Genomic DNA, 59,333 nt, shown 5'->3' with positions numbered 1-59,333 from the left:
TGTTTCTTTGGCACCATTTATCTAACATCTAATCTCTAATATACTGTATTGCTTCGCTGTGTAACCAATAAGTGCATAATAGTATGAATTTGAGTTTACTTTTCAGAAAATAACACATATTTTGGTTAAACTTTAACAAACCCTTTACTGTCAGCATCTTTTCTCTTTGTGAAAGTTATCATCTTACTTTAAGATCAAATACTAATCCCACATTGAGTATTGTTCTTGTTATTTTATTGTGGTTTTTTTTAACTGTCTTCCATGATTGTTGACACTTTTATGTCCCTTTTCCCCCAAAAAGAAGTATTTCAGGCTTTCCTACATGAGTTGTGCATAAAATTATTATGGGATTAATTAGTTCCATCTAATTAAATAATAATGAGCACCTGCTTGTCACTGGCTTCTGAAACCCAGATTTCAGTTAGAAAAACATGTTGGGCATTATAGTTTACATTTTACCCACAATTCCTTTATTGTTATTTAACATTGCAAATAATACTGGTTGAGCGATCCCCTTTTGGCTTTCAATAGGAAAATAGGCACCCCACCCCTACAAAGCAACATCAAAGCAAAGTCCATGTTTTAAATATAATTAAATACAATTATTGATAACGGAAAGTGGAATCAAAATCAGCTGAGACATTTCCCTAAAGGAATGAACATAATTTTTACAGCATAGGTGAAATTCTTTCAGGTTTTTCCACAGGCCTCCTGGATCAATGTTTGGACCAGCGATATTTGACACATGCATTTACCCCATCCTCAGTTTTAGATATTTTTCCACTTTCAGGAGGCTATTTCCAACGTCTGACTGATCCTGCCACCTCAGAGGACTCTGGAGGTGCCCTCACGGGGGAAAGTTGCAATGACCAAAACTCACCAATGCTCTCAGATGTCAGCTCAGTAAAGTTCGTACCAGAGATGGAGGTGCAACACAGGGTCACTCCTGAGGCCAGCTTGTAAGTATGTAGAACGTACTTAGCCTGTGAATTCAAAAACTAATTGGGATAATTAAGGTACAGTGAGGGAAAAAAGTATTTGATCCCCTGCTGATTTTGTACGTTTGCCCACTGACAAAGAAATGATCACTCTATAATTTTAATGGTAGGTGTATTTTAACAGTGAGAGACGGAATAACAACAACAAAATCCAGAAAAACGCATTTCAAAGAAGTTATAAATTAATTTGCATGTTAATGAGGGAAATAAGTATTTGATCCCCTATCAATCAGCAAGATTTCTGGCTCCCAGGTGTCTTTTATACAGGTAACGAGCTAAGATTAGGAGCACTCCCTTTAAGAGAGTGCTCCTAATCTCAGCTCGTTACCTGTATAAAAGACACCTGTCCGCAGAAGCAATCAATCAATCAGATTCCAAACTCTCCACCATGGCCAAGACCAAAGAGCTGTCCAAGGATGTCAGGGACAAGATTGTAGACCTACACAAGGCTGGAATGGGCTACAAGACCATCGCCAAGCAGCTTGGTGAGAAGGTGACAACAGTTGGTGCGATTATTCGCAAATGGAAGGAACACAAAATAACTGTCAGTCTCCCTCGGTTTGGGGCTCCATGCAAGATCTCACCTCGTGGAGTTTCAATGATCATGAGAACGGTGAGGAATCAGCCCAAACTACACGAGAGGATCTTGTTAATGATCTCAAGGCAGCTGGGACCATAGTCACCAAGAAAACAATTGGTAACACACTACGCCGTGAAGGACTGAAATCCTGCAGCGCCCGCAAGGTCCCCCTGCTCAAGAAAGCACATGTACAGGCCCGTCTGAAGTTTGCCAATGAACATTTGAATGATTCAGAGGAGAACTAGGTGAAAGTGTTGTGGTCAGATGAGACCAAAATCGAGCTCTTTGGCATCAACTCAACTTGCCGTGTTTGGAGGAGGAGGAATGACCCCAAGAACACCATCCCCACCGTCAAACATGGAGGTGGAAACATTATGCTTTGGGGGTGTTTTTCTGCTAAGGGGACAGGACAACTGCACCGCATCAAAGGCACGATGGACGGGGCCATGTACCGTCAAATCTTGGGTGAGAACCTCCTTCCCTCAGCCAGGGCATTGAAAATGGGTCGTGGATGGGTATTCCAGCATGACAATGACCCAAAACACACAGCCAAGGCAACAAAGGAGTGGCTCAAGAAGAAGCACATTAAGGTCCTGGAGTGGCCTAGTCAGTCTCCAGACCTTAATCCCATAGAAAATCTGTGGAGGGAGCTGAAGGTTCGAGTTGCCAAACGTCAGCCTCGAAACCTTAATGACTTGGAGAGGATCTGCAAAGAGGAGTGGGACAAAATCCCTCCTGAGATGTGTGCAAACCTGGTGGCCAACTACAAGAAACGTCTGACCTCTGTGATTGCCAACAAGGGTTTTGCCACCAAGTACTAAGTCGAAGGGGTCAAATACGTATTTCCCTCATTTACATGCAAATCAATTTATAACTTTTTTGAAATGCGTTTTTCTGAATTTTTTTGCTGTAATTCTGTCTCTCACTGTTAAAATACACCTACCATTAAAATTATAGACTGATCATTTCTTTGTCAGTGGGCAAATGTACAAAATCAGCGCCCTTCGCAGGTTAGCCACAGAGTGCTTACAGACTGGTAAACATACAACAAACATACAGCAAAATAAAACAATACATAAATAATACAATAAAATAAATAAAAATAGACCTTCAACAGTTGAAATTATCTAAAATAAAGTCAATGAACATTAAATAAATAAACCATTAGACACAGAGGAGAGGGAAAAAAACTCCTGTGGATGGCATGTAGGAGAAAATAAATCTGTAGGGGTCCACAGCTTTAGGCCCAGGCGTAATGATTGCCTCCCCTCCAGGCAATATAGTTGTTACAGCAGCAAGGAGATCTTCCCTCTGGTGGGGGCCTCTTGCCAGGCCCTTGGGGGTGGGGGGGTTGGAACATCAACAGCTTTTGGTCAGACCTTGGGGTGTGGGTACCCTGTTAGCCCTCCATGGTGGGAGGCCTCTGGGGTGGGTTGTGCCTTGTCAGACTTCCACGGTGGGGGACGAGGTGCCTCGTCGGCCCCTCAGAGACAAAAAGACAAAAAGAAAATTCTGCTCAGATACTGGTCATGCAAAGCAGAACATCTCAATACAATTGTGCAATGCATGTCCATGGCATACCGGTGGCACTATGGGCTAGAAAAATAGAGATTAAAAAGAGGGAGCATCTCTTACATTGGCTGGAAGATCGTTCCACAGTTTCGGGCCCCTTTAACTGAATGCTTGACCACCTGCAGTTTTCTTGTGTGTTTTAGGGAGCACTAAGTAACCGGCTTCCTGGGATCTCAACAGCCGACCTGGAGTGTATTCGATAAGGAGATCTTTAAGTAGGGAGAACTTTGAAATCTATCCTGTAGCGCACTGGGAGCCAGTGAAGATGTAACAAATGCGTGTATCAATTTCTCAGTGTCCTGTAACGAGAGGAATTGTCTCAGTCTAGCAATGAGTCTAAGCTGGAGGAAGGAAGATCTCGACACATTCTGAATGTGTGATTCAAAGGATAGATTATGATCACAGATGACACCCAGGTTTCGTGCCATCTCCTTAGGGGAGAAATTAAAGTTAGCATTACTCAGTTGTGTCAGTGCATGATGAACAGTTCGATTTTTTTCCCCTAAAATTAGGACTACTGTCTTATCAGAATTAATCATAAGACAATGACTTGTCATCCAAGTTTTAATCTTGGACAGACAGCAGATTAGTGTTTCTGTGTCTATGGTATTGTTAGGATTTACTGACAGATATAATTGTGTGTCATCTGCGTAACTGTGAGAGTTAATATTATGTAATCGAATGATATCACCTAAAGGGAGTCCCAGTATAGGTATAGGTCCGGGGACTGAGCCCTGTGGGACTCCGTACTTAACCTCAGGAGAAACAAAGAATCATTGCTTTTCCCAGAATACCATTTTGGGTTTCTAGATCATGTGACTGAACTGTATACATTTAGATGTGTACTTTTAGTGCATGCATTTGTTGTCCATGTTCTCTTCCTTTAAACTCATAACTAATGGTACCGGGAGCAGTTTGGCTTTGTGTTGTTGTAACTGACTTGGTACATGAGCTTGAAGGCTGGGAAAAGGCATTTTGCAACTTTTAATTTAACCATAGGGTTTTCGTTGTTCTGACTATCTTTTATTTCAAATTCTTTCTGTTCTGTGGTGAGCATTTATATACAGATGCCAATGAGAATGCGTTGGTTGTTTTCTTTTTACGTGTATTATGAATGTGGAATGTGATGTCATTACAGCTTTTTTGTACTTATTTTTTACTCTCAGAATGTCATCCTTTTGTTTTTCACAGAAATGTTCAGTTTGAAAAGAAAGGCATTGTGATTTGTTGCCCCAATTACTAGAATTCCAAAAGTGAAAATAAATGTATGAAATTCTTTGCGAGCATGTCAAGTAAAAAAGGAAATTAATATTTTGATAAATACCATTTATTATTATTTATATAAATATATAAAAACAAGACCACTTATAATCCAGCTGCTTTTAAAAAGGTACAAAGCTGTGACTGCTAATTCTCAATAAGGCATTATTACTCTAGTTGATGTTGCTCAGTACTCTTGTACATGCACAGGTAGTTCATTGTGCGCGTAATGGAAAATATTAAAAAGTGAATGAAAATTCAGGAATTTGAGTAACAAAAACTCTTAGCCCAGAAATTAGGGATGCATGTCCTAGCCTTGGCATCTTTGGAGACGTTCATGCTCTGCAATACATTTTTGTATGAAGTGCACTTATGGGTTTATAATGTAATTTAATTCCTATTCCCACAGTGCCACAATGACACCAGTGACACTGCAATTCATATTCTGTTAATACACATTCTACCCTGGTTCAGGTGTTTATAGATGCTGCAGGGCCTGTTGCCGGGCTCTTGGCTATTTTATGATGTCCGGTATATGCAAACATTCTGCACTCAGCAGGTTCAGGTGTATACATTTTTCATGTACGGGAAGTTGTTTGTATGTAAAAGACACGTTCCCTTTATATTAGATTTTTTTGTCATTTTGTGTGTAAACAAAGACCTTCTTAACAGTCTCAACAATTCATTCAAATGCTTTTTAAATGCCTCTAAATTTGTTCCTTTTTTAAATTATTTTTGTATGTTTAGAACAAAAGGCTGGCGGTTCATTGTTTCTGCAGCTGTGGTCATCACTAGGATTGTCATGAAAACATATGGTGCCACATGTGATACAAATATGTATGTACAGACATACTATATTTAAAATGAGCGGCTTTTATCCTCAGTGGAAAGCTCTATCACTCACCACAGGATTTACAAATTCTAATAAATTAGTTAATTAAACCAAGGCACTATCCAGACACCAGAGCATGCAGAGGCAGTATAGACAGGAGATGGTGCGGAAATAGGAACTGTTGTTCTCCTTCAAAATTTAAGTTGTGTATCAGGCTTAATATGAGTTATGGGTGGGGGAGACAAGGGACGGTTGAGTATAAATGTACCAAATAATTTATTAAACACATTCAAAGCTCCAGCTTTAAACCCCATCCCTCCTGCAGGAGAACTGAAGTATCAGATGGCAGCAGCTCTTCACCACCGCTTCCAGCACACAGACCACGATTAAGGGGACGTGACTCACATATTGTGGGTAAACAAGGAGGGAGTGCTTCCAGAGAGGACACTGGTAGGTGAAGATAACTCTTTTCCGGAGATACAGGGTCGGGGAAAGAAATGAAAATGTAATCAACTGCTCTCCCTACAAAAAATGAATCCGTACCTCTGCCTTTATCTTGAGCATTGCTTTGTTTCCCATCAACACTTCTCGCTGCAGCCACATTACAGCTCTGATGAAGCAGTGTAAATCCTGGATAAGTTCAGGACATCTGAGCTTCTGAGCAGCACTTCTTCAGCAGTGAATTGTGGTTTGCCCGTCTGTTTATTATACTGGGGAGGGTAACGACAAGTCTCGGCTCAGTACCAACCCTTGGGAAACCATGGTGGTATTTCATTATTCAATGCAGACAAAAAGTAAACAAAAATAAAATGTTTTTTTTTTTTTAAATATTGAATTATCCCTGCATCCCTGAAATGGTGCTCAGCAATATACAGTGAAGCTTTGAGTATTATTGGTATATGAGTATTGAGATGTTTTTGGAGAATAATTAAAAGCAACAGTTTTGTTTGCTCATATAATAATACTGAATTAATAAAATGAGCTTTAAGAATTAATCTGCCGGCTCAAACAGATGGCCAAGACACATTTCCCACAGTGTAATACGTTTGTATGGATAGTTCTCAAAGTTACATTTAAAAGGTCAAGGAACTACTCTCCGGTTAGGTTTAATTAACTTAATGTTATTTTAAATAAATTGAGGTGCACAATATGTTCCAAGTGCAAGAGCGTACATTGATCTGTCATTTAATTACCAATTCCTATGCAGCCTTATCTTTCAATGGTAGTGTGGTGAACATGAGGCATCCAGTGGCTCTTTATCCCATTCTTGTGCGCAACCTATCAAGAGTACCCTTGAACACACAACCACAGATCCCGCTATTGAGAGACTCTTTCCATTTATCACTTTAATTGCAGAAAATAGTTATTTTTGTTTGTCATTGATGAATGAGAAGTGTCTTACGTGTGAGGAACACTTTCAGAACTGTTTGCCAAAGGCTCCAGGTTAAGGGGGTTCTTCAAGCATAGTGTATGACTTTTATTCATTTTAGCTAGTCCTCCAGTTTCAAAGACTAAAATATATCCATTGATCTGTACATAAATGGCACCTTTTGTATACAAAGCCAAGATCTAGGCTTTAGTGAATCCACAACCAACATGTTTATCTCTGTTAGTTCTGCAGATATGGCCTAATAAAGTTATTTACAATTTACAAGAATCAAACAAATATGTTCATATAATTTCAAATCTGGTGTTGGAAGAGCAGTTTCCACACACCCACACGCACATGGACATATGCAAATGCAGTTTAGTTTTGTTCATCTCTTACACTCTCCACTGTAAGTGTTGATTTACAGTAGGGACACTCTTAAGTTTATACACTTTGTATAGAAGTTTGGGCCTGTAATGCCACCTGTTGGCTGAAGGGGGGTTTAATCTCCAAAATATGAGACGCCAACCAGACGCTACACAGAATCCGCCCAGAGACGCTGCTGTCTGTTTGTAACAGCATCCCATGAGCCTCGCTCTTCAAACTTATTGTGTTTTTCATGCTGAGATGGAATGTTTTAGTTCAATTTGTTCTGAGCCCCATTATGGTTACTGAAAAATAAAGCTGTAGTTTTTATTTATTTATTTTTATTTCAACTTTGTTTCTTGAAGGAGTTCGGGCCTGCAGCTTGATGCTTACTGGAGGATAGATTTAGCCTACAGGATAAAAAATGGTTCACAAATACATTAGCCCACACCTATTTATACATGTATATAAAATTGTATTGATAAAAAGCGATGTATGTTAAAAAACAAAACAAGATAATGGCCATTGCCTCACATCCTGCAGCTCAGCAGCTCTCCAGATCTACACAGCCCCCCTCCTTCAACAGAAACGGTCGATGGAGAAGAAAGATCCAAGCGAGTGAGTGTTTCTTTCCTCTGTTTTGCTTGGTGTTCTGCTCTGTGCTTATTCTGGTTTTGTGTATCTGGCCTCCTAGTTGACTGAACATTAGCGCTTTGCCATGCTGGACAAAATATGATGATTATTATTATTATTATTATTATTATTATTATTATTATTATTATTATAAGTGGTTATTGAATATGGATGGATGGATTATTACAGAGAACTGTGCCTTGTGCTCAATACATAGCTGCCACCATTTGGGGAATTGTGTTGTAATTAAGTAATTTATCCCCTAGAGGATGCTGTTGTTCTGTTGGAATCTGTCATCTTAATCAGAGAAGAAAACTGCTATGCTCTTAAGTGAGAACCAAGGACATTGTCACGCATTTCTTTTACAGACCGTGGTACATTTTTTTCAATGCGTATTTAAATATTTTTTGTACTCTACTACATGTAGTACGATGTATGTGTGCAGAACAATCCTTCTTTTTCAGCAATCAAGCCAATATAGGAAAAAATAAATCTTTTTTTTTTAAATATAGAAACCGGTAAACACCAAAGCTGGTAATAGTCATAATCAAGGAAGAAAAAGAAAATTACATACAAACCATTTCAATTCATAATAGACCATGGTTAAGGTGAGGTTAACACAAGTGAAAAACACATTACATTTTCTCAGCATTAGCTTATTCAAGTTTTATTTAAATTGCATATTTGACTGGTGTTTCTTGGTTTGGCCAGCATGCTTTTTTGGGCCTTAATTTCTACCACTATTTAAAGGGGATCCTAAAATACCAGGCATGGTATTCAAGCTTTTCTTTCTTTCCCTCTAAGCTCTTCCTTTGACAATGCTTAAGAAGTTTGACCAGCGCCCCACAGACAGATGCCACAGTCCCCCGGATCCTGGAAAAGAGGGAGAGAGTAAATCTGAGGTGATAAAAGCAGATTATCAAATGTAAAAAATATAAATCTAAGAGAAACTAATTTGTAAAACCTTGTAAAACATACTAAGAGTTCTTGCTCAGTCCTCTACTATTGTTTAATTAACACTAGCCCAGGTAATAATTAAATAACTGTTATTATTATTATTATTATTATTATTATTATTATTATTATTAACAACATAAGAACATGAGAAAGTTTACAAATGAGAGGAGGCCTTTTGACCCATCGTGCTTGTTTGGTGTCCATTAATACTAATATGTCAGAATTTGTATGTAATGTAAACGAGGCTTGTTATTTCATTTAGTTTTAACTTTATTTTTTAACTGGGCTTTTCAGATTCCATTGAATATTTTACAACAACCATGTGGATCTTGCAGCCCTGTGCTTCAGAAAACCCCTGTAGAAAAGACAACTCCTTCTTCCAGCACTGACTTCGAACTTCCAATGCCATCAGACACCACAGATTCAAAAACACAAAACTCATCTCTGACTCCTCAACCCACAGGTAGAAACAAAACTGCAGCCCGTCACCCTGATGAAGGAAGCACTGCCTATTTAGATTTGCAAACAACAAAGCTGGAAAAGAAAAAATTGACACTTTCACCTTCTGAGAAAGCAAAGTTGCTGGACTGGAACCTGTCCCTTGCAGAAGATGTGTGCAGAAATAAGATGGCAGGAGATGCTGGGGCTGCTAAGATTGACCGACAAATCGAAGATGAACATTGCTCACCAAATACTTCTAATGTGCCTTCAGTTGCTACTGGCAATCATTTGACTCAGTCTACGCAAAGCCATGCTTCAGCTCCTGAGGATAACAAAACACCTCAAACAACATTTCAGATTGTTGCAAACGTCCTGAGAAGGTCTTTCAGGGGATCTGGCAGTGGCTCTTCCTCAGATGTCACCAGAAGGCCTGAGAGGAGTGGTCCTAGGACGAGACCCCTGTCAGATGGATCTTTCTTCAACTTCACAAACCTATTTGGTACCGCATCCTCTGAAGAACAACCTGGTTTTTCCATGGCGGAGTCAGGAAAAGGGGGGACTTCGGCGGGAGGAGGCCAGGTTAGGAATCCTCCTCCGCATTCAAGCTCAGCTACCTCAGCACCTGGAAGGCCTGTGTTGGAAGCAGTGAGATTTCACCAAGTTCCAGGGGACATCAGGAGTGAAGGATCCCTCAGAACGGAGGAGGATATACCAGTGCTCTTCGAAAAATTTTCCTTGAATGAAAAGCCCTCCGGGACCTCAAAGGATGATTTGACATTTCTGCAGCCAAAGAAGCTTAATTTCTTTTCTTCCTTGAGAGTGAAAAGGAGAGATGGCCCGGAGAGGAGGGGTGCAGAAACAGAGGATGTTGGAGGGAAAAGTGACATCTGGGCACTTCTTACCAACCTTAGGAAGAAAGGTACAAAGAACCCAAGGGAGACACAAAAAGTAAAATCCCTTTTCATAGTCTCAGTTTGCTAATATCTGATCAGTATCAATGACTGGCAGAGTAAATGTGGTATTAGTAAGGTATTGTTTTGGTTTGATGTTACAACCCCCCTGAAGTAAACCACAGAGCTCTTTATAAAGTTGAGAAACAGGGATACACACAACGCAGGGATACATACAAGGCCGATATAACACTGCTTTGCTCGATACATAACAGACCTTGGAAGTAGAATATGTTGTTTGCCTCCCCCTCTATACAGCTTATACAAATTAAAGAACTAGTTTATATAAATATTTTGTTTATATAAGCTACATACTACATATAGTGAGACAATTGTTAGCCCATCTCCTCTTATCCGCTATACTAAACAGCTCTTTTGGAGAGAAAGATATTTTCTCAAAATATTTCTCACAGCTGATTGCCAGGAAGAATAAAATGGAAGCAGATAAACATTGCATAGTACATAAAAGGCCATTGTAAAGACTTGTGGGTAATATTTAAACTATACCATTTTATAAGGCTTGTTTACTTTGAGATCCTTTTAAAATTATTTATGGAAGATTTTGCATGCCAAATAATATTAGGGAAACACATCAAAATGCATTAAAGGGAACCCCCAGGTGATTAAAATATTTTATATATTATAAGGTTTTCCCTGTCTCTACCAATTCTACCAAGTATTGTTTTGCCAGGCATAGTAAAGGACAAACAGTTTTTTCAAAAGGAGAAGCAATCATTTGAAAATAAAGTTTATTGCATTACACTGTAAGGCCAACTGAAGTGTTTCTGAGAGTTTTTCCAAGCTAGCTAAACTGAATAACAATTTAAATATCAGGAAGAATACATGTACAGACCAAGAATGATAGGAAATAAATATAATTTATTTTATTTTTAGAAGTACATTTTATGGATTAATGACAACTGCATAGTACTTAGCACATAACTCCCACTAAAACCACTCCTGTTTGTTTTATTTGATCAGACCAATCCAGATCAATACAGAGTATTATGACTGTGCTGTTATTTTTAAAAATAACAAATAAAAGACAACCATTTGCTTTAGATTCAAGCTTTAAAATCTCTGCCCTTTATATGTAATGTTTTTGGTACTTTCAAATAAGATCCTGTCAGCTTAAATGTAAGAAATCAAGTCCTGCAATACACATCCCTGTTCATCTGTCCCTCCTGCATAAACACGACAACACAATATCACAATCCAAGTTACAATAGGTCATATCCCATTATTTCCTGTTCCCGAAAAGGTTAGGCAACTCTGAGCTTCATATCCTAATCAAGAAAGATTCTGCAACTCCTGAATGTTTCAATTCAACAATGTGATGATATTCATAGTTGGCGAATCAAAAGGTGACATTCATTGTGATAGATGTTAATGGCATCTTTCGATTTCATGACTGTGTAAGACATGAGCTTATTCCCGGAATGCATTTCTTCATATCATCTGTGTCATTATTGTTTATTTCATCTTGTTTGTTTGTCTGAATGATTTTTTCCTTATATGCCATTACCAGACTTTCTGACGCCAGTTATTTTACATTGAACAGATGTCATGATGCAAATGTGGGTGCCAGATGCTATAACCTACCTAAGGGTAATCTGTCTAATAGCTGGCTCACAATATTCAATCCAATTATGTGACAGAGCAAACCTCACAGAGTCATTTAAGCCACAGTGTAACCTTTGCTTATACAATTTAAGTGAACAGATACCTAGTTTAAAAGCATTTAGGCAAATCAAATTCATATGATTATGTATTTTAGCATCAGATTATTTTTCATGCCTGGAGACTCATGAAGTTAGAACAGAAAGTTTAGCGAAAACCCATAATCTTAGGCTAACCAAGTCAGCTAATGTTAAGCATATGGGCTTTTCAATTTCTCTCTGTTTGCACCATAACATTAAAGAGAGACATGCATCTACCCACCCTCCAGTTAGATTTGGTTTTCACCTGGTAACTTGTAGATAAGGTTAGCATGTTTATTAAAGCTTTAAATTATATAATTGACTGTACTGCGTTACTGAATGTACTCCCCGTCGGGTTTAAAATATGCCACATACACCTTTTCCATCGATACATACAGATATTATTTGCACAAAAACATGTGTAATATATAGCAGCTGTAGCAAATTGTATTTGATCTTATCAGTTCTTGCACATTAGGTTAGGCTATGCCTGTTTTATACTTAGACCTTGGGTTCTCCAAGGAAATCCAATTGCTGTCTTATTGAGCACACTTACTATAAGTCGCAGTATCTCCATATAGCATTAGCTGTCAGGATGCCATATCTGCTGTGTGTTATTTTGACATCAAAAGACGGATTTTTAAGCATCCATGATCTCTGCTTTGATTCCCCCACACAGAATATTTCTGTAAGACAATCTGACAGAATTGTAGGGCTAAAGTCTTTATGAATTCCTGTGAATATCCTTCAGGGCTGTTTGAGGAATCCTACAGAGGGGATTCTGCAGGAGCTTGTGTGCAGGCAGAAGCTGAGGTGTATTAACTTAGGCTGGATTTGTTCATTTGAAGTGGAAATAAATTGATTTGAATGCATATATAAAATTAGAGTTTCCAGATTTCCTTGTGACTTGTTTTGAGGGCGGTGATCACTGTATAGAGAGACCTTTAAACATTGAAAAAGCCTTTTCAAATGTCATTGAGAATAAATGGTTGAAGAGAAATTGGAATCAAAACTATGGAAAGTGTTTTATTCACGTTTCCAAACCTCAATGTTTGTCTTTCCTTTCTAGGCTCAAGTCAGCAGTCTGAAGGAACCCAACTTGAAGCCAGTTCTTCAAGTGAGGAGGAGAAACCTCCCTCAAAACAGAAGGTACCTATTTTCAGTCTGCTTCTACAGCAAGTTTTGGTTTGAACATGAATGTAAAAATAAAATATGAATCATAAGAGTGGATAAGTCATCATGTATTGGAAAAGGATTATCCTAATGGTTGAATGAGCATGTAATGTCTCTTACATATCAGTTTACATGGACAGAGTCAATCTCTCAAATGTTTATCCCATCATATTAAGATTGTATATATTAGTTGGCTCCCCCAGCTGTAGAAATATGTTTTGATAATAAATCCTTTCAAGCATTTTTCAAGCAAAAGTTTAAATATAAAAATCTGTATCATACATTTTAAACATTAAAGCCGACAGTTCATGATTTGCATGTTTTCAGGTGCAGGGTGAATAAGCGGCTAAGCTGGTATCAAGAGCAGTCTCTACTAGAATTAGATTTTTGTTGTTCAGGTAGTCGAAAATATTATTTTTATATAAATCTGACACTAAATCAATTTTCCTTGATTCTAGTCTAGAGACCGAACTGAATGATTGAATATCTCACTAAAGGCAGGACACTACACTGTGGTTTCATTGTGCTGTCTAATAATTGTAGTAAACAGTCTTGTTTGCTGCAGTATTATTTAAGATGGGTATCATCAGCCTTTGTCCCAAGAGAAAAAACAAATTAATCTGGCAATGATTACGTCAGAAGGGATTTAAAAGCAATGTAACTTTGATAATTCGGTGCTGAAACATGAGCCTTCAACACATGTCCAAATCTGAATTAGAAAAGCCATATTTTCAGCTTTACAAAGCCATATATGGTCAAGGGTTTACTGCTAATGCCTTGGTCTAAAAAAAAGTATTATACCATTAATTAAGCATGGCTGATGCAGGTTGGTTATGTCATTGTCCCTCTGTGTCTGGTCTTAGGTTTCTGCACATAAGCAAGGAAACTCCAGCTTCAGACAAAGGAGGAAGCAGGAGAAGATTGAGCAGCAACAGGCCCGGCGAGAGCAACTGAAGAGACTGCACAGAGCTCAGGTACAGATGCCAGACTCCTACCCACAATTAACTCTGCCTTAATTAGCAGATACAACACCTAGTGGAACCCACTGCATGGAGGGAGATACATACATGGCTATCCTGACGTGAATATTATTAGATCATAACAATAATCAAGAAAATCTAATCTAAAAGTCATTTGGTCTTTGTTTTCAATGTTATAGCAGTCATCGCCGACATTTTCCCCCCACCAATTTTAAATTGATGGAATTACTGTAATAAATTAATAAATAACGTGATACTGATGCTACTGAAAACAGAGTTATATGTGACTTGTCACAAGTGTGTGTGAAGCATTGGGTGCAACTCAATGGCGACTAAAATTGACCCCAACAGGACTCTGAATAAATCCCTGTTGACGCTCTGTCAGTGATGGTTTGTTCTCCAGGTGATACAGCGGCAGCTTGAGGAGGTGGAGGAGAGGCAGAGAGCCCTGGAGGAGCGAGGGGTGAAACTGGAGAAAGTGCTGCGGGGGGAGTCAGGTGAGAGGCGCCCGCCGCTCAGAAGCAAACATGCTGCCCGGCTGGCTGGGGGCTGAATGGGCTCTTGCACTTGAGGGACAGGCTATTGCATGGAGATCTTTTGCTTCTTCCTCTGATCTACCTGCCACACGCCATCCTCGGCTCTGTCACTCTCAGGTGTCTCTACCCCCTTGCGTGTGGCCTGCTGTCTAATTGAAGTTATGACTCCTGTACCGGGGCCCTATTTATCTCCCGTCCCATCAGGTGGGCCTGTCAGATGTCATTATAGACTTGTCAATGTGTTGCAGCTTTGAAAGTGAAGGAATTAATTGGGATGAAATTCTTGCAGCAACTCACCTTCTCTCCCCCTCCAGAGGCGTAGGGGGGGTGATGTGGAGGTTGGTATAATGGCAGGAGGTCACTGGCCGGTTATTTCTAAGAAATTGTGGCTGTCTTTATAAATTACCAGCACTGTCAGTTGACCTGGCTGCCAGGTTTCCAGGATGTTTGATTCGCTCGGAGACTGACAGATCCTACCACAGATAATCACACAGGAGAAGTAGTTCCAAAGCTGAGCATCTCCTTTGTTGCGCCAGAAGTAAAACTTGAACGCTGTTCTGAAGGTATAGGGAAAGTGTTATTTAGAAGCTTGTAAGGAAAACATTTTTCTGAACAACAATTTACTCTGAACTTCCCAGAAAGAATGTTATTTTGAAATGTATGGGATCCCTAGTTTCTATTAAAAAGAGGGATTACGTGTTTATATATCATTAATAACATAATATTGTTAGTAAGTAAGATGTAATGTATGAAATGAAATGTATGGATTTCTAGTATGTAATGGGAGAGTAACTGGTATGGGCAGTGTGTGAAGGTATTATCACATACAGCTTTCAATGTGTTAAATGTGGAAAACATTTTCACCACGTCAAGCTGTTGAGGCAAGTTTAGTGTGAATAATTGTATCATTATAAATTATAAATGTTATCATTATTTACCCCGTTGCCTGCACATCTGTCCCTAGACATCCAAGGCTTGTGCTCCAATGTGTTTCCCAAGGAGATCTCAGGGTGTGCTGAGATGTTTGGGTTGCAACATATTATGTCCTATTTGGTTTCCAGCATTTTCAGCAGAGCATTATTTATCTAATTCAAACATATGAACAGTATGTACCGTTAGATCAAGTGATATATCCACTCTGTCAGCTGTAAAAATGCCTGGCTTCATCTAAGGTGTTTGTAAAACCAAGAAAGTGCAGATTGCCTGTTTGGGCTGCATAAAGCAGCCAAATATTGACAGTGAAGAATGGGAAATGATTTTCAGTTGCCGACTTGCACTTTGCATGACCCCTGGAGAGAAGCGTGGACTAGCCTGGAGGAACATAAAGGAAACGAGAAATATAAGCAATGCAGTGTCTCAGGTGGAGTTGACAGAATCACTTTCGTTTATTAGCGTGCAGGCTTCATTAGGGCTAGCCAAGGCAAAGGAACGATAAAAGACTTAAAGCACTAAGATGGGACACAGAGAAAAACACCATTCCAGGCTGAGGTATATCTCTCTTACCAGAATATGAATGCAACAGAGATTAAATTAAACAAAAAGTGAAGACAAGCTTTTGGTGTTGTCCAGGCTGGTAATCTTAAAGAAGGAAACACTTGGTGTCTAAAGTGAGGAATGCTAAAGGGAAGAAAACAAAAATGGTTTGGTTTGTAAATGAAGTGACAGAAGCCGCTTTCTTTCACTGTCAGGTGCATTATAGACAGAGACAGGAAGCCCAGTTATGAAATTGAAAATTATTTGCATTCAAACAAAATGGCAATTTTCAGGTTGCAATTGTGTGAAAATTACAGCAAATGTAATGGTTTTGCAAATGAAGATGGGGAAAGAAAAGAACACACCAGAATACAGGTTTGTCATTTAAACAAATTATTTCAAATGAAAGGAAAAAAAATATATGTATACACTATTATCCCCCAAAGAAGCTATGTGTCACAGCAAAAAAAACAAAAAAACAGACTTTAAGCTGAATTTATCAAAATTCTTTAAATTGTGGGCTTTAATTTGCCGTTCTTGAATGTCTCATATGTCACATAACAGTAATTATGGAGAGAAAAAAAAAAAGATTTATCTTTACCTGTGAGTGACCCTGGCCTGTTTTGTCATCGTGTTGCCTAATTGTAGATTTTGCTTTGTGGGTTGGGTCTTCAAAGGCTGATCATTGATTTAATTTAGACGGTGCAAGGACAGTTGTCCAAACTTATTCTGTATACAGCGAGATTATGAGCTCAGGTTTTCCTCTGTATTCACAGCTATAATGCAACCGTATCAGTATGGTTACAGTTAGTTAATTCCTTCTATTACCGCCTATGATATAAACAGATAAACAAATGTTTGTAATACAGTCAAACCTGTTGCTGCTGATGTTGCTGCTAGTGGTACAGTGTCTTTAATACAGTGCTCTATAAGTATAAATATCATTATCTCAGGCGTACATAATTCTCTAATCAAAAACACTACAGAAAGGGAATATTGTATTGGGATCTTAGGAGCCTTAATATGTTGATACCATGAACAGTGTCTCTTCGTTTGCTGTGGATTTGCACAACCACACGCCTCGAGCTCTTTTCAGTGTTAAGTGTGTCCTTGCCACAGATTTCTGTACATGACTGTATGGAAAATGTCTCTAATAATGAGAGCCCAAGGCAGGGCAGTGTCCATTGTGTTCCATGTTTGCATGGCTTTGTTCGGATAATTGCATTAAGGGGGAGGGAGGCAGGCTACACAGTGAATAGACCTTTTGTTAATGGCTATTATTCATAAACCCAAACTAAATTGAAAGAGGACATGAGTAGGTGGCAAACAATGCACAGAGATTGTGAATATGACAATACCTCTATCTCCATTTGAAATACTGGACACACTGGGGTTTTCTTTCGATTTAAAAATGATTCCTTCACATACCATGGGAAACTCTATGGCTCTGGAAGTTTTGACACTCCAGACGTGATTCCTTTTATAATTCCATAATAATGACATCTTTAAAAAGAATAAATAAATAAAATTGGTCGTAATAAAAACATAGTATTGTGCCCTAAGAGGTAGCGAGAGCATTGGATTCATTGGAGTGTGTCTGCTAAATTCATTGAAAGGCTACCTTTGTGGAATGGTGATGTTTTTTCATCTCTAGCCGGACAGACCGCCATGGCACTCGGCCAATGAGGAGTTACTATAAGAGCGCCATGTCAGTGCACAGACAACTGACTGCCCCCCACCCCCCGACAGTAGTGCTGTTAGAGCTGTCCTCTTTCTTTCTAAAAAAGGTTATTAACATGCATTCATTTTTAATTATAAAAAGGTTGCACATGGCTGACACTGACCTTAAACTCCTTTGAAAAGAGAAAATGTACACAAGTAAACAGTCATCCCATCAAATCCCATTATGTGATCTCAGTCCCACCACAGATTTTAGTCCTGGTGTGTTTCAGAGATTGAAAAACTATGAATGTCTTCATATCTTTGATCTCATCTGTTCAGATCATCATGCAGCACAGATACTCTTTATTTAATTACTGTATCTATTATGTGTTGAGGTTTTTCTGTTTACTGAGGCTGTTTTGACAGCGGTGTATGGTAATAAACACTACGGTTGCTATATTCAGTGAATGGTTTACTGAAGGTTATCAGACAATACATTCAGCAAAAAAGATAATGTTGGAAACAAAAGCAAGAGTGCTGTATGTTTCAAAACCTGCTGGGCAGTTTTGTACGCTCCCCAGATATGCCTGGAAAATTTGTTATAGCTTTTTTCTTTCATCAGTTACTAGTTACTACCTTTCCTTTAACTAATGAAAAAGAAATATCTGACATTTTACTGGCATACTTAGTGAGTGTACAATACAAGAGCTTAAGAGTAGCTTCACTAAACATGTTGACTTTTTTTCTAGACAGTTCTGCGAATAGAACCCATAATTCAAATAGGGTCCAGTTTACAGTGGGATTAACTGAGGAGATCTATACATTTCACAGTGACAGTGACTATAGAAAGCAACTTACAGCTTTCCTGAAGGGGGCAGTGCTGCTTAAACCTTAGATCAACAGCAAGATGTTTGGGTCCTGCCATCACATCGAGACATAAAAACAATTACCATCACTTTTAACAGCTCCTTTGTGATGTTCTTTGAGATTCTCGGCAATAAAGCAAAATCCAGTCCATCCGTCAGTCATGAAAAATATATCAGTTCACAATAATTACATAAAAAGGAGGAGAGGCGAGGATCTTGTAAAGAGTCAAATCAACAGATTGATTGACAGATCAAAAGGGACAAAGATATCCTATAGCTAATCAGTTAAATAATTAATATTGTGTCACCACTATTCTCAAGTCCAAATCATCTGATGTACTCTTGACCATACGTACTCCTGAATTATCTGTTTCTTTACTGCCTTTCCTGTCCAGAACTTTTGAGCAAACATATTCACCACCAGCTCTCTTTTGGGGCTGAACACCCTTGGCTGGACCCGTGCAAGTCAGGTGTCAGTCCTGCTTACTCTAGAGAAACTTCCTCGGTTACTCATGTCTTCATATCCTTTCTGCTCTTTCTGCTTTCCACTGACAATGTGTTGAATTGTATTATGTTTTAAAACAAAAAAAAAATACTGTTGTAAAACTAAACTGCTTTTGGATAAGGAAATCTGCCAAATGAATAAATAATAATAATAATAATAATAATAATTATGATTTAGATTAATTACACTAAGGTGTTCCAGCACTGTATCTCATAGCTTTGACTTTCTTGTTTAAGACTCCGGCCCAGCGGATGAAGCTCAGCTCCTACAAACCTGGTTCAAGCTGGTCCTGGAGAAGAACAAACTTGTCCGTTATGAATCCGAGCTCATGATTTTGTAAGTAATTTTTATAAACAAATGAGCAAAATGTGTACATTGAATTCAGCTAAATTCCAGGAGGCATTTTTGCTTGATCGGGGATCTTTCTCACAGCGGCTCACAATAGAATAGTTAGTTACAAAGGTAGACAACTGTATGAACAAAAACAGCCACACAAAACATACACCGCAGACTACATGTACAAAAATATAGGAATATATACAGTGAGGGAAAAAATTATTTGATCCCCTACTGATTTTGTACGTTTGCCCACTGACAAAGAAATGATCAGTCTATAATTTTAATGGTAGGTGTATTTTAACAGTGAGAGACAGAATAACAACAAAAAAATCCAGAAAAACGCATTTCAAAAAGTTATAAATAGATTTGCATGTTAATGAGGGAAATAAGTATTTGATCCCCTATCAATCAGCAAGATTTCTGGCTCCCAGGTGTCTTTTATACAGGTAACGAGCTGAGATTAGGAGCACTCTCTTAAAGGGGGTGCTCCTAATCTCAGCTCGTTACCTGTATAAAAGACACCTGTCCACAGAAGCAATCAATCAATCAGATTCCAAACTCTCCACCATGGCCAAGACCAAAGAGCTGTCCAAGGATGTCAGGGACAAGATTGTAGACCTACACAAGGCTGGAATGGGCTACAAGACCATCGCCAAGCAGCTTGGTGAGAAGGTGACAACAGTTGGTGCGATTATTCGCAAATGGAAGGAACACAAAATAATTGTCAGTCTCCCTCGGTCTGGGGCTCCATGCCAGATCTCACCTCGTGGAGTTTCAATGATCATGAGAACGGTGAGGAATCAGCCCAGAACTACACAAGAGGATCTTGTTAATGATCTCAAGGCAGCTGGGACCATAGTCACCAAGAAAACAATTGGTAACACACTACGCCGTGAAGGAGTGAAATCCTGCAGCGCCCACCAGGTCCCCCTGCTCAAGAAAGCACATGTACAGGCCCGTCTGAAGTTTGCCAACATCTGAATGATTCAGAGGAGAACTAGGTGAAAGTGTTGTGGTCAGATGAGACCAAAATCGAGCTCTTTGGCATCAACTCAACTTGCCGTGTTTGGAGGAGGAGGAATGACCCCAAGAACACCATCCCCACCGTCAAACATGGAGGTGGAAACATTCTGCTTTGGGGGTGTTTTTCTGCTAAGGGGACAGGACAACTGCACCGCATCAAAGGGACGATGGACGGGGCCATGTACCGTCAAATCTTGGGTGAGAACCTCCTTCCCTCAGCCAGGGCATTGAAAATGGGTCATGGATGGGTATTCCAGCATGACAATGACCCAAAACACACAGCCAAGTCAACAAAGGAGTGGCTCAAGAAGAAGCACATTAAGGTCCTGGAGTGGCCTAGCCAGTCTCCAGACCTTAATCCCATAGAAAATGTGTGGAGGGAGCTGAAGGTTCGAGTTGCCAAACGTCAGCCTCGAAACCTTAATGACTTGGAGAGGATCTGCAAAGAGGAGTGGGACAAAATCCCTCCTGAGATGTGTGCAAACCTGGTGGCCAACTACAAGAAACGTCTGACCTCTGTGATTGCCAACAAGGGTTTTGCCACCAAGTACTAAGTCGAAGGGGTCAAATACTTATTTCCCTCATTAACATGCAAATCTATTTATAACTTTTTTGAAATGCGTTTTTCTGGATTTTTTTGTTGTTATTCTGTCTCTCACTGTTAAAATACACCTACCATTAAAATTATAGACTGATCATTTCTTTGTCAGTGGGCAAACGTACAAAATCAGCAGGGGATCAAATACTTTTTCCCTCACTGTATATATAATTTACCCCTTTAACTCAGTTTCCGTACCAATTGGTATATGTGGATGAGTCTGTGTCTCTGTTTGTCTGCAGTGCCCGAGAGCTGGAACTGGAAGACTGTCAAAGCAGGTTACAGCAAAAACTGCGCCGGAGAATGGCCACAGATGGTAAGAGTGTGGGCAGAGGAATCAAAGGCACTGTACAGAAGATGGCAAGCTTTTCTGACAGAAACAGAAAATGCACTGTTAAATCAAGGCAATGAGCTAATTTCTCAACAGTTAATGTAATATGGCTCATATACATGCCTTAATTAAATCATGGTAGTATTAATAATAATCGCTGACATTATTATTATTGTTGGACTGCACTGGGGTTTAAATATTATGTTTTTTCTGTATATATGTGAGATGGTATGGACTTGGTTGGAATTGTAATTGAATTTCAAGGAACAATTGGCTTTAAACCTTGATGAGCAATAATGGAAAATGTGTTGCCTGTAGATGACCTGTTGATCCCCGTTTTGTAAATGATTTCCACAGGTCTCCTGATTCATGTTGCAGCTTTCAGAGGTATCATAATAGGCTAACCTTTGCGAGTGCAAACAGCGCCCTTAGGCAGGTGCCTCCAGGCAGCTTCTCCTGCCGCTGACTCGGTGAAGTGGCTTTTGTATTAACATTCTTTCTGTGTAAAGGCCATTATACATTACGAGCAAGTGTCTTGGATTATATTTTAATTTTAAGATCCTGAGTGAAGAAAATAAAATAAAAATATCTCTGCTGGCATTCATTATAGAAGCAGATGAATAAGCAAGAACTCACACTTTATTGCAATATGATGACAATATGATTATATTATTCAGACTGGGATTATATGAGAATACAGTTAGGTCCATATATATTTGGACAGTGACACAATTGTCATCATTTTGGCTCTGTACGCCACCACAATGGATTTGAAAGGAAACAATCAAAGTAATTTCCAACCTGATTAGTTGGAAATTACATTTTATTGGCTACCCCCCAGTCAGAGAACACAAGTGTGAATCTTAGTCACTGTTTTTCTACCCGTCTCACACGCAATTAATTTATTCTGAAATATATGTAAATATTCAATAAGCAAATCTAAATGAATCATCAACATTTCCTAAATAGAACATGTTTTTCGTCCATTTTGTGTATTGGCGATCTATGTAAAATAATAACATGATACCTTTACTAGTTCATATTGAAACAGTTACCACTGATTTTTCTGCATTAGGGATTCGTAAACATATATTCAGCATTGGGAAAACAAAGAGATATGTTTCTTTATTTTGTTTTTATTTTGGTGCTATAATGAAAACAGCCTGAGGGTGTCGTGCACAATATTTTCCATTAAAAAAAAAAAAAAAAAATCAATTGCAGCATTGTTTCCACCTCAGAAACTTCAATTCTTTTTTTTTTTTTTGCAGTGACCCACTCTGAACAGCCCCCATCCCCTCGCCAGTGAAAGCGTTAATTTTCTTTTGTTTTTCCTTCATCAATCTAGACTCCCATAAGAGTCAGCAGGAGCTGGCTGATGAACAGAAGATCCTCAGTGAGCTGATGAGGGTGGTGGAGAAAAGGGACAGACTGGTGGCACTGCTGGAGGAGCAGAGAGTTCGAGAGAAGGCTGAAGACAATGACATGGAGAGCTTAGTCCTATCTAAGGGATATCAGATTAACTGGACTTGAACTTCCACTCTACCAGGAGACAATGTTACATTTCGGGAACCTAAACCCTGAATTCTGCTAAATTCTGCTCTAAAACTGAAAAGGGAAATGGTAGCATCTGAACTGCATTTTTAGAGTGATGAAACACATAATTTACATTATGCTGGAAGGCTGGTAATAGAACGAAAATCAAGTTAAATTATATTGTAGCTATATTGTAGTGGAAAAACACCCAAGAAAGCGAAATGGGTTTACATTGATAGGTCAAAGGGATTTAACTATATGTGTTACTAAGTTGAATTTCAATATGAAAAAAGTCTGTTGCTTTTTATTGAATGTCTTGGTTTCCCAAGATAGTTCTTTAGTGCAATGTTGAATCACATCTCTGTATAAGGCATTCAAGACTATGTAATAATTTGTAAGCATTTTAACATTCTAGAGATCAAATACAAATCAATAATTTGCAGATGAGTCCATTTGAAAATGCATTTTTCAGCTAAAGTAGCTACAGAAAGTTTAAGACGACTGGGAATGTTCTATTCTGGGAATAACAGCTGAGGATGCTGGCCACTGGGAATATTTAAGAAATAAAAAACTGAACTTCCTACCAAAATCATTGACATTGTACACATTATTCTAACTTGATCAGTCTTTTTTCAGGTGCCACATTTCATTGTCTTTTATTAAAATTAAAAATAATTAAAAAAAGGTAATAATTAATTTGTATTTTTGTATTCTTTACTCACAGCTGCACTTACCTTGAAAAAAGCAAACCAAAAACAAAATACTCATCTTGCAATTTAAGCTTTAAATGTGAGTGATTCAAAGCTCCAACTTTAATCACACACACACATATATATTTGTGGCACATACATTTAAATAACTAAGAGCGAAATTGTGAATTTGTTTTTCTGGTGTTGCATTAATATATTAAAAAAATGTATATACACTTATTTACCATACATAATAAAGAACAAATCCATTAACTGAACTGAGTGAATGTCTTGCTTACTATTAAGTCAATGAATGCAGAAAAGGAACAGGGACTAAGGTGTGCGAAGTTCACATCTTCACAGTAAGATCATAAAACTAATTCATGTGAAGTGTATAGTTACTTGAAGTGGTGAGGAAGATGGACACCACAAGTAATTATCTTTCATGCTCTTTATTCTACCTACTTACAAAAAATACTTATACACCCTGGTGTCTTGAATCCAATTTCAAATAATTATCCATTACGGCTCAATCCACTGCACCACTCTCCTGCATTCCAACATACGGGTCTGTTACCCCTGTAGCAATTATCTTTGAGGGATGCTACAGTCTGACTTCAAACTACATGAAAGTAATGCTTACTGGAAAACAATAATAAGTAGGTTTCAAGGACTGTAGAAGGTTATGTCTGGAGTCAATGCAGTCCCTTACTAATCTCAAATCATGTTTTTTTATTAATAGAATAAAATGTGTTGTTGTTTTTTTATTATTATTATTTGATCTCTTGCATACCAGAGTTAGCAAATGTATCTCAATGCCAATCAAGCCAAGGCCACTCCTATTGCAATGGCTTTGATTATTTTTTTTCCCTCTCTTTTTTCCTTTTAGTAAAGAATTTTTCTCAGCATATTTTGAAAAACGGTACCTGATCTCCAAATCCTTATCGGTCATATAGACAATAAGCTTAGTTTCAGCTTTCTGTATTGGTGTCAATAGACAGATAGTTCAGCACAAAAAAATATAACATTCCTACAGTAAATTGTGAACATTCCTGTTAATCTTGCTTTGTACAGGCTATGTACGCTAGCTGTAAAATTAAGGAGACAATCGTACTGAAATAAAACTAAGAAAAAATTAGCAAAACTCTAGACTGGACTGTTACATTGCATTGTTCTTCAAGTCAAGTCAAGTCATCCTTTATTTATAGAGCACATTTAAAAACAACAAAAGTTGAGCCAAAGTGCTTTACAGATCAAACAAACAAAATAAGAGTAATACAGAAACAAATTCATTTAAAATTAAATGTAAAACATTTGGAATACTGCATCATAAAATGTATCCCTTTCGAAATATTCAATAATTTTTCCAAAAGCTACAGAGTAAAAATAAGTTTTTAAAGAAGATTTAAAAATGGCTAATGATGAAGCTGACCTCACATGGAAAGGGAGACTGTTCCAGAGATTAGGACCACAGAAAAGGCACGATCGCCCTTAGATCTATAGCGACAATGAAAGACCCTTAATAAAAGTTGATCAGAAGACCTAAACACTCTGATAGGGGAATAAGGGTGTAGAAGATTGCTGATGTATTGGGGTGCAAGACCAGATAATGCCTTGTAGACATAAATCAAAATTTTACAGTGTAGAGATGCTAAAACAGGGGAAATGTGATCCCTATTTCTTGACCCTATTAAAAGCCTAGCTGACGCATTTTGAACTAGCTGTAGGCGGGATAATACAGTTTGGGGCAGACCAATGTACAGTGAATTGCAATAGTCTAACCTTGATGTAATAAGTGAGTGGATCACAATTTTGATGTCTTTATAAGAAAGAAGGTGTTTAATTTTTGCAAAAGATCTCAAGTGAAAAAAACTACCCTTAACAACAGCACTAATCTGCTTATTGAAAAGTAGCGAGGAGTCTAAAATCACACCAAGACTCCTCACATGATCTTGTACATTCGACGACAGAGGACCTAACTGAACTACCAGACCAGGTAAGGAGGACATGGAGGAACCTAAAATCAGAACTTCAGTTTTGGTTTCATTTAATTGTAAGAAATAATTTGCCAGTGTTTAATATCTTTGAAACAATTTAGGGCATTCTCGGATGAACAATTCTAGTCTACACTCACTGGGAAATAAAATTGGGAATCGTCCGCGTAACAGTGATAAGATATGCTGTACTTCTGAAAAAATTGAGCTCAAAGGAAGCATATACAGTGAAAATAAAAACGGTCCTAAAATTGACCCTTGAGGAACACCACACTGTAAATGAGCCGAAGTAGAAGAATAATTACCTAAATTTACACAGAACTTCCTGTCTTTTAGATAGGAGGAAAACCACTGGAGAACCATACCCTGGATGCCAACCATACATTCTAAACAATTGAGGAGAATATTATGGTCGATTATGTCAAATGCTGCACTAAGATCTAATAAAACTAAGACGACAGGTGAACCTGAATCCATGGAGAGCTAAATATCATTATTGACCTTCAGCAATGCAGATTCAGTGCTGTGCAGGGGTCTAAAACCTACGGAAGAGCATTAGGGTCACTTAAGAGAGAGAAAAAATATATATATTTTGAGAAAAAAAATCAAAACTTTTGAGAAAAAAATGCAAAAGTTTTGAGATATAAAGTCGAAATAAACTTTTGAGAAAAAAAGTCAAAAGTTTTGAAATTTAAAGGCGAAATAAACTTTTGAGAAAAAAAGTTGAAAGTTCAGGTTCAAACACCATCAGCGTCGATATGGCGTCGATAGGGGACTGGGCAAAACCTGAAACCCCGGAACAATGGAAAGATTTACAAAGACGTCTACAACAGAAAAATACTTATTCTGAGCTTTCAGAAATGTGTGTTTTAATTGCAAATATTGTATTACATAATGTAAATAATATTAATAATGAACTTTAATACTAATAATAACATTAACAACACCAATAGAAGTATTATTATTATTATTATTATTATATATACACATTTTCTACAATTTGTTAAACTGAACAGAATTTGTAAAAGTAATAGTGGCATTAAGGTGCAATAGTGCTACAACAGTTTCATGCTGGGGAGCCATTTGTCGGACTGGGAAGAGACAACCAAATAAGTGTCCCCAATGCCACAAGTTTGTGTCTTAGATTGGGTTGTTAGCTTTCCAAGGGTTGCTTTCTAATATTGAAAAGACAACTCCCCAAAATCATCATAGTCCTTTTTAAGGTAGAATTGTTTTTTGCTGGGGAGTTATTTTTGGAACTGGAAACATACACCCAAAATAGTTTACAATATTGCTCTATTCGAGCGATTAATAAGGCTTATTAGCGTTCCGAGGCATACTTTTCATTACATTACATTATTTGTCATTTAGCAGATGCTCTTATCCAGGGCGACTTACATTTGTACCCATTTATACAGCTGGGCATTTTACTGGAGCAATTGTGAAGTACCTGCTCAAGGGTACAAGAGCACTGCCCCACTCAGGATTTGAACCCACAACTTAGACATCAATAATTCCCTTTTATACCTACATTTCAGTTCAATACAGCTCTACACAGTCTTTTTAACTTCATGACAACCTTCTCCTCATCTAGAACCCATTTGGGGTTTTGCCCAGTCCCTTATAACACCATATCGATGCTGTTGTGTTTGAACCTGAACTTTCAACTTTTTTCCTCAAAAGTTTATTTCGACTTTAAATCTCAAAACTTTTGACTTTTTTTCTCAAAACTTTTGAATTTTTTTCTCAAAGAATATTTTTTTTTCTCTCTCTTAAGTGACCCTAATGCTCTTCTGTAGAAACCAGACTGACATTTATCTAAAATATTGAATGTATTTAGATAGCAGAGCTGCAAATAAACAACTCTCTCCAAAACCTTGGAAATATAAGGCAGTTTGGAAATTGGTCTGGAATTATTGTGTATTGCTGAGTCCAAAAAAGTTTTTTTTAACGAAGGATGTAGAGTTGCATGTTTAAAACTACTTGGAACAACTGCACTTACTAATGGGCTGTTGGTTAGAGCTAACACACTAGAACTAATAGTCGTAAACACTTCTTTAAGAAAGAATATCCAGCTTATAGCCGGAACACTTCATCTGCTAACTGCTAACTCAATGTACATATTAACATCAGCGTAACAACATACATAAATATTATTATTATTATTAACAGTATTCATATCTATGTCAGATTATTTGCACATGTGTCAACTGGCAATTCTGCACAGTTGCATCATGGTAGCTACAGCATGTCTGAGTTTGTCAGCAACAACAACAAGGCAAAATAAGACGCAACAATATTACTAATGACCGCTGACCGCGATGCCTCCGATACCTCACCGTATCGTCCGGTCACTGAGGGAGGAGCGCCATCCAGGAAGAGGCGCAGCGGGAGGAGCGGGGGTCCGGGCCGGCCGCTGCGGCGCAGGAGCGCTGACGTCCCGGCTGAGCAAATAGTTGGGATTCCGCTTCCGTTTCCCAGGCTGAGACCCTGATTTCATCAAGTGCACGAACGCTTTCCCCGCTACAGCAGCGCGGCGCGGCGATGGCTTCCTCACCTCAGAAATCTCCGTCTTCTCCCAAGTCTCCGACCCCGAAATCGCCACCTTCAAGGAAGAAAGATGACTCTTTTCTGGGGAAACTTGGAGGAACTTTGGCGAGAAGAAAAAAAGCGAAAGAAGGTAGTTTGGCCGACACGCATTTTGAATCATCACTTTTTAGACTTTGTTGGGCACAGCTGTAATCGTCACATTTGTATATTTCATCTACTTTATTCACGGATACGCGAGTTTGACGAGAGTACGCAAATGTAGCGCAGTTAGATCATTAATATTACGTAGGTGCACCACAGCCCAGCACAAAGTAACGCAAAGTGTGTGATTTCTTTATGAGCCGTAGAAATGCTGCGAAAATAAACTTATCCCGTTGTGCATGCATGGGTGCGCCCAGACCTTGGACATATTGGACGTGACGTCACTGAGCCTCAATGTTTGTAGTGTTGCAACTAGAAAGAGGATTATTAAGTAACAAGATATGAGAATCGGCTCCATACTTTGACTTGAGCAGATCTGAATGTGATTGTCGCTGATTATGTATATTTACGACGTGTATTTGTGTTTTATGATTAACATGTGAGTATCCATAGCCTAGAGCTGGAGTTTGAAGGTGTCGCCCAGATTCCTGCACTTTTACGGAGTTTCTCCCTGAGTGCGCTGCGCTGGCGCACAAAACAAGCATCCTTAGTTCCGATATAGACCTCCACTCTGTGCTTATGACATGAAGTTACCCTACATTAATTCAAAACTTTACAAATGATCTCCCTCAGTAACTACCACAATAATAAGTGCTATATTAAGTAATACTGACACAGTTAACAAAATGCAAACAGTTCTCTTGCGTTATAGCAATGGTTCTATTGTAATGGATTTATTGAGGCCTTTTTTGCTATGGGATGCTATAGTTTGAACTTGTGAATGTACATATAGCTTAAAAGCTGGAAACTGGAATGCTACCAGCATAAAGTTAGTTAATGTTTGGAAAAATACCAAATCAAGAATAAACCACTGGGTGGATGAACACTAATTGAGTTATGCAATAGGGAAGATGTGTTTTAGTGGCCTATGTTTTTATCACAATACCTGATGGCAATGTGAAACACTTATTACGGCCTATGAAATCCAGAAATCAGGTATTTTCAGCGAAAGAGGGGTAGAGTGGTAGATTCCAGAGGGAATGAAATGGAGAAATCAGTAGAAGGTAAAGAGGAGGAGATCAGAATTGGAAAGGTTAAGCTTGAGATGATTAAATGGTTTAGAAGCTAAGTGTAAAAGCAGGGTACCTCTATATGCCTGTTCTGGGGACATTTAGATGACACTCCCATGCACTGCTGTGGTACACCAATGACTTGGACATTAAGTTTCAACACAAACCCCACAATGGACAACACTCCGGCTTTAGATTTACTGAACAGGGAAAGTGATCTCACTGTGACCATCACCAGGACAAGCGGTGTAGAAAATGGATGGAGGGATGAAAGTGATCTTTGCACAGATCATTTTCCTATAGAAAGACAGTTTGTTATTAATAAAAACACTGCAGAGCACTCATTTCCTCTTTGATCTTTCTGATAACTGGGAAAAAACTGACTATAGTGTAAATATTAGTTTTTTGTTTCAAGATTAAAACGCCATGAAGGGCATGTGGTGAAAACAAGGCTCCTAAAAGCCTGAGATCAGCCCAGTGTGTGTATGTGTGATTACAGAAAAGTTTTTCCAGCTGCATAATGAAACTGCTGAGAGCACTGACACTCTGCCTTCACGCCAGTAAAACACACCTGTTCATCACAGTCTTTCTCTGTTGACATTACCGTACTAAATGGAAAAAGTGTCATTTGTAACTGTTATTCACAAACACCCATATGCTCTTTCACTCTCAATGGCAGGGCTGTATCGAAGTTGTCAGTAGCTGTATAATCTGTGTCGTGATGATTTTTTATTTTCCAAAAGTGGTAGTTTTTGGTGTTGCAAGTATTGTGGACTTCAGTTTCCAAATTGACTACTTTTTTGACTACTTGCTCATACTTGTGAAAGGTTTGCTTAAAATCAAATGGCACACTATTATAACTGAGGAAAACTATCTACAGGATTAAACCCTGGTGTACCAGAATCCTGAACATATTTGGGATCAATACAATATGCAATTTATTTCTGCGTATTTCTTACTTTATACAGTTTAATGTCTGTTTTGTTTGACTTGTGTGCAGATTAAATTGATTAGGTACATGTTAGGTTCTTTTGACCCCAATAATACCATACTTGAACAGCACAGCCAGATCTCTGTTTATATTAGGCCCAGTGCTTTGCCTTGTATGGTATATGGTATTCCCCTACAGTAATAACGTAGGAATGAAGGAACAAGAGATACGAAGAAAAACCCATGCAGTTAATATTATGTCAATATGAAGTTCTTACTACTTTATTGAAATATGAAAATTATACTATTTTCCTGATCTGTTCCATAGTATTATTCTTATCATATTATCATAACTTTGCAACTGCAAGAGGACACTTCCGTAGGATTTTAAGGTTCTTTGCTCATTGTTTTAATGTGTTCTTCTCACTTGCTTTAGCATAATAACAGGGGCTGGATGATTGTCATGATCATAGAAAAATGCAGCATCCTTCACTTTGTTTGAAATACAAAACCTACAATGATCCGTTCTAGTGTCATTTATCAGTGAAGTCATGCAGTCAATGACTGGATACAAGGAACTCCTGCAGATCAGGGGTTTGGCGCATTATATTTGGAAATAGGGTTTTTAGTTAGCAAAAACAATAATCAGACTTTTAATTATGATAGTGTTTTCAAGAGATTTTCTCCAGAAATGCTGCACGAAGACCTGGATCTTTAATCTCTGAAAATGCTTCCTAGCGGTAATATTTTCATTAAAAGTTATGTGAAATGTACCACATAAAATTAATATTGAGCAGATCAAAATATGAGATTGCAAAATCTATGTTTATTAAGGTTACACATTTTGTATAAATGTCCCCTGAAGTCCCTAATGGACACAAGCCTAATCGATCAGTTTTATTCCCAATCCTCTGATGTTGTGGTGTGTTTGCACTGATGAAGCTTTCTCACAATGAGGCTGCCAGGCTGCCGTTTTTACACAGCGAAAGAAAATGCAGCTTACCAGGATGTTTGAAGGACTGATTGGATTTAATGTAAAGTCTTTTCAGTCCCATGTGGCAAAATATTAAATTATGAACACTCGGCCATTTGGACAATTTGATATTTTGTGGTGAGAGCCAGGTTTTTCAATGAGGACTAGCGACAGCGCTGTTAAAAAGAGAGCGAGACAGAGAGAGAGACAGAGAATCCATCTAGCAGATAGGAGTGGGAGGCAGGAGCTGGCTCTAAAAGGTTCATAACATTTTAGTTCATATTATTCAGAGAAGATGCAGAGAAGATGAAGGTGCCTGCGCTACAATGCAATGGGGTGTGGTGCACTGTGTCCACAAGGTAGGAGCTTCCTTCTGCCCTCTTGAATTTGTGGAGGAGATCTGTCATCAGTGCTCTGAGCATCACAGTCAGGGCCAGAGTTTTATGCATGCACTTTTATTAGCTTTATAGCTGACCCTGAGAAATAATTAGAAGCAGGTATTCCTTTTTTCTTCTACTTGTGGGTGTACTTAATTTTTTCTACCACTTCAGGGTATATGTTCTAATATAGTGCATACTTGGTGTACATTCATTAGGTACTGTACTTCTAAATGATAGACGTATATGAATGTATTTTGTTCCAGAGTCTTGATTCGAGTGCAAGAGTACCGGTTCTTCTTGTAGTAATGTTTTAAGATGTTCTGGACACAGAACACAGAGAGATTTCAAAAACCAGATGTCTAATTTAAACCCTGTGGCACAGTTTTCTTTTCTTTTTCTTTTTTTTTCTTTTTTTTTTTTTTTAAAGCCTTGTAGGGGTCTCAAAAATAAGTGTTCTAATTTAGGTTCGATTGAGCGAGAGGCAGCACGTATCAATCGTAGTGTTGATTGCCAGGATGTAGACGTCCCCTGTTGCTGCAAGCCTACGGAGCGACAGATGCAGTGCCACAAGCTACTTCCGATGGAAGCTGTGAAATCCAGCACAGAGTGTTCTCCAGCACTTTGTCCATGTCAGGACCTCCCCACACATCGCTTCTCGGCATTGTTACAGCGAGCTTTCCTCTGGGGAAAAACACATTGACACTCCCTGGAGTGTGATGAAAGTACTATTGCAGCCTGGTATTAATTGTTGGTTTATTTATTTAATTAATTATACAACGAGGAAGATGTTCTTAGAAATTAGCCTGACTGACTATGATCTTCGAGAAATGGCTGGCTGGGATTATCCGATCGATAAGCTCCTAGCAACCAGTAAAGCTTGATGGGCCAACTGGCTTCCTCTCACTCGTGACTTTAATATGTTCTTTGTTCTTTTCACCTACCATTGGCCAAACTCCATGTCAAAAATGAATGGGGTGAGTTTGTTATTACAAAGCAGAGAGACTTACTTTATAGCAACACAATCCGGAAGGAAAATGCAAAACCTCCTAAATGTGGTATCCAATTTATAACAAAAGTCTTTGTGTTGAAAATAGGGTAGTTAGTGCAGCTTTGTAAACTTCTCTCTCTATACTTGTTTTGTGTGTGTTATGAACTGATGGGAATTGTTTAGGAAAACTAATAACAGCTCACGGCAAACTGTTAGATGCAATTTGATGCCAAATTGTTTGTTGAGTGTGAACCAAGACACTCCAGAAGAGGTCAGCTAGCCTCTTCATAAAGACAGTCAAAATGTCCATGTAGAGGGCATCTTCACTCCATTCACCTCCTTCAGGTGGTACCAAATGTAGTGACTTACCAACATAATTACTACTTCATGGTCTTAAGTGATCTGTTGTGTAGTGTCTCAGGAAACGTTTGGTACTTCGAGTTGTCTTCAGCAATCTACTATGTGTTTTTGAATATACCGAGGAGACCAGACTTTTAAAAGCTTGATTTTCACTAGCTTCAAGCAAGATTGATCTGCAGTTTCTCTCCGCTTTGAAGCCAGTATTCTTCATGTCGGAAACCAGATAATCTGATGTTGTTCATGGCATGCGATGCGTTTTCCTTAATGAAATAAATGGTGAGCAGCAATGTAAACAAAACCTTTCTGTTTGTGCAGACTGAGGGGCGTGGAGGAGGTAAGTGCTATAAGATGCTTCCTCCTCATAATGTGTGTATGTTTGTTCAGTCCAGCAGTAAATAGATCTAAAGCAGAGATGATTGTACAGCTCAAGGTCTTCTTGCAACCACGTGTTATCTAAAGCAAGGTTCTGTGCTGCTTTGTAAAAAGTTAATATCCTAATCCCTATTTAGTATTCTGACAAACCAGGAACCTGTGGTGCAGAATGGATATTAAAACAATGCATTTTCAGCTTTTACTGTACAAAACAAAACAAAATATCTCCCACTATAACAATCCAGCCATACCTGAAGGTTTTGAAAACCTTTCTGTTTTTGTGAGTGAACTGAACTAACCTTAAGTCACTGACACCAATTCTATACCATACCTGACAATAAACTGTACAGTATTTTTTGTTTGTTTATTTATTCACTTAACATTAAAAAAAATGTAGGAGTCGACTGAAGTTAGCCCTTCAAGTGGCTGTAGCTTCTGTTCAGTTGTCACGCAGCTTCTTGCTTGTAGGTTACATTTGAAAGCTTGCATGTCATGTTAACTATTTTCTGAGAATTTTACGTACTTTTTCTGTGGAGCAGAAGAGCAGGGAGGAAGTAGTTATTTCTATAGCACTCAAGATTAAATAGCTTTTAGGCCAACCACAAGTCAATTTCAGTTTACCATTACACCTTTGTTCCAATCAGACAAACACCTATCCTTTCTGTGCCTGGTACCTTAGCAATGCAAACTGTGGTCCCAAAAACATAAGTCTGTGCACTCAAATATTGCAATTATGCTCACAACATACTTTTAAGTTTTTTGAATGAATGTGTTGACTACAGTGTGTTTTTTCTGAAGAGTATATGCAAATGTATACCCTCATCATAATCCAACAACTGTGTTGACCATTGGCATGATTTTCTGAATTGTCAAAGTTTTAATCTGGTGCACAATGGTACTGTATCTGCTTTTCATAACCCAGCTCTTTTATTTCATGCATCGGCTTAAATATGAAAGTTTCTCCATCATATAATACATTTCAAGCAGAACCACAGAGCATTATTGTCTTTTGGTGTTTAAAGCATGGTTTAACTTTTATTTTCTTCTAAACCTAGCAAAAGCCATGGAAAATTGGAGAAGAGACCCCTTGTTAGAGCAAAAATAGTGTGCTGTACTGTTGCTCTGCAATTTTTTCATGAAGGCTATTGCAGTGCAATCCTGGTGTGAGACATAAAAAAACACAGCGCAGTTTAACTTAAGGGAAAGTGCAATAAATTGGGACAAATAACTGAGAAGTGTAGTTAGGCTGCCTATTAGCCGTATGTAAGTCCCAATTATACTGCTATCATCTGCAGTTAAGCTGCACTCCAGAGGTAATTGTTCCAATTTAGTTTGCTGCCACTGCAATTAGAGTACACATGTTGTTTGAGAGGGTTGTCTTTCCTGACTTAAAAAAAAAAAAAAGAATCCACACAGGTGAGCACAAGGTTTGGTGTGGAAGAAATTATATACTGTATGCCAGCACTACTGTAAAAATCAAAGAGGTTCCTTTCCGAAGCAAAGCATTTTAAGTGGAGAAGAATCTTGGCCCACAAAATATATAGGCCCTATATATATATGTGTGTGTGTGTGTGTGTGTTTATGTATGTATGTATATATATATATATATATATATAGCAGCAGCAGCAGCCTTTATTGATCCAATACTGGATGATCGCTTCGCCAAGATATTTCTACTTATATCGATGTACAGCATCTTTTTTTTTCATCTCGCAGCATCCATTCCCCTAAGCATCCTTTGTCCATCTTTGGTCTGTTCTTGCTGCAGTGTGTCAGACCCATTGCCATTTTAAAATCTGTACACTTTCAATGATGTCACATTTTTGTTTGTTCTAGGATCCATTTATTCGTTTTTCTGTCTCTTCTTGTTTTTCCAAGCATACATCTTCCCATGTTCCTTTGTATCGTTTCCAGTTTCTGTTCCATCTTTGTCTTTATTGTACAGGTTTTAGAGCCATAGGTGAGCACTGGTAGTATGCATTGATCAAGTACTTTTCTTCACAAGCAAATGGGTAGATTTCTTTCAACAGCATGCTGTTTCTTCCAAATGCACTACTTCCCATGTATACTCTTTGTATTATTGCTTCAAGTATCTTTTTATATATAATATACACCGATCAGCCATAACATTATGACCACTGACAGGTGAAGTGAATAACACTGATAATCTCGTTATCATGGCACCTGTCAGTGGGTGGGATATATTAGGCAGCAAGTGAACATTTTGTCCTCAAAGTTGATGTGTTAGAAGCAGGAAAAATGGGCAAGCGTAAGGATCTGAGCGACTTTGACACGGGCCAAATTGTGATGGCTAGACGACTGGGTCAGAGCATCTCCAAAACTGCAGCTCTTGTGGGATGTTCCCGGTCTGCAGTGGTCAGTACCTATCAAAAGTGGTCCAAGGAGGGAAAAGCGGTGAACCGGCGACAGGGTCATGGGAGGCCAAGATTCATTGATGCACGTGGGGAGCGAAGGCTGGCCCGTGTGGTCCGATCCAACAGACGAGCTACTGTAGCTCAAATTGCTGAAAAAGTGAATGCTGGTTCTGATAGAAAGGTGTCAGAACACACAGTACACTGCAGTTTGTTGCGTATGGGGCTGCGTAGCCGCAGACCAGTCAGGGTGCCCATGCTGACCCCTGTCCACTGCCAAAAGCGCCTACAATGGGCACATGAGCATCAGAACTGGACCACGGAGCAATGGATGAAGGTGGCCTGGTCTGATGAATCACGAGTTCAAGGTGTTGACTTGGCCTCCAAATTCCCCAGATCCCAATCCAATCGAGCATCTGTGGGATGTGCTGGACAAACAAGTCCAATCCATGGAGGCCCCACCTCGCAACTTACAGGACTTAAAGGATCTGCTGCTAATGTCTTGGTGCCAGATACCACAGCACACCTTCAGAGGTCTAGTGGAGTCCCTGCCTCGAAGGGGCCGGGCTGTTTTGGTGGCAAAATGGGGACCTACACAATATTAGGCAGGTGGTCATAATGTTATGGCTGATCGGTGTATATCATGTTTTTATATATTGTGTATACAGGGAAAAATACATAATAAAGGAGAAAGCGAGTATCATCTAGTTACTCAAATGTTTAAGTACAAATATAAATAGCAAACGTGGATAAAGAAAGGGTGAAATGGGTTTAATGATAACAAATTAAATAGAAAAGCATATTAACATATTTGAGACTGAGAGTTCAAGCCATTTTACAACACTCACCTAGATTAGATCCCCTAACTTAATTTATTTTTTGTCTGCTTTGGTTTTATCTTCTGAAACCTTCTTACCAGCCTCACAGTTTGTTTTGCATATGTAAATGTGAGAGAATCGTTAAAGTCAAACTTTTGCTCCTTATCTTGACTATGTTTTCCCAGTGTCTGAACTCCAGGAGGAAGGGATGAATGCCATAAATCTCCCTCTCAGCCCAATTCCCTTTGAGCTCGACCCGGAGGACACCATGTTGGGTAAGACCCTGAGAATATAACCACCAGTGCATCAAGCATTTATATATATATATATATATATATATATATATGTATGTTATATATTATATTGCAGTTATCTTTTGTATCTGTGTGACTTTCTCCTGTGTTCACTTTTACAGAGGAGAATGAAGTCAGAACTATGGTGGATCCAAACTCAAGAAACGATCCTAAACTTCAGGAGCTTATGAAGGTCAGCAAGAAGGCATTTACTGAACAACCTAATATTTCATAATTGAGTGTTAGCATTTCTAGATAACCATATATTATATTTTGAATAACATGTATTTCATGTTATAAATGACTTTGTATTTGCTAGAATGCATTGGTTGTTTGGTTTTTGTTGTTGCTGAGTTTTTCCATGGTACAAACCAATGAAAATCATGAAGCAATTACTGTCACCAGATGACCTGAGGCCCAATGGTAAAGCACAACGCCTTGAAGTCTATTCAGCAGTGGAATACTTTCTTGCAGGGTTTAATTTGCTTAAGAAGTTGTTTTTATGGAGATTAGTTAGCCTCTTGGAGACCACAAATATCTGATCAGCAGCAACAACTGAGTATTAACAAGACCACATATTATTATATGTGTTACATAATTAATACATAATGAAGTCACAGAAAAATTATGAAAATATAAAGTTTTGCATTTAAATATGAATAGGATTTTCCATTACTTTCTCTTGATGTCACTTCAGATTTAAGTATCAAGAAGAAAAAACATTTCCAGTATCATTCCTGAAACAAATGAATTTGCTGTTGCTTGCCACAGGTCATAATAGACTGGATCAATGACGTGCTGGTGGGTGAAAGGATCATCGTCAAGGACCTTGCTGAGGATCTGTATGACGGGCAGGTCCTTCAGAAGCTCTTTGGTAAGAAAACCTGTTTGCTGCCTATTGCAGTGAAAGTGTTCAGATTCCCATTTGGTATATATTAGGAGCTGTGAATAATTTGTTATACCGCCACCTATCACATTCTCTATGATCTTTAATTTTTACCTGCAGAAAAGCTAGGGGAAGAGAAACTGAACGTTGCTGAAGTCACCCAATCAGAAATCGCCCAGAAACAGAAGCTGCAGACGGTCCTGGAAAAGATCAATGACACTCTGAAGATCTCCTCCAGGAATATCAAGTGGAATGTCGACTGTAAGTGTTGCTCTGCGATTGTGTAGCCTTGGTCAGCATCACGTCACTGTCGATCGATGATCCTGTATTTTATTTTTCAGAAGTTATTCTGGGGTTATCCTTAAGATCTCAAGAGCAGGCCTTGTGAATGTCTCCATACATTAGTAAAAATCAGTGGTATGAATGGGAAATGGTGTGGCACTTTATTTTGCTCCAAACATTTACAATACATTTCTGAGGCCAAAAGATCTGCTTATACTTTTTACATACTGCATTACATTCTGTTTTTCCTTAAAAGCAAGATGAGAGGAAAAAGTCTTGATCAGTCAGATTTCCTTAGATATATATATTAAGACTTTCAAAGTTTCTGATGGAATACAAAAAATCAAGGTTATAAAAGTTCTGAGGAAAAGTTTCTTTATTTGAATGGCTTTTGTAACTCCATAATATATTTATTACTGAATAGCAAATGTCAGAATAGCAATCTGCAGTATAGGAAATGCTCTAATGCCTATTATTATTGTATCTTTATATATTTATGCTAGCTTTTCATAGGGATGTATAATTTGAACATCACCAAAAGAAAAGACTTCAAGAAAAACAGAATGAAGGGGGGGTAACAACACATTCAACAACAAACTAACATCAACAACCCATTTCTCTATCTTTGTTTCTGCTCGGATAAAAACGAATCCACAGTGTAATACTTTATTTCATTGATTTTATTTTTTATGTGTGTAGGAGAATCAAAGCCTAATTTGGTTTGTTTTGCCAGTAAGTCCCTAGAGTTCAGAAAATGTCTCGTTGGTATCGTTCCATTGCCTGCCTGCCTCTGACATTATTCCTCGCAAAGTCATCCAGCGCTTTATCTCTCTTTACAATTTGGCATAGCAGTTTAAAATCCTCTAAAACAAGCATAAAGAAATAAATGTAACTACTCAAAAATTCTCAAGAGCACAACATGTCATTCAGTGCCCTTTAACTAAATATTAGTACCCTGTTCTTATCATGATGATTCTTTTGTACCACCATTACTTTTTGGTGAAGTTCATTCAAACTTCCTTGCCTTTTTATTCTTTATGGATTAAAAAAGAAAGCTCAGCAGATGAGTGGGATTACCAAAATAGAAATCTGTCATTCTTTTGTGCCCTTCCACTGTAGCTTATTTTAAATTGATTTTCTTTCTTTTTTTAAGATTTTTTTTCTTTTTGGGATTATTGTATTAGCAGAGGACTTGGAGATGATTGACAGGCTTGGTTTATACCAAATTGTCTATTGTCATGGTAACTGACGTTTGATAACTTAAGTGCGTCCACTCAAATAAAAAAGCTATTAATCGTTTAGTATGTAACCTTTGGCTGACCTATAGCTTGGCAACCATCAAAAGTTATTTAGCTATTAGAGGCAATGCAGCCACCAAAAAAAAAATCTGCCTTTTTTGTTGCATAACAAAGCTTGTTCCTCTGCTGTTATTATGTTCTGCCACTGAAGTAGTCTTTTTTCCCCCTATACTGTCTCTTTCAGTGGAAACTGCATTCAAATGTTTTTTGTAATGATATATTTAACAAGAGTTTCACACCAGCCTGTAATTTAAGTGCAGACAGTTATTCTACATGTCTGGTTGTTCTTTGTATGACAAAGAAAGCACTTTTGTTGTCAGTCTAAATTAGGGATGTTCTTTCTTCCAGAAAGTTACATAGAAGACAAATTTGTTGTTCAACAAAGAATATTTAATTATTGGGGTTAATTGTTAATGGTTTGGTTTACCAAAACCTTGAGTTGTGTGGCCCTGTGTCGATATGTTGCATCCACCCATAATATCATGTTGCATTTTCAACTACATAATTAGCCTCCTTAGTGTTAAATCACTTTTTTTTTTTTTTTTTTCTTTTTTCTTTTTCATCCCAATGTGAAATTGTCTAATATGATCTCTGTGCTATTGAGGTCAAATCAGCAGTGGCATAGGCTGAATTTGACACCAGCTTGTCCAGCCCACAGGATGCACCTTGCAAACCGGTCCCAAAGTCTTCATAACAATGTCCTGCTAAAAGTCATGGAATCTGAAAGCTACCAATCTTCTAAGATTTAACAGCTATACAAAGCATGCGCTGAATTCTGGATTGATATGACATTGAAACCTAAATATTAGAAGCCAGAGAATGCAGTTACATTTTAAAGATGATGCGAGCTGCTGAGACAGAGGCTGGGCTGTCTGACTCTTTCTGAAATCTCACCACCTGTTTGACAGCTATTGACTCCTGTTTACCTTTCACAGCTGTTCATGCGAAGAGTCTGGTGGCCATTTTGCACTTGTTAGTAGCCCTATCCCAGCATTTTAGAGCTCCCATCAGGCTTCCTGATCATGTGACCATACAAGTCGTGGTTGTTCAGGTAAGCATATCATCTTCGTATTGTGAAATACAATTACTCAGAGTAGTTACAATCCAGTATTAATTCCTCTTGCATTGACACTGGCTTTAATGGATTTTTTATGTATTATTTTTATTTAAACTGGCTATTTATACAGACCATATCAGTTCCAAACATTCATGCCTTTCAGTGTTGTATGTATTTGTTTATTCATCATTGGGAGATTCCAAGATGCAGCATTCCACTTGTTTTTCAACTTTGTGACTTTGTAGAAATCTATAAAATATCGGTAACGCTTTATAATAAGGTGCTGTAATTCCTCATTAATATATGAATACCACAGGATTAAAACATGAATACCTCATGAACATCATCTGAGTTCTGATATAACCCTAACCCTCTTATACATGTGATTAACATCAGAACTCAGATGAAGTGCATTACATGTTCATGTGTTTATCCTGTGGTGTTCATATATTAATTCAGGAGGAATCACAGCACCTTATTATAAAGTGTGACCAAAGTATATTTTAACAAAGATTTTGTTGTTGATATTTATTTTAATGGACACCTTCTCTTTAGGTCATCTGTTAACATTAATTATTATGATTTATACAATTTTACCCAACTGAGTTTTCAAACGTAATGTGAAAATGAGATATATTGAAAAATACATCCCTATAAATGGTGGGGATATTTTCCTGGTGTGTTTCATTATTTAGTGCCTTCTTGTTCCCACAGAAACGTGAGGGAATTCTCCAGTCTCGCCAGGTCCAAGAGGAAATCACTGGCAACACTGAGTATGTCAGCACTATCATAGTCAGCGATTTCTCTAATTCAATACAGATGTCCGGATGAAATTCAATCTCTTGTCGTGGCTTCCATACTTCTGAGAAAGCTCCTCCGGGGATGTGGGAAAGAGAGAAGTAGAAATCTCAACCTGAGTGTTCTGGTCCAGAACTGAGGAGAAAGGGCGAGGAAACGCCCAAAGCTGAACTATTTTATTTGTCTTTGTTTTTCTCTTGGCCAGGACAAAGAGGGGAAATTGAGCAGGTCTTTTAGAGCCTAGAGAAATATTTGTGTTGTAATTGACATAACCTAGCAAGAGTCATGCTAACTTTAAAGACTATAATATAATGGAAATCCCAAGAGCTTTAGTTCATTTTGTCGTTTTCGGGGGGAAACGGAAAACTGTGATAACTGAACTTCCAAATGCTTAGTTTTAGGGTTTTACAGAATAAGACTGGTGATATTTTAGTTGTAATAAAACCCTCACACTTGTTAAAATATCACTCAGTGAAAGCTAAGAAATATGAAAGACATTTCTTTCACAGTGACCACCACATTCTGGAAAATGCCCTAGACAGCTCTATCAATCTAAAGCTAATTGTCTGCTGTCGAGCTCCTGTACACCAGCCAAGAAGAGCGCTTGCGACAGTTCGCTGTTGTCATGCAACTGAAATTGACTTCAGTGGCATGTTTCTGGTCAAGCTGATTGGAAGAGGAAAGGGGTAGACACAAACAGGAGCCTCTCTTTGAAATAATGGCCTTGCATAGCTTATATGATTATCTCGTTCAGGGACAAAACTCCAGCTCATTTCATATATGCTGATTTTCCCTCCATTTTGTTCTCTCGTTTTTTATTATATTTAACTTATCATCTTCTGTGCACTGAACATTTCCAATTTAAATGCACTTTTATGTTTGAATCAATATGTTTTAACTATTTGATTTTCTTTCTCCTTGTTTTTCATAGAGCATTATCTGGGAGGCATGGTATGTACTTTTAAACCCTTTCAATAAAAACTGTTGGTATTGGTGATGTTATTGTTTAGGTACAGCAGTGTGTTAATTCTCAAACCAAATATTAGCCTTCTTTATATGGTGCTTAATAAGAGTGCTGATTTTAAGAAATAATTGACAGTGTATTAAATCTGTATAGGATAATGTTTCACTGAATACAGAAATACAGAAAATAAATAGTGTATTTTGCCTTCACAGAGAGCTACTGCTCAGGTTTAGGTTAAATGCAGGATGTATTTAAACTGCAGTTATGCACTCGAAGAAATTGAAATTTGACTGGCTTCTGCTGTTTTTCATAGGGATACACATTGTCGCCCCCCCCCCCAGAAAAGTCTGTTTCTTGTCAATGTGATTATTAAAATTAATGAGTAGTGATATTGCCATGACACTTTGACTGCCACTTTGTATTTTTCTATTGCTGTGGATTTCAATAATGCTTCACCATGTTTTTACACATGATATCTGTCAAGAGATGTTGCATAAAAACAAAAATGTTTTCTTTTATTTTGTTCTTCTTCCAGAGCGAGATGCGTTTGATACGTTGTTTGATCATGCTCCGGACAAGCTCAATGTTGTGAAGAAGGTACAGAACTCCCTTTACCTTCAAAAGCTGTGAACCCCTTTCTCTAACTCTATAAATGCTTTAAATAACTGTTGTAATGTTTCTTTGAATGTTACTTCCATTGCATTAAAGGTTAACTGAACAATAGTGATGTAACCGAAAACTCGTTCGGCTCATTAGAATCATGTAATGCACACGTGTTTGCTTTGTTGTGTCTTGGAGTTGGAGTTGTAATGATTAATACATTGTAATGTATCAATAAGGAAAGGGTAGTTGTGTAGTTTCTTTTTTTTTTATCATCTTTTGTGGCTAAAAACTTGAAATGCCTTTTGGACTGCTCTGTTTTTAATATTACCTCTTGGACAATAAAAACACTTCCGTTTCCAAGCTGCTAATTGAGTCTTGGATCATTAAATGCACATAGAGTAAAATAACAGCCGTAAGAAAAAGTGAAGTATTCCACCACCTGCTACATTTCCAAACCAATCCTAATTGAAATGAATGTTGTTTTGCAGACCCTAATCACCTTTGTCAACAAGCATTTAAACAAGCTGAACTTGGAGGTTGCTGAATTGGATACTCAGGTAAGAGCTACAGTGGATTTTATTGTGGGGTAACAGACTGAAACGAATCATTTAAATGTCAGTACCAGATGTGTCTGACTCACACTTGTAGTATTTAGTCATTTTGGATACACTGGATTTTGGGGGAAAATAAAATAAAAACAGGGCCTGCTCATGTCATAAAAGCATAAGACCATAAAAAACATAATTTGTGACTAATACCAGTGTCATTCATTTGTGCAATAAACTATCTGCAGAATCTTTATTGTAATCTTTATTCCCAGTATTAGTGTTTGTATAGTTATGATTTTGAGCATATATTAATGTGAGGCTATGCTATGTGACACCTGCTCTACATAACATGTAGGTTGTAAGTTGTATTTTTGGTTGCGAGTTGCCTTGGGAAGGTGATGCTAAAATAAATAATTATAGAGGTGTGCTTTGTGGTTTGAATGGTGGGGTTTGACTTTAATCGTGTGCTGTCCTCCAGTTTGCCGACGGTGTGTACCTTGTGCTGCTCATGGGCCTGCTGGAGGGTTACTTTGTCCCACTGTACAACTTCTTCCTCACCCCTGAAAACTTTGATCAAAAGGTGTGTCAGAAGCTGTTTATTGTCATTTAAAAATGCTTATTTTAAAAGTTCCTATGTATGGGAATTATTATTGCTATAATGGTATAATTGCTATGAATGTCCTTTTCTTGTCTTCATTTTTTGCAAACCTTTCGCCACAGACTTAAGATAATACACTCACCTAAAGGATTATTAGGAACACCAAACTAATACTGTGTTTGACCCCCTTTCGCCTTCAGAACTGCCTTAATTCTACGTGGCATTGATTCAACAAGGTGCTGAAAGCATTCTTTAGAAATGTTGGCCCATATTGATAGGATAGCATCTTGCAGTTGATGGAGATTTGTGGGATGCACATCCAGGGCACGAAGCTCCCGTTCCACCACATCCCAAAGATGCTCTGTTGGGGTGAGATCTGGTGACTGTGGGGGCCAGTTTAGTACAGTGAACTCATTGTCATGTTCAAGAAACCAATTTGAAATGATTCGACCTTTGTGACATGGTGCATTATCCTGCTGGAAGTAGCCATCAGAGGATGGGTACATGGTGGTCATAAAGGGATGGACATGGTCAGAAACAATGCTCAGGTAGGCCGTGGCATTTAAACGATGCCCAATTGGCACTAAGGGGCCTAAAGTGTGCCAAGAAAACATCCCCCACACCATTACACCACCACCACCAGCCTGCACAGTGGTAACAAGGCATGATGGATCCATGTTCTCATTCTGTTTACGCCAAATCCTGACTCTACCATCTGAATGTCTCAACAGAAATCGAGACTCATCAGACCAGGCAACATTTTTCCAGTCTTCAACTGTCCAATTTTGGTGAGCTTATGCAAATTGTAGCCTCTTTTTCCTATTTGTAGTGGAGATGAGTGGTACCCGGTGGGGTCTTCTGCTGTTGTAGCCCATCCGCCTCAAGGTTGTACGTGTTGTGGCTTCACAAATGCTTTGCTGCATACCTCGGTTGTAACGAGTGGTTATTTCAGTCAAAGTTGCTCTTCTATCAGCTTGAATCAGTCGGCCCATTCTCCTCTGACCTCTAGCATCAACAAGGCATTTTCGCCCACAGGACTGCCGCATACTGGATGTTTTTCCCTTTTCACACCATTCTTTGTAAACCCTAGAAATGGTTGTGCGTGAAAATCCCAGTAACTGAGCAGATTGTGAAGTACTCAGACCGGCCCGTCTGGCACCAACAACCATGCCACGCTCAAAATTGCTTAAATCACCTTTCTTTCCCATTCAGACATTCAGTTTGGAGTTCAGGAGATTGTCTTGACCAGGACCACACCCCTAAATGCATTGAAGCAACTGCCATGTGATTGGTTGGTTAGATAATTGCATTAATGAGAAATTGAACAGGTGTTCCTAATAATCCTTTAGGTGAGTGTATATCTGTAAGTACTTCTGTGTTAAGCTCAGCCAAATACCTTTAAATCCAGTGGCAGGGCTCTACAATTAACTGTGTAACTTAATAAATGATCATACAATTATATATCTATCTATTCAGGCTAAAGATTTTGCTTGTGTAGCTTCTCATATTTTTGCTTTTCTGAAACCATGCCCAGACTGTAAAGTCTTCGACAGAACAGACTGTATTTCCTAGATTGTTATTCTGTTTATTTACCCGGGACAGTGAGGGCATTGTACTGAGCCCTGCAATAAAACAAGCACCCAAACCATTATGCAACTGTAAACCATTCCTGCAGGACTTTAGTGTCTATGGTATAAAGATGGGCATTCTGTGGCACACACAGGCAGAACTACCTAGTACTGTGGTGCTCTTGTGTGCCATTTTACGATTGGTGCTTAGACAGTTGAGGAGAAGCAGACATGTTTTACACCTGATTAAAAACAACTGACAAAAGCTTTAACAAGCCTGAGCCTTAATGGCAAAGAGCTCAGTTGAAATAAGTCAATTTAATAATCTTAATTCAAGACTTGTTTTGTTTGATCGTGGTTCTACTTTTTAGTTTAATTTTAGAAAAATAGCTGGCTGTTCATACACACAAAACTATGAATGTTGTGCATATGTGTTTATTTATTTATAAAGAATGCATCCGGAAGTATTCACAGCGCTTCACTTTTTCCACATTTTGTTATGTTATAGCCTTATTCCAAAATGGATTAAATTCATTATTTTCCTCAAAATTCTACAAACAATACCCCATAATGACAACGTGAAAGACGTTTGTTTGAAATCTTTGCAAATTTATTAAAAATAAAAAACAAAAAAATGTATTCACAGCCTTTGCTCAATACTTTGTTGAAGCACCTTTGGCACCAATTACAGTCTCAAGTCTTTTGGAGTATGATGCTACAAGCTTGGCACACCTATTCTTGGGCAGTTTCTCCCATTCTTCTTTGCAGGACCTCTCAAACTCCATCAGGTTGGATGGGGAGCGTCGGTGCACAGCCATTTTCAGATCCCTCCAGAGATGTTCAATCGGGTTCAAGTCTGGGCTCTGGCTGGGCCACTCAAGGACATTCACAGTTGTCCTGTAGCCACTCCTTTGTTATCTTGGCTGTGTGCATAGGGTTGTTGTCCTGTTGGAAGATTAACCTTCGCCCCAGTCGGAGGTCCAGAGCGCTCTGGAGCAGGTTTTCATCAAGGATGTCTCTGTACATTGCTGCATTTATCTTTCCCTCGATCCTGACTAGTCTCCCAGTTCCTGCCGCTGAAAAACATCCCTACAGCATGATGCTGCCACCACCATGCTTCACTGTAGGGATGGTATTGGCCAGGTGATGAGCGGTGCCTGGTTTCCTCCAGACATGACGCTTGCCATTCAGGACAAAGAGTTCAATCTTTGATTCATCAGAGCAGAGAATTTTGTTTCTCATGGTCTGAGAGTCCTTCAGGTGCCTTTTGGCAAACTCCAGGCGGGCTGTCATGTGCCTTTTACTGAGGAGTGGCTTCCGTCTGGACACTCTACCATACAGGCCTGATTGGTGGAGTGCTGCAGAGATGGTTGTTCTTCTGGAAGGTTCTCCTCTCTCCACAGAGACACGCTGGAGCTCTGTCAGAGTGACCATCGGATTCTTGGTCACCTCCCTGACTAAGGCCTTTCTCCCCCGATCGCTTTAGGAGGAGTCCTGGTGGTTCCAAACTTCTTCCATTTACGGATGATGGAGGCCACTGTGCTCATTGGGACCTTCAATGCTGCAGACATTTTTCTGTACCCTTCCTCAGATCTGTGCCTCGATACAATCCTATCTCTGCAGTCTACAGACAATTCCTTAGACTTCATGGCTTGGCTTGTGCTCTGACATGCACTGTTAACTGTGGGACCGTATATAGACAGGTGTGTGCCTTTCTAAATCATGTCCAATCAACTGAATTTACCACAGGTGGACTCCAATCATGTTGTAGAAACATCTCAAGGATGATCAGTGGAAACAGGATGCACCTGAGCTCAATTTTGAGTGTCATGGCAAAGGCTGTGAATACTTATGTACATGTGCTTTTTTTGTTTTTTATTTTTAATAAATTTGCAAAGATTTCAAACAAACGTCTTTCACGTTGTCATTATGGGGTATTGTTTGTAGAATTTTGAGGAAAATAATGAATTTAATCCATTTTGGAATAAGGCTGTAACATAACAAAATGTGGAAAAAGTGAAGCGCTGTGAATACTTTCCGGATGCACTGTATATGTGTTTGTGTGATATATATATATACACAACAAAAAAATCCAGAAAAACGCATTTCAAAAAAGTTATAAATTGATTTGCATGTTAATGAGGGAAATAAGTATTTGACCCCTTCGACTTAGTACTTGGTGGCAAAACCCTTGTTGGCAATCACAGAGGTCAGACGTTTCTTGAATTTGGCCACCAGGTTTGCACACATCTCAGGAGGGATTTTGTCCCACTCCTCTTTGCAGATCCTCTCCAAGTCATTAAGGTTTCGAGGCTGACGTTTGGCAACTCGAACCTTCAGTTCCCTCCACAGATTTTCCATGAGATTTAAGGTCTGGAGACTGGCTAGGCCACTCCAGGACCTTAATGTGCTTCTTCTTGAGCCACTCCTTTGTTGCCTTGGCTGTGTGTTTTGGGTCATTGTCATGCTGGAATACCCATCCACGACCCATTTTCAATGCCCTGGCTGAGGGAAGGAGGTTCTCACCCAAGATTTGACGGTACATGACCCCGTCCATCATCCCTTTGATGCAATGCAGTTGTCCCGTCCCCTTAGCAGAAAAACACCCCCAAAGCATAATGTTTCCACCTCCATGTTTGACGGTGGGGATGGTGTTCTTGGGGTCATTCCTCCTCCTCCAAACACGGCGAGTTGAGTTGATGCCAAAGAGCTCGATTTCAGTCTCATCTGACCACAACACTTTCACCCAGTTCTCCTCTGAATCATTCAGATGTTCATTGGCAAACTTCAGACAGGCCTGTACATGTGCTTTCTTGAGCAGGGGGACCTTGCGGGCGCTGCAGGATTTCAGTCCTTCACGGCGTAGTGTGTTACCAATTGTTTTCTTGGTGACTATGGTCCCAGCTGCCTTGAGATCATTAACAAGATCCTCCCGTGTAGTTCTGGGCTGATTCCTCACCGTTCTCATGGTCATTGAAACTCCACGAGGTGAGATCTTGCATGGAGCCCCAGACTGAGGGAGACTGACAGTTATTTTGTGTTTCTTCCATTTGCGAATAATCGCACCAACTGTTGTCTTGTAGCCCATACCAGCCTTGTGTAGGTCTACAGTCTTGTCCCTGACATCCTTGGACAGCTCTTTGGTCTTGGCCATGGTGGAGAGTTTGGAATCTGATTGATTGATTGCTTCTGTGGACAGGTGTCTTTTATACAGGTAACGAGCTGAGATTAGGAGAGTCCCTTTAAGAGAGTGCTCCTAATCTCAGCTCGTTAACTGTATAAAAGACACCTGGGAGCCAGAAATCTTGCTGATTGATAGGGGATCAAATACTTATTTCCCTCATTAACATGCAAATCAATTTATAACTTTTTTGAAATGCGTTTTTCTGGATTTTGTTGTTGTTATTCTGTCTCTCACTGTTAAAATACACCTACCATTAAAATTATAGAGTGATCATTTCTTTGTCAGTGGGCAAACGTACAAAATCAGCAGGGGATCAAATACTTTTTTCCCTCACTGTACATCACATCTCCAGAAACTTTTCTTGAGGTCCATGCTTGGGGATGTCTGCATATTAAATGTCCCCTTGACTCAAAAAATCTATACATATGTGCAGCCCTGAGCAGCTAAGCCTACATCAACACTGGCCACAAAAGACATTGCCACACGGCTTCAGGAGATGCCACCTCTGTCTCATGCACAGGAGGGCTGTCCTATTGTCTTCAATTCAGTCAAACCCAGCATTTCAGAATTTCAGATCTTGAACCACTTCAACACTGCACCGTGCGAATAATGTAGTGTGTGCTGCTCAAGAAAAATGTTCATTTGTGCTGATTCTATAGATAATTTTAGGGCTGATGCAAAAATATGTGTACACATTGATAATGGCAATGTATAGAATAAGCTCAAAATAGGATTTAATACAAACAGCAGGCTTACCCGAGTTATTCAGTATGGACGCAGCATAGAGTTCTCTATGACTAGACAATGGACCACACACACACACACATGGAAAGGCACTTTAAGGCTTTCTTACGAGACTAGCCAGAGACTCCACGGGATCTCATAAAGCATTCTGCTAAGCCCTCTGGACACGGCTTTTTTTCCACTTTCCACAGTGTAGTTCAAACCTCACTATACTTTCAGTGCTCAGATTTCTCTCTCTTTGGAGGGAAAAAGCAGTAATGTCATAGTTTTTTTTTTTTTTTTTAATAAAATTCAAGCAAGCCTTGGACAATGCAAATTGACCAACAAAAAAAATCACATTTCAGCATTATCACCAACGTAAAGAACTCGTGTAGCACCGAGAGGCTGCAAAATAAATATCTAGATATAGGAAGAAACAGCATGGAACAACAATATGCTGTAAAACAAACAAGTACGGTTTCAGCAGTAAAACATTCCTGTCTCTAGTAGATTGTGTTTCATGGGCGAACTGTAGTTTGTAAATGCTTTTATTATTTTCTTTGAAGGCATAGTTTCGTAAATTCGATTACCTTGATCTTTGCAACCTTTGCCATGTCTTATGTGTCATTATTTCTGTCTAGGTGCATAATGTGTCCTTTTCATTTGAACTAATGCAAGATGGGGGATTGGAAAGACCCAAACCCAGACCTGAAGGTAAGAGATTGTGTCCATGCCAGCTTCAGTTTTTAAAGAATGGGAATATCTGTTTAATCCATCACAGTACCGTGTTCAAGGTCAATTTCGTAACAGTAGAGTTGGATGTTTTTATTTATGCCTTAACAGTTTATTCCCTTTCCCTCTATTTCTTCATAAATTCAGTTTTTGTCCTTTCTTCTACATTTTCGTAAAGTTTCGAAAGCAGACTGACAATGTATGCCCTGTGGAATTGCTTCTATTTCTTAAACCGTATATACAAAGAAACATATGATTTGCACTTTAGGTGAAAAGCAGCATCTTAATATTTTGTGGTGTATTTTTTACATATTCATCTTTAACAATGAGAACAGAAAATCATTTTGAAAAAGGTTGCTGTCTAGTTTTCAGAAATGTACATGGATTATTTTCAACAAAGGGAGAATAATAATGAAAGATTATCTTGTAAAAATATACTTAGAAAAGTGAATTGTAAATATTGAATGTCATAAGATGTTTCTAAGTGTACTGTGCCTTAAATAATTTTCTTCAATATTTCAAATGTGGGGTTTATGATTTTGAACAATTTTACCTGACCTGAAAATCTTTATTTATATATAAATGTATTTCACTCTTCCCTTCAGACAACAAAGTTCTTTTTCAATATTAAAATGACTCCTTAGAGACCCGGGAAGCGTTTTTGTTTTTTTTTTCTTTCTTTGTTATGTTTTATCTGTGTGTTTATGGGGTTTTCTGTGCTAGGCGCTATATTATATATAATTAACTGTGATGAGACCTTAACATACACACCAACCTCGTATGCACCCTTTAAGAAATGTTTAAAATGCTAAAAATCTGGCAAAAGTCCAGACTTCACTCTCATTTCACACTTCTACCAATGTGTTTCCCACATGTTTATTAATTTGATTCCATTCATTACACTTTTTATTTTTGAAACTGAGACAATTTACTTCACCCTAATGTCTAGTGGAAGCAATCACAGATGCTAAAAAATAAAACAGTTGTGCACAAAATAGATCTTTTAAATCAAGCACATATGTTGGTAGAACACAAGGAGCTAAATAAAATGAGATCTGACTAGCAAACCTTTAAGCCTTTGCCTGCGGTATCCAAGAATCATTTTAATATGGAGTTTCGCTATTACAATCAAACTGCATCAATTCCATATGTGCTTATCACGATTGTGCTTGTTTTGCTTTCTGCATGACGTTTGTTTTTCATCTCTTGTGTTCTGAATGGTTAACATTGGATAAAGCCCCTCAATCCAGTCTGAAGTTATGTATACTAGATTTAAATAGGAGTGGTATGTCAAGCACAAACAATAATCATAACAAGATTTCTGAGACAAAATAAATAAATGTGCTTACAAATTTGAAATTAGATCATTTTATTCTCTAAATGGAAACACGTGGAGCACATTACACAGTTCAGCAAGAGTCTGTAATGTTTCCTAGAATATATATTAAACTGTCAATGCATGACTTAAGGTAACTAACATTTTGGCCTATTTAGTTTTCAATTAGAGATTATTGAATGCATAATTATTGTAATGACATCTGTGTAAGGGAAATACATATCCAGTCATTTCTAACTTAAGTGAACAGCATGTTCCTAAATGTTGGCTTGGTTGAGTGAAAGAGCTCTGTTGTATTTGAGTGATTGATTGATTGATTTTAATTCATCTGCTTCCTGTGTTGACATGTAGTTGCTTAAATAAAAAAATGAGGTTTTTAGTTGTAAGGTAGCCAAGTAACTCCTTGGAATAAAACCGTCTTAATTGAAAACATCTAAAATGTGTTTTTCCATGTTCCTGTAGTTTGCCAAGGTTCCTTTAGAATTGCACTTTTTTTCCCTTTTCAATTTTCGTCATTCTCGGTAGAAAATGTATTATGTGCTCTGTTGCTTTATTGTAAGAAAAGCTGTTCATAAACGCACTGTAAATAAACATCCTAACTGCAGCTCCTTCTACAACTACAGTTAAATGTGTGGTTTGTCACAGTATACTATAATGTTTGATATAGTCTGCTGGCTGTTGATTTGACGGTAGTGGTTTTGTTTTTGTTCTTTTCTCCTCTGACAGATATTGTGAACTGTGACCTCAAGTCAACCTTGAGAGTACTCTACAATCTGTTTACTAAATACAGGAATGTGGAGTAAACAGGAAGTGACAGGAGACGGGTTTCCAGAGCAACTAGCACCATAATGCAGCTGCTTATCCCACTTCACGTCTTCGCCGAGCTGAAATGAAATCCCTGCTGCACTAGAAACATGTGGCTGCAGTGTGTGGATCCGAGCTGGAAGTAACCAATTCAAAAATGTATGTTTAAAACAGAAAGGTCTATATTTGGGACCACAGAAAAAAAAGTATACAATTTTGATAATGTAAACAGAAAAATAGAGCTTTATAGCTAAACAGAATATTCAAATGTTTTAATTGTTGAAACACATAATATATTTTTTAGATTGTTAGTAGGCACCGATAGTTCAGATGTTTAGGTCATCTGAATTGTTCTGTTTTTAGATTTTACCTGGTACTGCTTGTCTTTGTTCTTTGTTCTGAGTGCCTTATCTACCGAGATGACAGAGAATTCAGTGAGGATGGCATATTAACACTGTACAACTGACAGAAAAGGCACAATCCAGCAAACCCATCCTTCTTCTAAATTTCCTTTTCCTCTTCCTCTTCTTCTTCTTCTAGTTAGCACAGCAACTAGCAATCTAACCAGAATGAGCAACAGGGGATACAAACACATGGTTAAGATTGCATAGAGGGATATATCTATCTAACTATTTATCTATCTATCTGTAGAGAGTGAAAATTTGTGTACTCCGGGGTTTTAAATCCTTCTTGAGGTGCGGGCCCAATCAAGACAATAGTATTTCATAGACAGGGTTATTGGACAAGACTATTATGATGTAATCGTTAATCGTTATGGTTATAACATAATAGTCTTGTCCAATACTGCTACAATGAGAGTGCGGCTACAGAAACCCTTCCTATGAAATATATACATCTGTTGGCAGTAGATAATTAAGATTGAATGCATCCAGGCTTGAAAATGACACTGGTCGATAAGTCATTCCATTTCAGTAAATAGTTGCCTATTGGTATGTTATAATAATTTATCAATGATTTAAAGAAACTCCAGACGAAGTAAATCTTTTAAAGCTTTTAAGTCTGTGTGTCCTGAAATGCAGCTGGCCAAGTCTTCTAATTGCAAAGCACACGTGCATCTTATTCTTTCACATAATGTCTTTGCAACAATCGATTTTTTTTTTTTTTTTTTTTAACCTCACAGGGTGATTAAAAAGTCCCTGCACCTGCTCTAATTAACCATAGTCGGTCTTCCTTATTGTGCTTACAGTAAATGTTGCAGACGCGTATACACTAATCTTATTTTGTTCATAAAAACAATCTCCAATTCAAGTCACAGCTGTAATGTGTATCATTGCAGGTGTACAGGGAATTTTCAATTGCCCTTTCTGTATTAACACTGACCAAAATATCTGTCTTTCCTTCCACCTGTGCTTTATCCCGTCATATTATAGTGAATACTCCTGCTCGTCTGAATTACATTGGTGTTGATTTACTGCCTGGTATATTAATCACAATCTGATTAAATTGATTTTAAACTAGACAATGTGTTATATTTCAGGTAATCCATAGGATGGGAAGGTTTTCTGTAACCAGAAAAAGCTGTAAACATGCTAAAGCTTAAATGGATATTTCATTTATTTGCAGCTTGTGACGAGTGCTGACTGTCAAACAGTCAGTTACTCAGACTTTCAGATGCACTAATACAGCTGGTTGTTGGTTATTACCATTTACATCATTCCAACATTATAGTTTTAATATTATTAATAACATGTCCATTTGCAGAATAGAAAGACAAATCCCATGTAATAGACTATCAAGAGTCCTGTTTTCATTACTTGAACACTCAACAATATCAGTATTTTATGCCAGATTATAAAATCTCAACCCAAATATATATGTATAAATATATAAAAATCACATTCCCAGTTTGAAAATGATTAATTTTATTTTAGGCATACTCCGATTTTAACATTCCCGTCTTTTTTATTGATGTTATGATTCATGCAACCCTTATATCCAATTATATCTGTGGCACATGCCTACAGAAAAAGTATTTAAACATCTTTAAGAATACAGTTTTGCAGAATAAAGTTTGTGTTGTAAATCTGGATGGCAAAGCAAGCTGTGAAGATACTGTAATCGCTGTCAACACATTTAGTGTATTGTATATATTTGCATTCTGTAGGAGTTTTAACTGCAGGAAATATCGGCTGGTATATTACACTGAGCATTTAATTATATGGAGGAATAATCAACATATATTTTGAGTTCAGTCGTATAAGACAATTAAGTATAAGACCCCATTGTTAAGGGACATTAATACAAAGTATTATTTAAAGGTCAATTGAACATAATTATTAGCACGTATGCACCTCTGTACCATGCATAGTAAGACCGGAATATAAAGAAATAGCAAATGAAGTCTGGCCCTGAGATGCAAGTCTTTACTGACACTTCGGCAGGGCGGACATTTGTTTTTAATTTTATTTTATATTAATCATTAAAAGAGTAGAGGTTCAGAACACACTTTAATCTGAGAACGCAACATGGTAAGCTCTATGTTGGAGTATCTACTGTGTGGGTGTTTTAAAAAATATATATATGAAGTAATGGTTGACTTTTATTTTTTTTAATTTGAAGGTAATTTTATTCCAGTCGTTACAGAGCAGGTCTTTTGTGTCTTATACAGCAGAAACCATTACAAAATTCTTTAGATTTGTGTTCAGCTGCTATTCATTGAATTTTTGTCTAAATTTGTTAATTTTGTTATTTGGATGCTGATTAAAAATCTTTTGAAAAACAGCAGAAAAAAAAAGTAAGACAGAGGAACGCATTTTGTTTGACTTACGAGAAAAGTGACTCTTTCTGCGAGTCTTTCTTCCTCCTGAAGTTATTCTCCTAATGACAAATTTGTGTTTGAAAAGGTTTAGAGAGATTGTCGTACATGTGTAGTTGATGGCTACTGCTTTATTTCATTTGGTCGTGTTCAAAAACATTTATTGCATTCCACGTCTTGATTGGCATTCCTGTGTTGAATTGTATCCTTCAGTAGAGCAGATACCTAGAACTTTCTTAAAACAAAAATGCAAGCAAGTTGTGTTTTTTTGACCGAGTACTGCTGTGTTTCATCAAGTAATGTCAGAATTTTTGCAGATTGGCCTAATAATGGCCTCGCTACACAATAGCCCGTGTAATGAAACCTGAGAAATAGTACAGTGTTTGTGATGTTCTTGGCTGCCAGTATTAAGTCTATATAAATGTGTTCACTTAAGTGTTTTTTAACAATACAATTATTTATTCCTCCATTAATTATATGGAGGAATAATCAACATATATTTTGAGTTCAGTCGTGCAAGACTGAAGAAATTGCAAAAAACAATTAAGTATAAGACCCCATTGTTAAGGGACATTAATACAAAGTATTATTTAAAGGTCAATTGAACATAATTATTAGCACGTATGCACCTCTGTACCATGCATAGTAAGACCGGAATATAAAGAAATAGCAAATGAAGTCTGGCCCTGAGATGCAAGTCTTTACTGACACTTCGGCAGGGTGGACATTTGTGGAGCTCTATGTTGGAGTATCTACTGCGTGGGTGTTTAAAAAAAAATATATATGAAGTAATGGTTGACTTGTATTTTTTTTAATTTGAAGGTCATTTTATTGCAGTCGTTACAGAGCAGGTCTTTTGTGTCTTATACAGCAGAAACCATTACAAAATTCTTTAGAATTGTGTTCGGCTGCTATTCATTGAATTTTTGTCTAAATTTGTTAATTTTGTTATTTGAATGCTGAATAAAAATCTTTTGAAAAACAGCAGAAAAAAAAAGTAAGACAGAGGAACGCATTTTGTTTGACTTACGAGAAAAGTGACTCTTTCTGCGAGTCTTTCTTCCTCCTGAAGTTATTCTCCTAATGACAAATTTGTGTTTGAAAAGGTTTACAGAGATTGTCGTACTGGTGTAGTTGATGGCTACTGCTTTATTTCATTTGGTCGTGTTCAAAAACATTTATTGCATTCCACGTCTTGATTGGTATTCCTGTGTTGAATTGTATCCTTCAGTAGAGCAGATACCTAGAACTTTCTTAAAACAAAAATGCAAGCAAGTTGTGTTTTTTTGACCGAGTACTGCTGTGTTTCATCAAGTAATGTCAGAATTTTAGCAGATTGGCCTAATAATGGCCTCGCTACACAATAGCCCGTGTAATGAAACCTGAGAAATAGTACAGTGTTTGTGATATTCTTGGCTGCCAGTATTAAGTCTATATAAATGTGTTCACTTAAGTGTTTTTTAACAATACCTTTCGATAATCCATTGTTCTGCTGCATTATGTGGAAAGCTATTATCACTAAACCTTTAAGATTAAGAGCCTACAATGTCTTCGGGTAAGCTTCCTTTGATAGCGAAAATTACAGAATAGAACACCTGTGTAATTGAGGAGCTGGGCTAAGGTATCCTGAAAAGCAGAGGACCATCATTATACTGCAATTACTCTTACATTTCTTGCTCAGCCTCCCTACATAATGTATATTATCTAGAAATTGGAGTGGTTTCATTAAATGAGCCTTTCTGATTATGATATCTGTCCCATGTCACTAGTAACTAGTCATGTAGTAACTAAAGAGATACAAATATATATGTAAAGGTTATATGTTAAGCAAACCAAAATTTAATTTAAAATCATGTCTTCTGTGCATTTTCACAATATTTGTTATGTTGAGAAGTGAGACCAGTTGTGAATAAAACATGATGTTGTACTGCCACGAACTTGCCCACATTTTCTAAAAAAAAAAATAAGCAAATAAATCAACAAACAAGCCAAGCTCTATTTAGCAACATTTTTATTGTTTCTGTAGATAATGACATTTAAAGTTAAAGTGGTCCGGCAGTAGCTGTATTGTGCTTTGTTGCTCTGTACAGGTGCTCTTTAGATTTTTCCTTTTTATTGCAGTTTTGTCTGCCACCTCTTAAAAGTTTCCAAGCTCATAGTTTAACAACTTAATTGATGTGCATACAGCCTGGTCAAAATTTGTATACTCTCAATCTCGCCTGGCTACCAAATTTGAATGTGTTATTAAGTCTTAAGGGATCCATTTTATGTCTTCAAATGATCTTTCAACCGATGACGAATGCAAGGGATATACTTGTATAGAAGACAGGGTTATTTGTATCCATTTATTTCCTTTAATCTCATTTTCATTTCAGTCTTGATTAAAAAAAAATAATAATAATAATGAGTAGGTAATTATTTCAGGTCATTTTTTGTCAAATATGTAGCCAAGACTAAAACAGTTGTGGGTGAAGCTGACACCACACATTTGCATTATCGTGCCACTTTAGTCCCGTGTGATGTTTGCTTTTAACACAAGTGATATTCTTGACAAAACAGTTGAAACTATTCATCAGTATCATCAAGCATAGTCCTGCAATAACCAAATGGTCCAAGAAGCAGACACATATTCATACCAACAGCATTCGTTAATTATTGTGGTGCCCAGACTTCCACAAGTAATGGACTGGTTCATTTCAGTCTGAACACTTCCTTCACTCTGCCTTAAAAAGTGACCAAAATCATATAATTAATAAAGCCTACTGTATTACAGAATATGAGAGCAAAATTCACTCCAATGGTTTAATTGTCCTAACAATAAGCAATTCTGTGCTTTTCAGCAGAGAGGAGCTAAAAGGTCACAGAGCACCCTTGGCCAGACACTTAGGAGATTATATTGCACTTCCTTTCCAATGTGAGTCACGAATTGATATATTTCCATTCCAAGTAAGCAGTTACTAGACATGAATTACAGTACTAAAATATATATATATATATATATAATTTATTATTTTAAATAGTTGCTCAGTGAAGGAATATTCTATGTGTGAAATAAAACTAGTTCACAATTTTCCACATTTCAAATGCTTTTTTTTTTTGGTTTGTTGTATTTGCTTTTTGTTAGGTTTTTTTTTTATGTTGTCTTGCCTAAACTAGACATTTTAGGAGTAAATTGTATGGCTGTCTCCGAGTACATGTATTCAGAAAGAAACCCTTAAATTCACAAATTGGTGGTAAAGAATAGTCCTACAAAACAGTTAAGCTGTTCTAAATGGTTTTATTAGGCAACATTGATTACATCCACGTGCTACTACAGGGCAGGAACCTAGTGGATTCACACTAACCACCTTTCACATTCATTCTTTTAAAAACCTTTATTGACACTAGCATAGTGCAGGCTAACTGTTTTTTGTTGAATACAAACTATTTTTTCTCTTTTTACTTGCTCTTTCTTCACCTTCTCGATAGGGTCCCTATAATATTATGACTCGCTTATGCAGGGAATGAGGGTTTTACCTTAGATGCAATAATTTGTGTTTGCTTGTATTCAAGGGAAGAATGTACCCAGTGAATTAGGAATTAAAGTTCCTTTATGGTATCTTTGTATTTTTCACATTGTTTTATAAGAGTATATTATTCACGTATAGCTGTTCTTATATTTTGGTATGACAGTTACTCTCTCTCGACATTTGTTCTGTAGAAACGCCTTCATACACAAGTAGTGAGGGTGTGTCCTTTGTGTTCATGCTTCATGTATGACTGAAGAACACAGAAAGAAAACTCCAGAGGGAATGGGCACAGTTTGATTTGAAGAGACATTATTCCTCTTCTAAGTGCATGGTTAACTCCCTGTTGTGGCCCCTTGCCAAAGAGACTGTTTTACAGGAAGACTTTTAAAGACGGCATGAAATATACTGTTCTTGTAAAAACAATGCCATCTCATATGCTTCCCTGGCTCTGGTGTAGTTTGTCCCTACATCTTTTCTTAATCACTAAAAATGCTCATATCTGCACTAATCTATAAATGGTTAAGCTGAATTGTTTACAGATTCCTGTGCAACATAAATGTGTACTCAATCTATTTCTGGCTGTTTGTGGTCCAACCCCCCATATTTGTTCTTTGTATTTAATACACAACAAAACCTCTTTATGGAAACTCTTGCTTTGCTGAAGAAATATAAAATGTATTATGCTTTGTAAGCAATATTTTCAATAAAATATATTGATTACAAAAAGATAGTGACTAGTGTTATGTTCCTTAATCATGTCAAAGATGCATTGGAGTCCATTATAAGACCACTGAGCCATTTCAAGTGCATGGTGAGACCAGTTCTAGTCATTATTTATAGTTTTATCAGTCATTGTTCTTGAAGATGTATCTTACATATGCATTACAAAGTCTCCTCCAGTTATTCTCAAAGGAAAGGTCAGACATTCTTCCTAGTCATCCTTAATGTAAATTTCTCTAGACAAGAACTCTGTGTGTGTGTTTGGGGGGAGGGGGGCACATGCATGTTTCTACAAAATCAGGATTAGTGCGTTTGTTCACTTATGAGTGTGTGTAGTTGT

At 37.9% G+C, this 59,333-nt stretch overlaps 2 protein-coding genes across 2 annotated transcripts; both read left to right on the top strand.

Moving 5' to 3' along the window:
* The first annotated feature begins 655 nt into the window (after nt 1-655).
* On the top strand, nt 656-23,369 carry LOC136747547 (F-actin-monooxygenase mical2b). The gene is made up of 11 exons (XM_066700445.1): nt 656-959; nt 5,568-5,692; nt 7,521-7,595; nt 8,415-8,512; nt 8,862-9,927; nt 12,728-12,807; nt 13,695-13,805; nt 14,215-14,308; nt 19,090-19,189; nt 21,056-21,129; nt 22,490-23,369. The coding sequence occupies exons 1-11, from the start codon at nt 883-885 to the stop codon at nt 22,672-22,674; spliced, it is 2,085 nt and encodes a 694-aa protein (XP_066556542.1). The 5' UTR covers nt 656-882; the 3' UTR covers nt 22,675-23,369.
* Nucleotides 23,370-27,762: 4,393 nt separating this feature from the next.
* On the top strand, nt 27,763-59,001 carry parvaa (parvin, alpha a). The gene is made up of 13 exons (XM_066700431.1): nt 27,763-28,040; nt 36,500-36,589; nt 36,730-36,800; nt 37,379-37,481; nt 37,614-37,754; nt 40,009-40,124; nt 40,845-40,903; nt 41,860-41,879; nt 42,428-42,489; nt 42,984-43,052; nt 43,522-43,623; nt 49,758-49,830; nt 51,911-59,001. Exons 1-13 carry the CDS (start codon nt 27,905-27,907, stop codon nt 51,985-51,987), a joined length of 1,119 nt encoding a protein of 372 aa, XP_066556528.1. The 5' UTR covers nt 27,763-27,904; the 3' UTR covers nt 51,988-59,001.
* The last annotated feature ends 332 nt before the right edge of the window (nt 59,002-59,333 follow it).

The sequence above is a fragment of the Amia ocellicauda genome, chromosome 4, assembly GCF_036373705.1.
Source record: "Amia ocellicauda isolate fAmiCal2 chromosome 4, fAmiCal2.hap1, whole genome shotgun sequence".
Lineage (NCBI taxonomy): Eukaryota > Metazoa > Chordata > Actinopteri > Amiiformes > Amiidae > Amia > Amia ocellicauda.
This window is presented reverse-complemented; position numbering and strand designations above follow the sequence as displayed.

Bases quoted from the DNA above. Each gene is read 5' to 3' on its own strand.
- LOC136747547 (XM_066700445.1), top strand. From the start codon at position 883: ATGCTCTCAGATGTCAGCTCAGTAAAGTTCGTACCAGAGATGGAGGTG. The intron at 7,596-8,414 runs GTGAGTGTTTCT...TTTCCCTCTAAG, and splicing joins GAGAAGAAAGATCCAAGCGA to CTCTTCCTTTGACAATGCTT. The intron at 8,513-8,861 runs GTGATAAAAGCA...TGGGCTTTTCAG, and splicing joins AGGGAGAGAGTAAATCTGAG to ATTCCATTGAATATTTTACA.
- parvaa (XM_066700431.1), top strand. From the start codon at position 27,905: ATGGCTTCCTCACCTCAGAAATCTCCGTCTTCTCCCAAGTCTCCGACC. The intron at 37,482-37,613 runs GTAAGAAAACCT...TTTTACCTGCAG, and splicing joins GGTCCTTCAGAAGCTCTTTG to AAAAGCTAGGGGAAGAGAAA. The intron at 40,125-40,844 runs GTAAGCATATCA...TTGTTCCCACAG, and splicing joins TACAAGTCGTGGTTGTTCAG to AAACGTGAGGGAATTCTCCA.